This window comes from Physella acuta, unplaced genomic scaffold (assembly GCF_028476545.2).
Source record: "Physella acuta isolate Inbredline_101_S28 unplaced genomic scaffold, ASM2847654v3 ptg001498l, whole genome shotgun sequence".
Taxonomy (NCBI): Eukaryota; Metazoa; Mollusca; class Gastropoda; family Physidae; genus Physella; species Physella acuta.
Window position 1 is genome coordinate 140,928 of NW_026733013.1, and position 66,192 is coordinate 207,119.

At 35.5% G+C, this 66,192-nt stretch overlaps 4 protein-coding genes across 6 annotated transcripts; 2 read left to right on the forward strand and 2 right to left on the reverse strand.

Moving 5' to 3' along the window:
* The first annotated feature begins 5,020 nt into the window (after nt 1–5,020).
* On the forward strand, nt 5,021–9,268 carry LOC131928412 (uncharacterized). Of its 2 annotated transcripts, none has more exons than XM_059284443.1 (8): nt 5,021–5,085; nt 5,602–5,733; nt 5,875–5,961; nt 6,249–6,383; nt 6,880–7,137; nt 7,435–7,515; nt 8,059–8,121; nt 8,934–9,268. In XM_059284443.1, exons 1-8 carry the CDS (start codon nt 5,043–5,045, stop codon nt 9,071–9,073), a joined length of 939 nt encoding a protein of 312 aa, XP_059140426.1. In that variant the 5' UTR covers nt 5,021–5,042; the 3' UTR covers nt 9,074–9,268. The 2 variants fall into 2 exon arrangements, with proteins under 2 accessions (XP_059140426.1, XP_059140427.1); XM_059284444.1 differs by having other exon boundaries at nt 7,438–7,515.
* A 6,169-nt stretch (nt 9,269–15,437) lies between these two features.
* Nucleotides 15,438–24,029, forward strand: LOC131928401 (DNA-directed RNA polymerase I subunit RPA49). The gene is made up of 12 exons (XM_059284425.1): nt 15,438–15,712; nt 16,086–16,201; nt 16,533–16,609; nt 16,938–17,023; nt 17,358–17,410; nt 17,789–17,942; nt 18,302–18,385; nt 18,745–18,841; nt 20,713–20,852; nt 21,504–21,597; nt 22,930–23,052; nt 23,747–24,029. Exons 1-12 carry the CDS (start codon nt 15,667–15,669, stop codon nt 23,883–23,885), a joined length of 1,209 nt encoding a protein of 402 aa, XP_059140408.1. The 5' UTR covers nt 15,438–15,666; the 3' UTR covers nt 23,886–24,029.
* Nucleotides 24,030–24,628: 599 nt separating this feature from the next.
* LOC131928409 (serine protease inhibitor 42Dd-like) lies at nt 24,629–28,995 on the reverse strand. The gene is made up of 3 exons (XM_059284440.1): nt 28,688–28,995; nt 26,488–26,622; nt 24,629–25,510 (listed from the first exon to the last, which is right to left on the reverse strand). Exons 1-3 carry the CDS (start codon nt 28,931–28,933, stop codon nt 24,689–24,691), a joined length of 1,203 nt encoding a protein of 400 aa, XP_059140423.1. The 5' UTR covers nt 28,934–28,995; the 3' UTR covers nt 24,629–24,688.
* A 2,185-nt stretch (nt 28,996–31,180) lies between these two features.
* On the reverse strand, nt 31,181–34,592 carry LOC131928410 (uncharacterized). 2 transcript variants are annotated; one of them, XM_059284442.1, is made up of 4 exons: nt 34,444–34,592; nt 33,663–34,022; nt 32,747–32,881; nt 31,181–32,131 (listed from the first exon to the last, which is right to left on the reverse strand). In XM_059284442.1, the coding sequence occupies exons 2-4, from the start codon at nt 33,912–33,914 to the stop codon at nt 31,289–31,291; spliced, it is 1,230 nt and encodes a 409-aa protein (XP_059140425.1). In that variant the 5' UTR covers nt 33,915–34,022; nt 34,444–34,592; the 3' UTR covers nt 31,181–31,288. The 2 variants fall into 2 exon arrangements, with proteins under 2 accessions (XP_059140425.1, XP_059140424.1); XM_059284441.1 differs by lacking the exon at nt 34,444–34,592 and having other exon boundaries at nt 33,663–34,156.
* Nucleotides 34,593–66,192: the final 31,600 nt, after the last annotated feature.

Genomic DNA, 66,192 nt, shown 5'->3' on the forward strand with positions numbered 1-66,192 from the left:
TTTAATACAATTAGTTTATTTTCTAGGTGTTAAAACCAATCTAGTACAAATACATGCGATTTTTGTTCGCGAAAAAGCGCCCCTCCCCACGTACACTCCTCCCCACCATCTTCGACAAAGTTGGTAGAGCAGGTTTTAACGTCACTAACTTTTTTTTTTCGAATGTTACACAATCGTACAATGCACTTTAGTAAAATTAGCTTCTTTTCTACGTGAGTTAGGTTATCCACTCGAATCACCAATAAAGTGTAAATACTTGAGATTTTATTTAGCGAAAAAGTGCCTACCCCTTTACGGTTAAACAATCATACAATACGCTTTAATACAATTGGTTTCTGTTATAAGTGGTAACGTTTATCGACTAATCAATCTAGTGTAAATTCTTATAATTTTGGTCGCGAAAAAGCGCCCCCACCCCCACCTAGGAAGAGCTGTAAAGCGGTTTTTGCAGGTCACTGTTTCTAAAGGTACATGTTTTACAGTTACACTATCAAGGTAGACAAGAGTTAAATAAGTATGTAAAGGCTTGTAGCCATTAAGTTCTTAACTTAGACTGTTTATAATTAAAAGCTGCAGCATAAAATCAGCTTTAAAAAAAATTCCAACCCTTTTGGCGCCCCACCAGGGTCGGCCGCCCCCCCCCCCCTTTAGCTACGCCTCTGCCTACCCAAAGAGATGTCTGAAAGAAACTCTTGAGGAAGGATACAACGGGCGCTAGGTTGGTAGTGCTGTCTATTTTCTCGGTACTTTAATTTATACAAAATATAGTCACAGGCATATCGCTAAACCATGCACCTAATCTCATTCATGACAAAAGTCGCATTTAGAGTATCTTTCAGGCAACTCTACTTGGGAGGAGGGGGCTTCGTCATATTTCGTTTTCGTTTCACTGTGAAAGTTTTTAAATTGCTTGTGTTTTCTCTAGAGCGTTCTTGTCAGATACATACACAGATAGATACTACGAGAAAAATGGCCCGTTGAGGAAGGATACACCGGGCGCTAGGTTGATAGTGCTGTCTCTTTTCTCTAAACTAAAACCAACCCACCCCCCCCCCCACACACACCACCCCCACCCCACCCCACCCCACACACCACCCCCCACCCCCACCCCCCACCCCCCACACACACCACCCCCTCCACACACCGCCCCCCCCCCCACACACACCACCCCCCCACCCCTCCACCCCCCCCCCCCCCCCCCCAAAAAAAACATGCCTACCGTCCCATTCAACGAAATATAATTATATACTTTTTCCAGTGTCCGCCCCTTCCCCGAAAATTCTACCCCCGCCCCCGAAAATTTCAAGTACCCCCACCCCTCTCTGGGGAGGAAAAAGTCTAAACTAAAACCACCCCACCCCCCACACACACCACCCCCCACCCCCCACACACACCACCCCCCCACCCCCCCCCACCCCCCCCCCCCCAAAAAAAAACATGTCTACCGTCCCATTCAACGAAATATAATTATATACTTTTTCCAGTGTCCGCCCCCTCCCCGAGGGGGGGGGGGGCTCAGACGTTCTTACGCGGGGGGTGGGGCTTCGCCCCTACCCGAAGAATTGTATGCAAGAAACTCTTCACGCAAACCATTAAGATTAGACAACATTTCCTTTTTATTCAATGTTAACGCGAAAATCAATGACGTCATATAACTTTGAGCACTCTCTGGGTTTGAGATTATTTTCTACTCTGTGCGCTAAATGTGTCGACGTCATATTTCGTTTTTCGAATTACTGTGCATGTTTTTAAATTGCTTGTGTTTTCTCTAGAGCGTTCTTGTCAGACAGAGCGTTCTTGTCAGATACACAGACAGCGAAACTATTAGTATTAATTAGATACACAGACAGCGAAACTATTAGTTTTGGCAATGGCTTTTTTTTATTTCAATGTTTACTCTAGAATTAATGACGAAATTTTAATGTGTATAGTTTTCCGGCTATAATACCTTAGGCTGCATATTTTGTTTCGTTTTGAAAACTATGAGGTAGAAATTTAGATTATGTATGATTGTAGTGGGGTTCCCCTGACTCTGAATCTAAAAAATGGCTGCTAGGCTAGCCTAAAGTGAAGTAAAAGAGCTTGGTTACCTCTGATGAAAACATTGCTAATCTTAATTAATAATACTGAAAAACAGGTAGAATCTGGAGTCTAGAAAATCTAGACATTATTTGTAGGTAATCTATCGTTTTAAGTTTTAGGTACGTAAAATCGCCCGCGACTTGTAATGTGAAAAACAGGTGACTCCTTAAATTTTAATAATTATTTCACATTTTGATGAAGTTTTATGTTTTTTAAAATACAAAAATGTTTCCTTGTTTCATTTATGTACCTGTTTTAAAACAATTGAATTAAAACTTCAGCAACAAATGAAGACTAGCAATGTTTCCAACAGATGCATCCATGCTCATTTTCTATAGCAGCCATCTTGTTTAAGTTTTATTTTTATAAACTTACGAGCCGACCCACGGCGTATCATACGCCGGTATTTAGTTGTTTTATTTTCTACTTTTCAGTAATTCATAATTTGTGAATTCGACAGTACCACTGCTGTCACTGAAAATATTAGCTTTAAAACACTATCAGTAAGTCGTTAAGGACGATACCCCCCCAACCCCTAACCCCACCCCCCCCCCCTCCCAGTGAAAGCAGCCTCCTAAGTTTAAAATCGTTTCAAACTAAATTATCTGCCCCTAATAGCCGTCACTAAACCCAGCTCAACGATTGTAAACATTTAGCGTGAACCACAGTTCACCAGGCTTCCTAGTCCTAGAGAGGAAGAGAGGGGACTGCAAGGCGCGCTTACAGCTTGTTTTCTAACATCTCCAAGAAGAGAATTATATATATATAGATAGCGCGAGATTCAGGGGGAAGCCACTCTATTTTACAAATGGCTTCTGTTTATATAACAAATCTTGCTCGCATACACTGCTGTTTAAAGTTAATTTCTGGCCTATATTGATATATTTAGCCATTGATTTTGGTTTATTATTCATTTATCTATAGTATTTGACACAAACATATCACAATTACGTACCCAAAGCGATAGATTACCTATTTCTAATGTTTTTAAAAATGTTGATGTTGTATTCAGTGATTCACAATGTATTCAATTTCAAATCTATCGTTTTATCTTAGGCTTTTAGGTATGTAAAATCGTCCGTGGCTAGTAATGTACGAAAAAGTTACCTCATTGTCAAGGCTTTAATAGAAATATGTTGTGATATATTTATGTCAAATATTATAGATAAATCAATAATAAACCTAAATCAATGGCTAAATATATCAATGTAGGCCAGAAATTAACTTTAAACAGTAGACGCGGGCGATTTTACGTACCTATAACGATAGATTACCAAAATAGGGCCTATTAAATATCAATTATAATTAAATAAAATGTGTTGATCTATCAACTAGAGATCAAAACTAATGTCAGACGCAATATTTTTGGCGATATTGAACAAGGTGGTATTCAAAGTCAAGACAATGAGAGAAGCTGTTTAACCATCAAAACATTTTGGTTGTGGTAAAATTTGGAACATCATATTCATTGTGAAACATCTGGATGGTGGAATTCGGCTGCAATTAAATTTTCTCAGGGATCATCACATTTTACGCATACCCAGCCTACTTCACCACAAACCATAATTTTTTATAGATAATTTTTGCTCTTCTTTCTTTGAAAGTAAAGTTTAATCTCAATTTAAAAGCAGTAATGTAACACATACCATGGGTTACCAGTCAGGAGGGATAATTAATTTGTAATTTATTTGGTTGCGGCCCTTATAATTAATTTGTAATTTATTTTGTTGCGGCCCTGATGTTATTTTTTTATGCTCTTCTGTGAGCAATATTCCCCGTGTTCCCATTTCATGTGACATCTGGAACTCAGGGTAGTTGTGCGCGTGTCCGCTGCATTCAAACCCCAGGCTGCGGATGACAAGGACCGTTCAGTTGCTTAACTTGGTTATGTAGACCTAATCAATATATTGTACATTATATTATTGGTTTTTTATCATACTAGTGCCACATGTTGCGGACTATAAATGTGAAGTATTTTATTTAATTTCTTGTTTTGTATTATTCCCACTAGTGCTGCATGTTGCGGACTAGTTGGGTTAAGTATTTATAATTATAATACTTGTTGGCGGTATTGTTTACTGGCCTTAATCTGTTTTATGACACACGTTAGCCTACACGTGGTAGTGTATTCAGATATGTAACCTATTATTTGTTTACATTTGTTTTAGGACTATATACCATATGGATTTATTGTACATGGATTTGATATTTGATGTTAATGAATTTGCTGTATACGGATTTGCCATAAATGCAATAAAGCCAGGATCTATCAGCAAAAGCATCATTGATCATTTTTGTGTTATCTCTCAGGGTCAGCCCTTAAAACACTACACCTGAGTGTGTGGTATCACACCACATCCCTACTGAGGCAGTTTTACAATAATTTCACTCTAAGCCTATACTGAAAAACAAACATTTTCACAAGGTTTATTGTTGAGCGTTACAAGATTAGATTGAATACTTGTTCATTTTTCTTAGAAGTTGAAAGACGGTTGAATATAAGTTAACAAGTTCTGAGAATAGGGCATATTAGATCTGCTACAAAATTGTAATATGCAGCTGGCTAAATCTGATCAGTTGTGAACATAACCATACTTAACAATATATTTTAAAATAATATTGTACATCTGATACACATTAAAATACTTTCTTGAAATGTTTCTTTTTTCGTTTAAATCTATAAATTATAAGGCAGTTTCCAAAAAAATTATTTGGGGCACATAAAACACATGCCTATGTCTAGTGAGAGATTGTGGTTGAAAAAAAAATGCTTCTTACTGTTTGTCAGCGCAATAATTTCAATACATTTTTAACTTAGCATTATTTTAAAGAATAGTAATTAATTAAAAATTTATTTCGCTAAATCTTAACACATTTTTGAACACTTATGCAAAATTAAGAAATACAGCTAAGTTTCAGCACATATTTTTTTGTTTTCAGATTTAAGTAATTGTGGTACAATGTGTTCACAACATTCTAGTGGATTTGCAAAAACAAATTCTGGTAACTTTTGCTTCCAACATTGTTGATACTAGGCGACATTTATATTTTCAGAATTGTTTTTACTAACCATACAATCTTTTCATGATTTTGAATGCCCAACTTCTATAAAAGAAGTGACTTATCTTGTTCCTATGTACTTAATTTGTTCAATATGTACTATGATACAAATAATCAGCTTATCTCATTACATCCTACATCAATTGTTGGAAAGTACCTTGCACATTAATTAGGCTTGTTTGCCATACTGTATCGCTACAAGGCAAAGAAAGCTTTAATGGAAGCCAAAAAAATGGTTGCAACAAAAAAAATGCTGTACCAATCTCTCCTTTAAAGCCGCCTTTTTAAAAGTATGCAATGGATGCAACCAAAGAACATTGTATTTTGGTGATTTTTAGCATCTATACATGGTTTTGGTTTAGAGAAAAAGACAACACTATCAACCTAGCACCTGTTGTATTTCTCCCTCAACAGGTCATTTATTTAGAGTGTATATAATGTCTTCAAATTTCTTTACAGAGACCAGCCAAGGTGTTGTAGATCCACAGTATTTTTCTTTAAAAAAGAGAAAAGAGAGTTTTTCTCAATTGAATCAGCAAATACCTGCTGAAGTAATTGAAAGTCTTACTTCAAATTTGTTTTACCTAGAAGGTAGGTTATAAAAATGATTTGTTTAAAGATAAGTAGTATATTGTCACACTGTAAAATGGAATTAAGCTTCCTTATTAAAAATTAATTGTCAATTTTTTTTGTATTTTATGTCAATACACACAAAACATACTGCTTCGTTAGTTACAACGCTCTGCTGTTCAAAGTGTGGCCGAAGAACTAGGATAGTTTACAATATTAAAAAAACCATACAGTGTTGTCTAGGGGAAGGTAAGCTGTGTTTAATTAGTAATTAGTTAATCTTTTCATTTCTAAACCACTACTCACACAGCCTTAACTTAAAGGTGAAACTATCAGAAAGTTTGTTTTATTTGTTCATAATATTACAAGAAAACATCTTATGTAACTATTTAAATATAAACATTTTAACAATTAAAAACATCTATCAGTAACTTTTTATATCTAATTGAAAAGAATGCACCCTTTTCTCTTTTATTGTGATATAGTTATATTATTTCTTTATTCATAAACCTTCAATGTTATTTAAACGTTTTCAGCTACCTATTTGATTCATCAAAGTTTAACAAAATTGGGCAGTACTTCTCCACAAGAGTCAACACCATTGACATCGGAAGATGGAGTTAATGAACATAATACTGTTACTTCACTTGATTCAGCTGAACCTACGAGTGGTAAATTTAAAATAGCTTTAAAAAACCGTAATGATAATATGTTAGCTGCATTGGAAAAAAAAAATCTTGTCACAAAAGACAACACTACCAATTATTTTTAAATTCAAGTTTTTGTATTTATTTGTGATTAATAAACAAATCCTATCACAACCAAACAGTGCAGCTCAAAGCAAGAAGTGAAAAAATTAACACCTTATTAAAATCTCTAACTTAAGATTACTTATACTGTTATCCACATTTCTTTTTTTGTTGTTGGGATATTAATAACTCACATATTTTTATAATTAGTCTTGCTTTTTTGATCAATTAAATTCAAGTTATAGATATTTAAATTGTTAAATTACTAAATCATGCACAAATCTTTAGCTTCAAAAAGGTAAAATAAAAAACCTTTCTACAAAATTTAAACTACTTCATATTAAGACTTTAAATGATTACTAAGCTTAAAATTATACAAAATTTAATATTATTATTATTTAGTATTATTGTATTTTAGATGAAGACACAATTCAATCACAGCCGAGTGAGATGGACTTCTTTCATCAGATACTGCCTACATCACGCTTATCTTCTGAAAATTCTATTTTACAAAATACAAGTGTTCTAAACAGTGGAGAATTTCATGCCACCCTATCAGCTGCGCCAGGACCTTATGGCAGGTTGTCAAATAATATGGATAATGCCATAATTCCAGAGCATGTAGACCCAATAGAAGAACTATTTTCACCCCTCTTATATTGTGCATTTACTAATTGTAAGTCAAAACATTGTGAACATAAATTTTTGGTTTTGTTAATTTAATTTTTATTAATATTAAAAGAAATTTTTAATGGCTCACTATGCTATTAAAAGCACTTTTTGTCCAAAGTTGTTGTGCGTTGTAGAAATATCTCTATACAAGACTGTTTTTTTTTTCTAGAAATACATGAACTTTGTGTTTTTGTTTGTATTTTTCTTTATCCAGCGCAGTTCTGTTTTGTTTCTTTAATTTGTTCAAGTACACAGTATTAACACAGTACAAATGTTTCTTGACCACACCTTTGTTTAAAAGCAGGTAATCCTTTGTCTGCATTGGATGCTGCGGGAAACAACAGACAGGATTATTCGCCGATAGTTGGTCAGGCTTCTTTTGGTAATTAATATTTTCGCTATATTGTAAAATTAAGTATTAGTAGGAAGTTAATTCAACTGTAGTAATTTTGAAACAATTTAAAAACATTGATTTCTTATATCAATTCCCATTCATGATTAATCTCTATTTACAAAATATCATGTTTATGTGCTATTTTTAACTAAGTATGCTTATTAGTTACCCAAACAAAACTGCTATTATCTAATATGCAAAATTTAAATGGCATTGGTCAATGTTATTTCTAACTAAATCCCAGTAACTATTTGTATAAAATTGTTTTTCCATAATTGATGTAAGTGCAGGGGAAAGGTTTTGTATTTTATTTGCTTATTAAAAAAATGTAAAAACATTGTTAGAATTATGTTGGGTGTGGGTTTAGAAAAGCAATACATGTCTTATTGTTGCTTTTATAAATTGTGTTAAATTCTTACACAGTATATGTTATAGCCAATTTACTTTAAACAGGGTTAATAATTAAATTTTTTGTCATGTGGTTTATGTTTGTACTTTTTCTTTGATCAAAACTTTTATTTTAAAAAACAGATACTGATTATATTGCTTTGATGGATCCTGTGATAAGCAGATGGCATAGGCATTCAGCTTCTGGTAAATAGCTTTATTTTGTTACATTTTTGTTCAGTAAACCTTCCTCAAATTAACAAACTTTCTGTGTTATTGTAATAATGTTTTCAATTACAAGGACATTCAGGTATATTTTGAAAACATATTTAAATATTGGTGCACTTTTAGGTATGGGTTATAAAATAATTTAAAAAATACTTAACATACTAGTTCTAATCTAACTTGCTTCTTAAGCTAACAGCATAGTTTTGAGATTTGACAAGTTACCCAATGAACCCAAATTTTATCTAGCACTTGGACACTTCTCATTCAGTTTGGCTGCTATGTATATGCTAGGAGACATTCAATTGTAATCAAAGTCTGGTGTGGTATTCCATCAGCAGTTTAATGATGCTTATGTATGACTCTACTATCATGAGCACCTGGAGAATTTTTCCAGTGTAGGCTGAGAGTTTTTTCAAGCTTAATCTCATCTATGGTATAATTTGCCACACTTTTTAGTGTTGTATTTAAAAATACTGTGCATTGTCAGTAAGCCCTAGTTGTAAACCTAAACAAGTAAAAACCAAACTTTATTTTGTGCGCTTTGGATACCAAATAAAACCCAAATGATCTTGGTTTTTTTTACCAAATATTGTTTTAAGTAAAACACATCAGTGTTAAAAAACAAAATAAAAATATGGTTTTACTAAAACCACAAAGTATTCTTCAAATACTCTAACTCTAACAATCTGAAGTACAACTGAAAAGTACCATTCTAGACTTGATTTAATATAGCCATATCAGGAACAGTTGTATACATCTATTTATGTACTGTGTACTGCTCTTTTATGCAGGTCATAATCCTTATAATGAAGCTGTTTCTCATAATGCACGCATCATTGAACTTCCAGTTGGCCTTCAAACAAATGAAAACACAGATCTTAATTTTGAATGTGTTAACGTGAGAGAACCTCCAGAATCTGATGGTGACTAAATTAAAATATAATTTTATTGTAATATTTTTTTTATTTTAAGATAATAATAAGTAGTAAAAGTCTACTATTTCAACATGATTTTGTATAGACATCATTAGCTCCAAGAGATTCTCATTTTTAGATGAAGATCAACCAAGAAATAATTCAAATCTAATGTGATAAGGACAGTCAGGATGACTAGTATTGGCAATTTTTTTCTCGTTGTCAAAAGTTATGAAAATTCATTGCAGCTATTAACACTTTTATGTCAAAAAAATTTAACTTTTGAATGATATAATAAAACCTATTTTTGTATATTATGTAAATGTGTATAAAGAATTCAAATTCATGAAATGCACAACATCTTAGATTGCAATTATCTATGCATTTTGCAAATCATAACTAATAAATTATATAATTCTCATGGTACTGTTACTGTTACCTATGTTGTCTGCTGGTTTAAAAAAAACATTCCTTTATGTTTTGGTGCAGAGTACTCTAATTCAGTTAATGTTAACATAAGGCAACAATTGTGAGATTCCAGTAAGTAAATAATTGTAAAATTTTACTTGCTCTTCCAAATGTTTTGATTAACTGTCTCTACGTTTAGAAAAACCAGTATTCATGTAGCTTTCTTTCATTGTGGTTATTACATTTACTCTTTGTGTATTAATAAATATCAAATAGAAGAATAATTTGCATTAGTGATGGTATTTAAGGCACTATGATAGGTAATATAATGCTGTGAAAGGTAAAAATGTTTTTAGAAAAGATTGTTTAGTAAGAATGAAATGAATTGTCTGCATTCTTCTATGTGATATCTATACTTTACAAGAAAGCAATTTTTACTTCAAGTTTTACTGGCCATATTTTCGGTCTTCCTTTTACAACTCACTGCCTACCTGTTTACAGATATTTTGTTGTACTGGCTGTGTTATTTGAACCAGTGTCTTTCTATGTAATCTATAAAGGCCACAAATGTACAGTGTGAATGTTTTTTTTTGTATTTGGCCCATTTTTAATCATGTTATTTTTTATAATAAACTTATTTGACCGGTGAACCAGTCTTGGTACATGATTTAAATTGTCAGCTATGTATGTGTCCTAGCAATTTTCTATTTTCTACACAAGTTATCATCTTGTTTTATACTGCCGAAGGTCGTTGAGATCACTTTGTAACTAAGGAAACTGGATTAACTTGGCAGTTTTGTGCTGTATGAAAATCATCTTGTATAACTATTGTGAACATTAACTTATATATTGGCATTGTAAATAGATTTGTTTATTTAGTGTCCTAATGCATGCTTTCACAAACAATTTATAAACAGTAGTCTCTCATAATAACTGGGTGGGCTTAGAGATGTCCTACAGACTGGAGCCAGGGATCTGAACATGAGATTTTCAGGCTTGCAGTCGTAAGCTCTATTACTCGACCATGCAGTCACTTAACACTAGTCTTTACAAAAGGTTAATTATTAATGTTAACTGAGGGGTTGGTGTGATCGAGTCAGCAAAGCTGATAGTTGCTAAACCGAAAAGTCTTGAGTTCGAAGCCTCTGGCAGATAAGGCTCAACATCTGGGGACAGCCACTCTTCTAGGAGAGACAACTGCAAAATCAAAAATACTGCTGCCTTGTAGTTTGTTATTGGTTGGGCAAAGACTATGGAACCAAATCCAAAAAGAAAAGCAGGCTGAAATTGGGGTCAACAAGTTGATATGTATACTTAATTGTGTTGAAGGCAATCCCAACACTAAAATCAAGAAAGTAGAAGAAAGAATGTTAGCTGCAAAAAATATAATAATCTACCTTAGATTTAGATGATAAATTAGAGTATTAAAATCTTCATTTAAAAACACTTTTAGCCTATACTTTCTTGGGTGGTGCTTAAAAATGGTCAGATTTTAGTAATAGACTACACTACCTGACTCACACATACACGCTTGGTTTAATCATAAAAACCTTTATAACATCAAGCTTGAGACCTACTGGTATTATTAGTAAAAAAAAAAAGCATTAGTTGCAAAATGTTTTTGAAAAGACTGCAAAAATGAACATTTTTTTTAACTATGTGTAGCACAGAAAATGTTCGTTTTTTCTCTTCTTTTTTTTTTTAGTGTTCTTAAATGACTTAAACTTAAAAGCTTCATGTCATTCAGTAAAAATTCCTAATACAATTTTTCAACCATTGCACATATTTTCTGTGATGTTATTGTAAATAATTTAAGAATGCTACTGTTGAATAATCACGAAAAATTAAGGCTCAGCTATATAAAAAAAAAAAGAACCCATAGGCCTACATGGCTGTACTTTATACAGAGGCGTAGCTACCCTTCCCGGCGCCCGGGGACACACTTTCAATTTGGCGCCCCCCCCCCCCTCACCCCCCGGAACAAACTTTCAATTTGACGCCCCCCCCCATATATTTGTTATATTTATAATGCAAAACTGCAGCTAAAATGAGCTTTTAGTTTTTTTCCAACCGATTTTGGCGCCCCCTAGGGTCGGCGCCCGGGGACATATGTACCCCCTGCCCCCCCCCCCCCTTCTGACTTTATATGTAATCCGTGATCAAATAAAGTTCAATGCCCTTTTGATTTTTCTGACCATGTGCCCCAGTAAAGGGGGTGGGGGTATTTATAACATGTATTATATATTTCTTCAAAGTAAAAAAAACAACAAAAACATGATCCAACTATTTATTTTGTGGATCTAAGATCTTATCCCCTCCCCACACACACATATTTATCCCCATATCTACTACTATGGGATATCCCCCCCCCCCCCCACACACACACCAACTTCATTTAGAATGCATATGCCTACATATCATTATCCTAATTCACTTCTCTATTAATCTCCATATTGAGCTCATTATCTATCCTTATCATATCATTTAACCTATCTATTTCCAAAATGACTTGGGTGGTAGCTTATGAGGGGATAACGATCATAACTTCCAGTCGTGGTTGTTTTTTTTTGGCGAGGGTTAGTGCACAGATGGGGGGGAGGGGGGGGCAATACAGGGCAGAAGAAATTCCCTACTCCCTTTTAGTCTTCCGTGTGAAGGGATTTGTTAATTAAAGACGTCATGAGAAGGGGGAGTAACGTTCGTCCTCTTTTTATGGACAACCCTGTATTGGAGCTCTATGAATTTATATTTAAGCTAGACTATTTTTAGTGAAAAGGGCAAAGGGGTCGGACTCAATTCCGTGCGTTCCGTCAAGACTTGTTTATTAAATAAATATTGTTTAATAGATAGCCAATTCAATTTGTCGAATCATCGGCTCACTAAATACATGACCCTCATCCGCTATTCTATGCCCCAACTATTCCTCAAGTCTTGTCTCCTATGTGATTCTGTACTCATTGCGTCATTGTCACAATACACACATACTGTTCAAACAAATAAAATAATAGCAAAAACTCTCGAACCATATCGTCTACGCTTTGACAAATTTAAATCACTAAACTAACGTTAATATCTAATATATAAAGCTCAATTCTGTATGTAACATGTAATAAGTTTGTCGTGGACATACTTTGATGGATTTAAGTGTTAGATTATTATCGTGCTCATAGTCTAAATTTATGAGTTAAAAAAATTACTATTGAAAGTGTTGGGAAATAATTTTCATTTCTCAAACTGATAGTAATAATTTTCGGCATGTTCATTAAACACAATTTTAAAAAAATATCATCTTTTACAAAAATTCTAATTATGTCTGAAAATTATTTATATTTAGTCCTTTAGCGCTTACTTCCCTTTGATAAATTAGGAAAACACAATTACTTCCCTTTATAAAACATTGCATTAGTGGAAAAGAATTTACTTTTTATTACTTTGTTTTGGTGTTGGGAAAAAAATAATTACATAATTAGCGGGGATTGATCAAGTGCAAATGTTGTAGGTATTTTACGGTTAAGCTTGGAGTATTATAATTGTTCATTAAATTGAAACAGGCGCATCCGCCTACGCCCCACCAGGGTTCAATTTGGCACTCTGGGCTATCCTGTGAGCGCTATGGTGCATAATTTCGCTTTAAACAGTGCGATAGAGTATGGATAAGAAAGGTTACTATAGTCTTTAAGTGAATCGAATCCGGGCGTCCTCTGGCGCTCAGACAGGGTGCTATTTGGGGCCTCGGGCCTCCCGTGTTCGGTTTGGCGTCTACGTTCGTTTAAGTGAGTGCAAAAGACTATGAATAAGTTGGGGTACTATAGTCGTTTATTAAGCTGAAACAGGCGATTCCGCCCCGGGCTAGACTGTGAGCACTTTGCGTTTATGTTCGCGTTAGTGTTTTCTTTGTGTTTAGGTTGGGTTTGCGTTAGTGGTTGCGTTTTGATTTGGTTCGTTTTTGTTCTTTCTTTTTTCGTTTTCGTTTTTTCCTTTGGGTTTGTATTTGTGTTTGTGGTTGGTTTTGCGTTTGGATTTGGTTTGTTTTCGTTTGCTTTTTCATTTGTTTTTTTCTTTGGGTTTGTGTTTGTGGTTGGTTTTGCGTTTGGATTTGGTTTGTTTTCGTTTGCTTTTTCGTTTTTTTCTCTTTGTGTTCGTATTGGTATTTGTGGTTGTGGTTGGGTTTGTTGTTAGGTTTTTGTTTTCGTTTGCTTTTTTTTTTTTTTCTTTGTGTTTGTATTGGTGTTTGTGGTTGTGGTTGGGTTTGTTGCTAGGTTTTTGTTTTCGTTTGTATTTGCAATTGTGTTAGCGTTATGTTTGCGTTTTGTTGTTTAGGTTTTGGTTGGTTGTGGTTTGGGTGGGCAATGCCGGGTTTATGATGATTAATAAACACACAGGTAATGGTCTTTAACAGAAAGGTTTTTCACAGAAGCCAGAGCAGGGCCTGGCCGGGACGGCTAGTACTTAATAAATTGGGGTTTATAAAACAAAGGGGTAGGGCCTATGGGTATAAGCCTAGTATAAGGGAAACGTGGGGCTAAAAGTATAAATAACAAATTTTGTCTATTTGCTTGTCTTGGCCCCTTTAGGGTTTATCAATACTAAAAAAAGACCACGGTGCAACGAGTACATCCATACAACAAACAAAACGAACTCAATCTTACATTTTCTATTTTTAATTTAAAAAGTGCTCAGGTCAAGTTTTTATGACATTTTGCACTTTGTCGTGGTAGGTCGACACTGGGCATGATTATTCACTTTACCTAAGTGTTACTTGACTAAAATCCTAGTCACATATAAATAAGACCAGACGTTGTTGTTACTGTGGTTCCAACATTAAGTTTTACAAGTTCCAAAGTATGTTCAGTCCACTTAAGCTGCTGAAGCATGGGAACTGAATTAAAAAAGTAGAACGCCTCTTCAGAGGATTTGACAGAAGATTCTTCATCATCTTATTTATTCTCACAAGTAAAAAGGGAAGGGCGAACCCCGAATCAAGTGATAATGAGGGCTGGCATAAATTATACGATTTAAGGGGAAAAAACACATGGTGATGGCTAGGTTATGTCTTGTAAATGACCAAAAATAGACTCCCACACCGAGATAGACTCCCCTTGCTAAGCCTCTGTTGACTGGTGCCATGTCAGTCCAGCTGCTTGGCATTCGAAGAGCTGATCACTTAAAGTGTGGTCTGCTTGTACTCAACGCAATTATAAATACAGCTGTAAGAATATGCTGGACATAGTCAAAGGTCCTGCCACAAGCAAGGCTAGCGTTGAAATGAAGTAGGCTATTTCAGCGGGTGGGTGGGGGCACACTTAACTAACATAAAACCTGGCACCCCGTAAAATGAAGTCACACATCAGCCTACAAAACGCATTACGTTTGTTTTATAAATCGATTACAGCATAAAATGTGCATTATTCTTTTATCATAATACATGACATGTATGAGCACAATCTTTTTAAAATAGGACGGAAAAATAATTTTGCAAATAAAAACACGCGATGTTAAATAATAAATACGAAAAGACTTCATGTAGGAAGGTTATTTCTCCGTGGAGGTTGTAGCGAACATTGATTAAGTATGTACTTTATAAATTATACAATTTTTCTGATTCGTGCGAGGGAGTGAGAGGGGGCGGGGGGGGGGGGGGGGGGAAGGGAGGGGAAACGGGTGCTGCAGAGAAAGGCCTGGAAAAAAACCTGATTGTAGCATAGCTGTAGAATGATTTTTTTACTGTAACTGACTGTAGCATAGCTACTTTTAAATGTACACCCTATGCCAGTTAAAAATAATTCAATATAGATCTAGAGATCTAGCAAGCTTTGTTTAAGTAAAACAAGCTATAAAAAAGCTAAAACAAATGCCTGAATTAGCAACCTATGATGATTATTGAATAAAAGTATTTAGATCTATACTTACTCGTACTGTACCAGTAATAAAATAAATAATGAAGCATAACAAACCAACAAATAACTGGTCACTTTAGCTAAATATAGAATTCACAACAAACACACGTTGTTTACAGTTTTAGTTAGTCATTTTATTTTGTGGGCTCAACTCATGAACAGAACTAAAATTTTGCTTACTTTGTCGTAATGACCACGTTAATTTGTTTTAAACAATTAGCTGTAAAGCCGCAATAATAATAAAAGAGTCTCATTTGTTCTATTATCGCACAAATCTGTTATAAATATAAATTTTATAATAATAAATGCCTAAATTTGACGAGGTCACGCACGAGAAAAGTGCTAAGTTAGGTAAGTGAACACATCAGTCAGTGCTGTGTTATTAATAAATAAATAATATTAGGCCTATTAACTTATTATTACTGTTATTTCCATGTTTAGCCAGTTTAGGTATTTCTTCAGAGGGTGTATGTGGTGGGAGCACATCCACACCCTCGCACGGACAACACAGGTGACAGAGAAAATGTTAAAATTTTAAAATCAAATAGATTCTAGATCTAGATCTAGATCTGCAACATGCATATTTTCTACTATGCTCATCTTACTTGCATACATGCACAACCCCAATAGTACCAACACTTACACCAAACAAAATATAGCCTTCCATAATCAATTGTTGCAATTTCACAACATTATATATAGGCATATAATATATCTTTTTCAGTTCGTTTTTCCAATGGGACATTAAATAATGATGACAAACGTCATTTAATATTAAAGCAATATTCATGCACTGGAGCTGCAAAAACTCGTGTTACACAACCAAACAAGCATATAGTTGTAGGTCAATTTTTATTACTTTTAATTATACTAATTTTTAATTAGCCCATATATTGTTTAAATATCTATTAGGCCCTATAATTTAAAGCTCAAAGGTTTTTACTGAGTCTTCGATGTTTGATGTAAAATTTATTTTAAACATCTTTTATTGTCGCTAGATTATATGTTAATATTTTACTTTTAATTATAAAGAAAATGAAAGTAAAAGTAAAATTAGTTGTTATTAAACCAGGTGTGCTATTCATTCAATTTCTATTGAGGTGACTGCTTTGTTACTCATTAATTAAATTAAATTGTAATTAAAATAGCTTTTTTTCCTTATTCATTTTAGACTGCTGAAATTAATAGCAGAGTTTATGTTGGCAGAGATTATGGAGATACTAATAGATACCCAACTGAAGTTTGCGAGTGAGTTTCTTTCTTTCTGTGTTTTTTTAAAAATGGAAGAATGATTTTATTAATAGCCTATTATTTTTCTATGATATTAAATATATAGGGCCTAGAGAAAACAATTAAAAAATGGGTTGTGTTTAAAATTCTAAACTTATGTCAACATCAGTGAATACATCTGACATTATTTGAAGTGCTAATTTTTAGGACTATATATTCTACATCCTACCTGTTTTTGGACATAGATTTCTTTTTAAAAAATTGACACATTATTTTGGATTAATGTTTAACTATTTTGATTTAATAAAAAAGTCTTTTAACTTTGTATGATTATATTTGTTACCAGCTATTATCTTGGTGTTCACAACAAGAAAACTGGAAAAGTGAAAGTGATGCCAGCTCAATTGATTCAGCTTGACCCAATAGTTGAAGGTTAGTTAAGCTTTTTATCTATTGTAAACTAAATGTGTATACATATTTTGTGTATAATTTAATTTGGTACTCAGACCTTAAAAATATATAGAACATATCTATAGTAAACTAAATGGTTATAAATATTTTGTGTATAATTTAATTTGGTACTCAGACCTTAAAAATATATAGAACATATCTATAGTAAACTAAATGTGTATAAATATTTTGTGTATAATTTAATTTGGCTTATATAGAACTGAAAACCTTGAGCTGTGAGTGAAAAAATTTAATAAACACAGCTTAATGAAATGTTGATAAAAAAGATTTATAAAATCACTTTCTTTTCTTCTAGACAAACAAGCTGCAGATGAAGTGGATATGTCACAAAAAAATTACAGACAAAAGGTTATACTTTTTAAAAATTTGTGTATACATCATTTTATCATAATGCAGTTGTGTTTTTCTTATGGGATGGTGTGGTCGGATGGTAGAGCTTACTCCTGCTAACCCGAAAGTCTCATTCAAATCCTGAGTACGTGGCCAAAGAATGTTCCTGAGTCTCATGGGTACCTCACTAGCATTTTAGGAAGTAGAAGAGGTGAGGCATAGTGATGACCACACTATGCCTTCAAATGTTATGGTCACTGAAACAGGTGAACTTTACTTCACCTCACCTGTCATGTTCGAAGGGTACTTTAATTCTATTTTACTGAGGTTGATTTAATATTTGTAAACTTCATTGTTAACAATCTTAATAAACGTCAATGTTAACAATCTTAACAGTTGGATGCGCTAACAAAAGAGTTTGGCTCCGGCCGTAGCCAAAGGGCTGTCAATAAACGTGAGAGGAACCAGCTGGATGACGAGATGGTATTGAAAACCACAGACTCTGTTGTAAGCAATGCTAAAGTTGAGGTGGAAAACAAACCTGAAAGTGGTAATGCAGCATTTTAATTAGTAGTTATATATTTATTTTATAAAACAAGAATCTGTAATAAAGAATATAAATACTGTAAGGTTTGTTCATAAGCAGAATCCCCCCTCCAACTCAGTGAGAGCTGAGAAATAGAGAAACATAAAACCACTAACTCAACTGCTGTGATACTTTATCCATAACGCTTCTGAGTATACAACATCCTTTCTACATTTTAATTTCCAAAATAAAATACACATTAAGATCAAGTATGTCCTCTTTTGTCCTTTGTCTCTTTTTATACAGCATTGTTATGAGATCTGTAAATATATCTCATTCATACATGTGTGTAATCCCATGGTGAAATGGCAAATTGCTTTCAGAGGCCCCAGTGTCAGAGGTTTCTTCCATCCCACCGTACAACAAAGATGCTACATCACCAGAACAAGTGTACAATATGGATGACAGTAAGTCTGAACCAACAAACTAAACATGTTTCTCACATATTAGTGTATGTTGGGTCTCACATAGTTAGATGAATGCTCTCATATCTTAGATGCCTGAACACACATGGAGCCCCATGTATTAGATTGCCAGCTGCATTAGTGATGTTCCATACAATATTTAAAATTAAAACATTATTTTAAAATACTCTATTTTCAAATTAACTTTTATAGTAGTATTTTTATGTATTTTTATTAAATGTACATTTAGGTCTTGATTTTTTAATTTGATTTGATTTTTTTTTTTGCTTTTTTAATTGTTTTTTCCCCTTTATAGTATCTACATGCCATATATTAATATTTGGTCCTTTTTCTCTTCACAGTTATTCCCCCTCCAGTTCTTTCATCCTTGACTTATTATTCTCAAGTTTTTGTTCAGTCTACCAGGGATGACTTGAGTAAATGGCACAGTGAGAACAAGTAAGAGAGTTTGTGTGTATGACATCACCTATTTTGAACATTTTCAAAAAGTGGAGTTAGAACAGTCTGGTTCTAGGGAAGCAAAGTATCAGGGACAGTAAAACAAAAATTTAAACTTAAAGTAAAAACAGTCTTCAATTGTTATTGGATTTAAGATTTAATTATCTCACAGACAATTATTTTTCATTTATTTAAACTAAGTTCATTTTTCCATGTTCTAGAACATTCATAAAGTCATAACCATTGCTACATTTTAGTTCAATTTTTTTTTTGGTCTACTTTGAGCCTCATCAATTGTATTTTGATAGGAAACTAGTATCAGGATGTTCTTTTTTGTTTAAAAATAACAATCAATTCAATTCAGTTGGCTATGTTAAGAAGTGATGGCTTTGTAGCTGATGAGTTTGTAGTTTTGTTTAATTGGGTTGATTTATTTAGGTTGTCTTAAAACAAAATTCATTAAAAGTATTGCAAATTTCTGATCAACATATTAAAAAAAACCCTTTTAAACATGTATTAGAAATCTACGAGCAAGGCAAACTGCAAAGTTTCTTGCTGTGTCTACTAATTATTTATTGCACATTTGGTTACTAAAATTATAAAAATATAACCTTTGGTCATCACTGAAATAATTTTTTTTAAACTTCCTAAAACAGGTATTAATATTACCCTATGCTAATATTAAGGGAGGGTGGGATTAAATGATCAGCCTACATAAGTATTTGCATTTTGTTAGATAAGTCAAACCTTATCATAAGGTATATCAAAGGTGGGGGCATTGGGTTCGTTCATAAATGATGTCACACTCGTAAGGGGGAGGGGGTCCGTAATTTTGTCATGAGGGGGAGGGGTTCAGATGGTGTGACATCACACTTTTGCATTATCCAAAAGCTATGTTAGAAAACGAATTTTAGCCGTTATTTTGCGTTTTAGAATATTGTTTCAATAAAGTGTAATAGGAATTGATTAAAATACTCTATGTTGACAGAGGTCAGACAAGATTTTTAAAAAAGATATCGTAGTTTAAGAAAAATTCGACTGCAATTTTTAGGGGGGGGGGGGTGGTAGGCTGAGGTGTGACGTCATTTTAGAGGGCGGGGTCTGGCTTTTGTGACGATATGTGACCGAGGGGAGGTGGGAGGTAAAAATCGTCAAAAAAGCGTGACATCATTTATGAATGACCCCCATTGGTGTTGATTGGGAAAACAGGGTTTAAGGTTTTTGTTGTGGCTGTTAATAGTTAAAGCCTTGAATAGCTACAGTAAGTCAACCCTGTATTTTAATACAGTGACAATCTTATTAGGATCTGCATATAGTGGGCTTATTATTCAATAACAAGACATAGAGGTTAGCAAAATATTCGTTACTTAACAGTTGGCTGACTACACACTTTAACTCAAGCTAGGAAGTTCTCAAAAATTAAATACAGTAATGTTATAAAAGCTGGCTGGGAGGGGGGGGGGGGAGTTCTACAATAGCACATTATGGGGTAGGCCTAGAGATGGGACTAACATTGTAAACTAATTTTGTTGTAAGCACAATCCTTTAAAGATTAATTTTTATTTGACGCTTGTTACAAAGAAAATAAATCCATTTTAAAGGAATGTAAATTGAACATAATATGAATCAAATGTCTCAAAAAATAATGAAATAATAGTCCATTTTATTTTGAAATTCCGCGCGGAATTAAGTTTCAGGGTTTCAAAAATTTCAAATTTTAGTTTCAGGATTGGTAAAAATTTGGGATTCATTTTCAGGATTCACTTAAAAAATGAGTGGCACCCCTGCCTTATGTTTCTCGTAAGGAAAAGTTACAGGCTGGTTCTTGTGTGGGGTTTACTTTGTTGACTTCAACATTTTTTTGTCACCAGGTATTTTTCAATAGTATTGCTGTTTTTGGAGAAATTATCCCTGCTAGAGAACACAAGATTGTTACAGAGCCAGTACCTTGTGTACTTGCAGTGTCTGATGCAGACATTTCTGATGAAAGGAAATGAGTTGAGATCTAAATGTTAGTAGGTTCTTGTGTTTGTGGAGTTAGCAGTAGGTTTTTGTCTGCTGTATTTTGGTGCATTAAGTTTAAAGCTCTTTGCTCCCCTAAAACATACGCATTTGATCTTGTTAGTAGGTTCTTGTGTTTGTGGAGTTAGCAGTAGGATTTTTGTCTGCTGTATTTTGGTGCATTAAGTTTAAAGTTCTTTGCTCCCCTAAAACATACGCATTTGATCTTGTTAGTAGGTTCTTGTGTTTGTGGAGTTAGCAGTAGGATTTTTGTCTGCTGTATTTTGGTGCATTAAGTTTAAAGCTCTTTGCTCCCCTAAAACATACGCATTTGATCTATGCTGCTGTTGTGTTTATAATAGTCAAGCTTAAATCCCTTAGTCTTCCCAGCTTTGTGGGGTGGTGGGGTGGGTGTGTGTGTGTGTGTGTACCAGGCTCTCATTAGGGAAAGTAAAGGAGGGTGGGCATAGAACTGACCAGATAATCCCATTACATGTCATGGTCATGACACTAAGTGAACTCTACTTCACCTGCCCTATTTGATCATCATTTCCTTAAGAGTATCTTTACTATTTATCAAATTTTTATTTGCATGACAGTTTTTGTATTATCACGTTATTTCTGGACAAAATGAATCCCTAACCTAACCTTCTGTTCTCAGTCCCTCTACCCAAGGACTGGCCAGCACCTTTAAAAACTCACATACTCACCACCTTCACTCTAGAGATCAATGAACCTGGGCGAAAATTTCAAAGGTTTGTTTCACTTTAACACCGGAATATATTTTCACGTTTTACCAGAATTTTTTTTAATTTCACCAATTTTTTTTTCACTCCCTGTGCAGCAAAACGACTCATATTTGTAACCTGTTTATTTAAAACCCATACATTTCTAATATAAATTAATGGTAATTGAATAACCTACATACTAATATTAATTTTAAGTAATAATGTTTCATCGATAATTAAATAATTATAAAGTTTTGAAGAAGAAAAAATTTAAAGAGTATCTTTTTGGGGAAAATTTTGATAAAATAATTTATGCTAAATGTTAATTTTCCGTTAGGTCTTATTCATAGAAAATGAAAGTTTCTCTGTTTCTCGTAACAAAATCAAGGATTGAAGTACATTCTTTGATTTTGGTTAATCTTATAACACTGTTACATATACATGTAGACGTGACTGCTGAATGCATTTTCTCAGTCTTTAAAAAATGCTTTTTTGTGAGTGGTATTACAAAAAAGTTTCTATTAAAGACATAATCATCCCATTGCAAAAACTACAAGAAGTAAACACATCTAAAATTGGCCATACTGCACCTAGATTTAGGATTAAAAACTTGGATTTAGTAAAACAACGAATTAAAATATTATCACAGGTTGGGAGTGTTGTTACAGATTGCCAGGCTTAAAAACTTAAACACCAGTCCAGTTTTTGTAAACACAAATCTTGACATTATAATATAAGGGTGCCTAACTAATTCTCTTCAGTATAATTAAAATATGTTTTTATTTAGTCTTAAGAGGCTGTAATTGTAATATCATAATCTATCTACTTTTTGTGTGAATAAAATGCTTGTTAACAAGGTTTTTTTATATTCGAATTTTTATCATATCTATATATATAATTCTCTTCTGGGATCAGTTAGAAAACAAGCTGCAAGCGCGCCTTTGCAGTCCCCTCTCTTCCTCTCTACCACTACCACTATCACTACCACCCCCACCCCACCCCCACATGATCTGGTGAGCGGTGTTCACTCTGTTTACATTTTACAATCATAGAGACGGGTTTGGTGACGGCTATTAGGGGCAGATAATTTAGTTTGGAACGATTTTAAACTTAGAGGAGGTAACTAAGAGGAGGCTGCTTTCACGTGGGGGGGGGGGGGGGGGGGGGGGTTTAGTGTTTTTAAGCAAATATTTTCAGTGGCAGCATTGGTACTGTCGAATTCACAAATTATGAATTACTGAAAAGTAGAAAATAAAACAACTAAATAGCGGCGTATGATACGCAGCGGGTCGGCTCGTTATTAATTATTTTCATTATGTAGGTGTGTGCCATCACTAATTACTTGTTTTAATTATACAGGTGTGTGCCATCAAGAATGAAGGATCTACTCTTGTCCCACATCATAGTTGTAGCCCTCACACTCTTCAAGTTCAACTTATCGCTGGATTCACTGCTCAAAGACCTCAGTATCTCACAAAGAAGGTTAGACATCTTTTTTTTTTTTACAATTGTTTTACCTTTATTCCTAGTCAATTCAGGGTGGAATCTTTCTTTCACTCATTTTAACATCTGGACTGAATCTTTAACCACAGTGCCATATTCTAAACATTTTCGTATAATTAGATATTAAATTAATGTTTAGAAATTCAGGATTGTTATTTAAAAGAAAACCAGAACATTTAATGATTTCACATCCAACTCAGGTAGTGGAATGCACCACCTGATTTGGAAATGTTAATTTAGCTGCTAGTCTTTTGGCGGAGGTCAAGAGACACACCTGACTTGTGATAGGATTTTGTCAGTTCGGACCATTTAACAATTAATAAGGGTTTGTTAAATACGCATATGAAACTGGCGATGTACAGTACGTCTAAAATGGTTCCACTGGGCTGACGTACTAGCGTAACTTGCGCCGGTTATTCCTTTATTACCGATAGACAGCTTCAATATTAAAGCATAATTTGATTAACTTTATTTAGAGATTCAGCACTTAAGTATTATCATTTCGTAACTGTCCATGGAGCATGTTTTTTTTTTTTTACAAATATCATTGAATCTCCTCAGTGAAATTCATGCAAGCTGTTGACTCGTGCAGTTGTCTAGCAGGCCTGAATATTATATGTTCCTGTTTATCTAAAAATAACATTCAGCTTGTTGTGTTTCCTGTTTGTTCCAGACTGGCTCTGCACATGCGCAGTTTAGGTTGCACTGTGAAGAAGACAAAGGGTCTGAATGAGAGCTATGTGGCTGTGTTGACTGTTCCTCTCAAGTTCCCTGAGATCAGAGCCAAGGCAGATAAGAAAAGAATTTTTTAGTGTAGGATGGTGAAGGAAGCAGACAAAGCTCTTATTGTATTTAGACTCTTAGATTTGTAATGACACAATGTTGTTTTGTTGAGATGCTTTGTGAAATGTATACAGCCTGTGTTTTGACTGGGCTTAAAACAAATAAATATTGGATCTTAGCTGGTCTGTTTGTTAACATTGATTTTTTTTGTTGTCATGATTTTGGGTTTGTGGCAGCCAATGTTCTTGTTAAGAGGAAAAAGTTGAAGTGCAACGTGTTTATCATATGCATTGTGTTCTAAAAGTATGAGTATGTAATTTACAAAATGGCTCTATGGCAGGTTCATAACTACCGCGCAGCCACACAGATGGAACAAGTGATAGGTGGGTGATTGACATGTCAACAATGAATACCCTGCTCTTTAAAATAAATGTAGGTGCCATAATGCTCGCGAGATTTTCTTATAAGTTTTAGCACTGAAGGCTTAATTTTAATTACCGAATTTTTTTATGAACCGAAGGAAAACAACCAAGTTAATATTTTTTGCAATAATTTAAGCATGGTTAATTCCTCTGATTGCTTCAAATTCATTACAATTTCCTTATTTTAAAAAAAAATTAAAAGTAGCCCTACTTTACTTATTATTTTTACCCCATCATTCCACTGGAAATGTAGCTAATAACATTGTATTATGTGAACATAACAGGTCATGTGACCATGTACTTCTCTCAGTGTTATCAGTGTATAAAAAATTAAGTCAGAAGCCACTTACTATTTTGTTTCAACGTATTTTTAATACTGAAAACAAGTTACACATCACCACCTTTGGGCATTAAGAATGGATTGGATTGGCGAATTTTCCGCGGAATAAGATCTGACCCGTGACGTCATCCCTAATGAAAAACATAAAGGAGTGGTTGGCCTTGACGAGGTAGGAATCTTTTGGCGCCATCTTCCAGGATACCTCAGTAGACGCGCCACCGGAAGCAAACGCTCCCTGCTCGTTGACCTCCATCTTCGCCATATGCAGCATGTGACTCGCCCCAACGCGGAGTTTGGTCATGCCCGAAAAATCCGCTTTACTTGAGAAGACCTTTTTTAACCCTATAGCTTTAAGAGGATATTCTAGATCCACCAGCGTAGTTACCGTAAACTTGGGGATGTAGAAACTGATCATCTTGGGTTTAAGATCGGTGAAAAGATTATTAAATTTATTCCCATCTCTGCGTAGCAGGCCTTCGAAAGCGGTCATGCCGGTGAGAGATCGCGGCACAGCGAAGTACATCGCGAACCGGGTGTTCTGGAAGGGAAGTTTAACCACGTCCACGTCAAGATACTTGTCTGTTTTGGACTCGAGTTGTTTAGCGAGGAACATCATGTCGACACTGGCTAAAACACCGTAACCGTCGTCCACGAAGAAGGCTTGTTTGCTGGTTTTCTTCGGGTCGAACGGCGTCTCCCACGTGCCGTTGAAGAGGAGGGCGTTGATGAGCATGAGGATGGTGTGTTCGTTGATGGTCTCTGGCGCCAGGAAGTCTTTGATCTGCCCGTCGGTTGTGTTGGCGATCCAGTCGTTGATGGGGGTTTCCGGTCCGGCTGGGGACGTTATGTCCATGGTGTCGGCCAGGGCGTTGTAGTAATTCTTGACATCAGTCTGTGAATGTAAGTTGGGTGGGGAGAGGGTGGTGGTGGGACAAAAAGGGGTCGTGCATAAATGACAACACATGTAATATAAATTTTTTTTTTTAGCTTTTTAAAAAAAATATATTTTTTAAACGCAAAAAAACATTTTTTATCCTTTAAACTTTCTAGACGCTCTAAGAAATTGGGTGGCCTAAACTATTACAAACACCCGAATGAAATAGTTTTGAGAATCCCTAGATATTTTTTTTTTCATTTTTAAATATATTTTCGAAACGGAAACTCATTTTTTTTCCTTCAAACTTTCTGAAGGCCACAAGAAAGTGGGTGCTCTAAAATATAGCCAAAAAAATAAATAAAATAAACATAATTTTCTACATATAAGCTTGAATGTGACCTTTCATGCTGGTTTTAATAGATTAGCCCCTTTGCCTTAATTTGAATTTTCCGACACCCTAAAAGAATTGTAAACTATTTCAATGACGAAACTATTCTGCAAATTGACCAATATTCCTCGATTATTGGTTATTTTACTTTTAACTTTATCAAAAGTGTGATATGAGGAAATTTCCGAATTTAAAGATATCTTTACATCAAACATACTTATTCACTAACTAATTACATTCATTAACTCTAAATTGCTAAAAATACGACTTACTTTGACGTGCAAACAAATATGATTTTGAGAGACGTGAAAACACACAGCCTTAAAGATCTAGAGCAGGGGTCTCCAAACTTTTCAGTCCGAGGGCCGCATTAACTATCAAATTTCAGTTCGGGGGCCAGTTTCTTTCAGGCATGTCATTGATTTTTTTAGGCAAAGTTCCTCAGCCATCACAAACAAAAGATTTTTCCTTGGACAAAAAGATCTCCGCGGGCCGGATGAGAGGACCTCGCGGGCCGCATACGGCCCGCGGGCCGTAGTTTGGAGACCCCTGATCTAGAGGTAAGTACGAAAATGACACGATAAGCGATAGATAGAGGACATACCTGGTAGTCTGGAATCAGCTGGACGCTCGGCTTGACCCAGACACCGTTGACCAAGTTCATATTGACATCGTGGACGGTGTTATAGTCCCTGATGATGGTCTGGTAGGTAGTGTGAGGGTGTAAGACTTTCGTCAGCTGTGGGAAAATATGGGATATAAGACATTAGTGAGTTGTGTTAGGTAGTGTGAGGGTGTAAGACTTTCGTCAGCTGGGGGAAAATATGGGATATAAGACATTAGTGAGTTGTGTTAGGTAGTGTGAGGGTGTAAGACTTTCGTCAGCTGGGGGAAAATATGGGATATAAGACATTAGTGAGTTGTGTTAGGTAGTGTGAGGGTGTAAGACTTTCGTCAGCTGGAGAAAATATGGGATATAAGACATTAGTGAGTTGTGGTAGGTAGTGTGAGGGTGTAAGACTTTCGTCAGCTGTGGGAAAATATGGGATATAAGACATTAGTGAGTCGTGGTAGGTAGTGTGAGGGTGTAAGACTTTCGTCAGCTGAGCAAAATGTGATATAAGACATTAGTGAGTTGTGGTAGGTAGTGTGAGGGTGTAAGACTTTCGTCAGCTGTGGGAAAATATGGGATATAAGACATTAGTGAGTTGTGGTAGGTAGTGTGAGGGTGTAAGACTTTCGTCAGCTGGAGAAAATATGGGATATAAGACATTAGTGAGTTGTGGTAGGTAGTGTGAGGGTGTAAGACTTTCGTCAGCTGGGGGGAAATGTGATATAAGACATTAGTGAGTTGTGGTAGGTAGTGTGAGGGTGTAAGACTTTATTCAGCTGGGGGAAAAATGTGATATAAGACATTAGTGAGTTGTGGTAGGTAGTGTGAGGGTGTAAGACTTTCGTCAGCTGTGGGAAAATGTGATATAAGACATTAGTGAGTTGTGGTAGGTAGTGTGAGGGTGTAAGACTTTATTCAGCTGGGGGGAAAATGTGATATAAGACATTAGTGAGTTGTGGTAGGTAGTGTGATGGTGTAAGACTTTCGTCAGCTGTGGGAAAATATGGGATATAAGACATTAGTGAGTTGTGGTAGGTAGTGTGAGGGTGTAAGACTTTATTCAGCTGTGGGAAAATGTGATATAAGACATTAGTGAGTTGTGGTAGGTAGTGTGAGGGTGTAAGACTTTATTCAGCTGGGGAAAAATATAATTTGTGGCTGTAGATAGATGGTGGAAAATGGTACATGAGACTTTAGTGAGCTGGAAACGAAAAGGTGATATTGAACTATAGCTGGAAAAAAGTAATTCGAGATTTTAAAAGTAGAATGTATAATAGTGTGATATGAGACTTGAGATAGTTGGAAAATGTAAAAAGATGATTTAAGGTTAAGGATCGCTCAAAATTAAATAATCTGATTTGTGAATTGAAAAAGTTTACATAATTTTTTTTTAAATTGATGTGGAAAAAAAAAGAGACACCTATTCAAAATTGCATCAAATATACTAGACTTATGAACATTTCCAAGCACAGACTTTAAAACAATGAACATTAAAAATTGTAGCCTATTTATAAAATATGTCCAAACATAGAAACGTCGTCTTTTTATAGAAAAACAATTGTAAGAGAACTGAAACATCAATGCAAAGTACATTTTTGAGAAAAAAAAATCTAGGTGAAAGTGCTCATGATTTCCATTTTTGTGTCGTGTCTAAATTAACTAAGGTATAATATTGCTTGCCAAATTTTGTTTTTAGGAATTAATAGAGACAATATTGTGAATACTGTAGCTCTTATGAAGAATATCAGACAACTTCTAAAACAATGGTGTAATTTTTAAAGTACTTCGAAAACTTGTATTCATTTTATTAATTTTTAATCTTTCCCAGAATAATGTTCTTTAGATCGAAGTTCCGTGCAATGAATGTTGTAAATATATTATTTTTGTTGGTATGATGAGTAGATCTAATGCTATTTAATATTTTCACCGTTTTCTAATTGACACATCACTTTTGTCCTTTTTGGGGGATTTAAAACTTTGATGTACTAGAACTTTAACTAAAATTGTTTGTATTTTTTATTGTTTAATAGGTATACTGTAGAAATATTGAGTTAAATAGGCTATATATATATATATATATATATATATATATATATATATATATATATATATATATATATATATATATATATATATATATATATGTGTATATACATACGTATGTATATATGTATGTACATATAAAACTTACGTGTAGGACTGATCTCATCTCTGTAGCAGCATCACCCTTGATACCCAGGTACAGCATCGACAGGGATGCATGCGCACTAAAGGGGGAGAAGATGAGGTTTCTATCCTTTTCATTCTTCTTGACCAGTTGGTTGTAGATGTCCTGAGAGAACTTGACCGACGCTTTGCTCATCTCAACCATGTCCGTATCCGGCACGGCGCCAGTGACGGCAGCACCTACTGCTAGAAGACACAGTGCTAGAAACATTGTTGGTCGTATTCCAGACTGTAGAATGGAGAGGTGTGTGTTACTTCGTCTTTTATACGCAACAAGAAGATTAGTTAGTCATTATATAGATTTTTTTTGTTTGTTGGTTGGTTTTTAATTGGTGGGTAAATTAAAATCGATACGAAAGGCTAAGGCTGGGAAATGTTAGTTTCGTAGGTGTAAAGGCTATGAAATGTGCCTAGCTGGCCGAGATGGTAGTGTAATAGACACCATGTAGGTGGTACGGGTTCGAAACATATCAAGTCAATGTAAAATTTTATGTTAAGGGGCGGAGTGGCCTAACGGTAGTCACGAATTCGAATCCGGGTTCAAATCAGTAGACCGTCCCTCAGTCCAGCATTCTGATGGGTACCTAACTCACGTTGGGGAAAGTATAAGCGGATGCACAGAGTGCAGCCTACACTGTCCCTTCATATGCCGAGAAACGGGTGAACTCTACTTCACTTGCACTATAGACCGTCAGGTTTGCAAGGGGAACTTTATACTTTTAAAGGTTATGAAACGTTTGGTGAAGTATATCGGTGAATTATTCAAGAAGATTTTAGAGAAAGAGTTTTAGAACATCAATGCCTTTTCGATTCTTGACATGCAGAAGAGCAAATGTTAGCTAGGTTGTTTGTACAGCGTCTGTTGACCAAAGTTTCTTTCAGGCATCTCACTGCTCCCTCCCCTTCCCCCACCTATCAGAGCACGTCCACCACCCCTCCCCTCGGATGAGATAGAAAAATATTTATTTTTAAATAGAAAATACATACTATAACCAGTGTCGCCTACCCCCTCACCGGAAGTTTTAAGTGCCATCTGCAGAAAAATATCTGAAAGAAACCCCTGTGGATCTACCATGCGTTACGTACAGGCGGTATTACAGTGCCATCGCCAACAGGATGATGGGGGAGGGAGGAGGTATAAACACAACATTGGACCCACAAAGCGATAATTTTTCAAAATCTGAGATGCCATACAAGCAAACATTTTACTAATAAATTTATAAATTCACATTTTTAATGGGAGTGATAAATGGATGACCCTTCAATGTACTGATCTTGAGAATTGTTAATTAGAATTTGTAAACAACGACGGGGGTCGGTCAATGAGTTTTCGCGTTATAAATTACTTACCTGTCTTATTTTAATTAATTACAACAACAGGTGTGGGGGAGATTTCAACACTTTTCTGTTGTACTTTTGAGTTTAGCAGCTTAAAGCTCTTAAAATAAAAATGTGTAACATAAACTTTTAATATCTACTGTGTAATAACCATTTTGCACACTAGCTCTTAAAATATAAAAACAAACATTTTACAATTCCTTACATACAACCAAAACCTCTATATTTTAAGACCATTCAACATTTGTATTATTCAATTTAAAAAGTTCTCAGCGATTAAGAGCTTACGATAGATTCTATTTCAGAAACACATTTGTTTCCTTAAATGACTTCGGTTACCTCACGGAATATAAGATTAAAAGTTAGTTGCACGTTAAAGTCTAACCCCCAATTCTTAACCCAACTGAAACCCTGAATGTCGCATGACAAAATCAATACCGTCTTAAGTTGTGTTTAATTAAAAAAAACCACAGAAATTCTCCATTCACATCTAGATACAAATAGCCTAAGTAAAAAAATTATCAAAATCTTAATGGTCATATCTCGCCATTCTATATTTGAAACTTATATCTTGAAATAAAGCAGATGTCAGCGCAATATCCATTGAAGAGATCGTTTAGGCAGCAGTGGGTCTAACATGTATCGATTTTTGTAAAAATGTGCACGATCTCAATTGTCAGTTTAAAAGTGTGATCTAGTTGTGGATTTCACTCAACTTTAAAACATTTTATTATCATGTTTGTTATCCCGTTCTGTGTGTGTGTGTGGGAGGGGGGGAGAGTCAACCATAAATGTCTTCACACTTTTTAGGACGATTTTACCTCACACCCCCTCTCTTCCATCACAAAAAGCCAGACACTAAAATGACGTTACATCTCAGCCTACAACGCCCTTCAAAATTGCAGTTGAATTTTCTATTAAGTCTATTGAACAGCTAAATTCAGTTTTTCAACATTAATTTTTTAATGCAAGTCACACTATCTGAACCCCCCCCACCCACACCGTTACAAAATTACGGACCCCCCCTCCCCCCTACGAGTATAACGTCATTTATGGACGACCCCCTCTGGTATCCTGTTAATTTTTTTAAATCAATTTTTAAAAAAAAGTTTAAACAAAGTAACATTTTATTGGTGTTTATTATGAATTGAACTTATACACATGTCTCACAGATGTATAAGTTAATGTAAATAAATACAAAAGTAAAAAAACAAAAACAACCCAGGTTCTAGCTGGTGTTGACAGTTGTGATATCCGGGTTTGTAAACTTTCCCTGGAACAAAATCAATCCGGTCAAATCGTCTCTCAGAAAGTAGCAGAAGGCGTGGTCAGCTCTAAACACGGTCCTTTCTGTCGGGGGCCTGAAGGCGCTAGATCTGGACATCTGGACAACGGTCGCCGCTGCCGCTACTGTCCCCGTCTCCATGACCTCGATGGTCGCTTTCTGGATCACACTGGATATCAACACAGGCTGATCGGTAATTCCCGAAAAGTTGGCCGCGCTGCTGAATGCGGTAGGCATTCCCATAGATTTTAACGGGTTGTTGAGGTTCATGGTAGCGCTGTGGTTAAACTTAGGCAGGTATAACTCCACCAATCCCGCGGTGAAGTTAGTGAATAGGTTGTTTAAATCCACCATGTTACCGGATGTTAGCCGTGATTCTAAATCCGGTAAACCGGAAACGGATCTAGGTAAAGCGACGTAAAAAGCGAATCTTGTATTCTGGAACGGAATTTTGACCATGTCAACACCAGGCATGGCTGACTGTCTGATCTGGAATCTTCCAACCTGAGACATCATGTCTACCTGTGCCACGGAGCCGTCCGACTTGTAGAAGTTGGCCTTCTGTGTGGCCGGCGTCTTGAACTTTGACTCCCAGACGCCGTTGAAGTAGACGGTGTTGACCAGGACCATGAGCGTGGCGCCGTTGATGGCACCAGGCTGGAGGACTGACCGGATCTTGTTCACGGTTCTGTTGGCTATCCAGGCGTTGATGGGAGCTTCCGGTCCGCCATTGGCGCTCAGGTCGAAGTTCTCAGAGGTAGCGTTGTAATTTTCAGCCGCTTCCATCTGTACAACAGAAGAGATTCAACGTCACAACACGTCTTTGACATATATGTTGCAATGTTTACTTAAACCATAGGCGTAGCGAGGGGGGGGGGCGGGGGGACATATGTCCCCGGGCACCGACCTCAGGGGGGGGGGGGCGCCAAATTGAAAATTTGAGGGGGGGGGGGGGGTTGCAAATGAAAAGTTCGAGGGGGGTAAGCAAATCGAAAGCTTGATGGGGGGGGGGGGGGGGTGGTGCAAATGAAAAGTTCGAGGGGGGGGTGCAAATCGAAAGTTTGTCCCCGGGCGCCGGGAAGGGTCGCTACGCCTCTGACTTAAACGAAGACAGAGGGTAACTATTCATAATATTCATAAGTAGTGAACTAACGAGTGATTTATAGAGAAAGCTACTTTTTATGTTATACAAATCGTATTTGCTGAACAAGCAACAAGCAACCGCTAAATTTCTTGGCACTATTGACCGATTTAAAAATCAAAGTATTTTTTGGAGCAATTTATTAAAATTAGCTTAAAATTTTAAGGCAGTCCATAACAGTTGTAGGAAGGAGTACCGCTGCTAAGAAAGATATATAACTTTAAAATAGCTAAGTATACGAGGACATTGTCTCTTCTTACCGTAAAAGTCGATTTAACAGGGTAGGATGGATTCACCCATATCCCATTGGCCACTGACAGTTGAACGTTTTGCACCGTGTTTAGATCGTGTAGTAAAGTTTTGTAAGCCGCATGTGGAGCCTGTACATCGTTCAACTGTAAAGACAAATATACATAATGAATAAAATCTTAGGGCAAAAGGAAGGAATGTTCATTATGAAACCCCCTGCAACTATCAATCGACGTCTAAAGAAATATTTAATTAGCAGATTTAAAAAGGAACTCCCAAATAAACAGCTAACATTTTAAAGTCCCCAATGCATTCTCTTGCATGTTACAACACATGGGTAAAATATTATAAAATTATAAAAAAAACAACTGATTTATTGTGAAGTGTTGTGCGCAACAACAGTGTCATCAGAGTAAGTGCGCATGTCTATGTGACCTACATTGCATTTTCAACTAGACATAAACAAATCATGTTAGACAAGTGTCAAAGAAACAACCTGTCGCGAGGCATGTTGCGTCACGTAGTTAGTGTTAGAATATCATTCCGGCACAAAGCTTTTGTGTTGCTTCTGGTGTATCATAAGACCAAACTACCGACACGAAATTAGCAGATCTTACACTAATTACTGACAGGTCTAACACTAATTACTAGTAACTGACAATTTTCACTCTATTTTCTGGCAGGTCTCACATTAATTGACATGTCCACTACTAATTACTGACAGATCTGACACTAATTACTGATGTCTCACATTAATTTATGACGTCCACCACTAATTACTGACAGGTCACACACTAATTACTGACAAGTCTCACACTAATTACTGACATATCCACACTAATTACTGACATGTCCAACACTAATTACTGACAGGTCTCACACTAATTACTGACTCAGGACCAACTCAGGACATACACGGAGACTCACCTGCAAAGTGTTTTTCATCTCACTGGCGGTTTGACCTCTGGCCCCCATGGAGGTCATGGTCAGGCACGTGTGGGCACTCAAGGGTGAGTAGATGGCCGTCGGACGGTCCAGCGCCACGTGTCTGTACAGCTGCAGGGAGAAGAGCGCCGAGGCTTTGGTCAGTTTTTGGACGTCGCTGTTGACGGCAGTAGGCGCGCCACAGCTGGGCTGGAGAACACACAGTGCCACAAAACACGCGAGAACCCGATACATCTTGGTGAGGGGTATCAGCTGCTGTAGGTGTCGGCTGAATATCTGGTGGAATTGCTCGGTGGGTAGACTATGTCGATACGAATCAGCTTTTAAACTTGTCGAACAAAACTGGAGAAATATTGATCACTATGATACTGTAAAGTAGACTGACTAGAGTTGATAAGTTTTGTCTTTAAAGTTATTCCAGTTAATATTATGCAAAGTACCAAGTTCTTAAACAGCAAGTAGATGAACTGCAGTTTTATACGTTCGTACGTCTAAATATACAGAAAGCAATTAGTATTTTAACCAATGGCTGCATTCGTTACAAAGCCCAGACAAATTTTGACGTCGTAGTTTACACAGTGTTTAATTACGTAACGAGTGCTTGACGTCAGGTAAGGGACAAAAATAGCCTGTATTTTTGCTAGCCTTAATTAGGTCACCGCGACGACTTAAAAAAAAACAAATGGCTGACGTAGCGCATACCTAACTGCCAAATGTCAACCTGTTGTTGCGAAGTGTGGACGGTATTTTGTTTTTACCTCACCTGGTACAACGTTCATTTCCCTCTCCCCGGATCTTGTAAAGGCCAAGGTCGCCAGACTTGCCCCTGTTTGCACGCGGTGGCCTCAATGTACAGAAAATAGGATCTGTCGTCTGAAAATATCCTGTTTCCTCTACTAGAAGTAGCGAGATTATCCGGTATCTAAAACAGGTTGTATTTAAACGAGCCATTATTTATACAACTTAAAAAAAATATCGGTGGCCACAATGGATAGGCTTATTGAAAGTGTGGACATAGTCAGACTAATTGCTAAATACAAAAATTGCCAGTATTTTAACACGCAACATTCTGTTAAACCAATATTGCTTATACAAATGAACATATCAATAATTTGCGAATAGACTAAGATTTCATAACCGACTCATGCCATTATGTACCTGAAAAACAGGGATACGTGTTTTCACAAAAACATCAATTAAGGGCAGAATTATCTGTTAGGATATACGATATGTATTGATAAAAACGAAGATAATAAAATATTTTTTTTAAGAAGAACGTCCAGTTTTACAAACTTCGAACTTCTCAGTATAATCGGTAAATACATTAAAATTCATAATGTTTTAGCCCTGCTAAGTAAATAGTATCAAATTGAAAAACAACTATTCTAAAGTCTTAGGTTTTAAATATACAAAAGGTTGGAATTTACAATATTAGTAAACCTATTAACATTAAAAATTTGAAAAAATGTAACAATACTTATCACTCCAGTTGTAAGGTCAGCCTCCAATCAATGCCATCTAGGCATGTTTTTGTAAGGTGAAATAAAATCCTCACGTCGCTATGTCGGGCAGAGATAAATCACTGTCTGTTTTTAAATAGACAAATTTTAAACAAATGCATAGATATGATCTGTACCCTAATCAGTAATTTATAACCGAACCTGGCTCAATGCAGATATCAGAACAATGAACCATTACAACAACGTTAAAGCTGGCAGCAAACGGGCCAAACCAACGTCCTCTTCCAGCTCATGAATTTAACAGATAAGTTTTATACTACCAAAAACTCTGTCATGATCTAACTCATCAACAATTTCGTCCTGCTAATAATGTTTATTACTATAACCACGTATGTCCAGTGACAGGGAGCCGAGAAATGGTCAAGACCACTTTCAGCCGACCATGACTCAAACTCACAAGTACAAAGTAATCGTTGTGGTAATGAGAACATTTTCATTCCATTTTATAAATGGCAGCGAGTTAACTCTTTCAATTCTCAAAAACAGCCTGGCTTTAGGCCTAAGGCTAATAATGATCATTACTATAACCATGTAAGTACAATGCCATTGGGAGTTGAGCAAACCTCCTGTCAGAACACCCCGAATCACCGAATAGTCAGATTGTATTTCTTACAGATGCCAAATCAGTCCTGCAATCCCTAAAAATCCAGAGTCTTATATTCAAACACTTATGACAAAACTAGAGAGGCTAAAAATACCTGCAGCAGAATTGTGCTTCAGTGGATCCCCGGCCACTGCCAGATCCAGGGTAACGAGATCGCAGACCAGCTGGCAAAAATTGGGGGAAAGAAACCACAACCGGAAATTTCGCTACACCCGAAAGAAATAAAAAGAATAATAAAAAACAAACAGACGCAAATGTGGTCTGTCACACACCCTCACTACAACAAAGATGACGGCTATTATAATCTGACACGAAAACAACAATACATAATCTTTCGACTTAGAACAGGCCACAACAGACTGAATCAACACATGCACAGAAAACTGAAGGTTGGGTGTAGCGAAATGTGCCCTTGTGGCAAGGCCCCGGAAAATACGGAGCACGTACTCCAGGAATGTACTTTGTATAGCCAGGCACGAGTCAGACACTGGCCCCTGCCCACCGCACTCAGGGAAAAATTATATGGGGCTCCTGCCAAACTGGAGACCACAGTCCGGTTTGTCCACGAAGTTGGACTTGATGTCTGAATCCTCCACCATATTCACAATAAAGAACGAAGAAGAAGAAGAAGACACACAAACTAATACAATGACACTGGGAGCCGAGAAATGGTCAAGACCATTTTCAGCCGACCATGACTCAAACTCACAAGTATAAAGTAATCGTTGTAGTAATGAGAACATTTCAAATCCATTTCATAATAGCAGCAAAGTAACTCTATTTCAATTCTTAAAAACAGCCTGGCTTTAGGGCACAGAATAATAATTTTCATTACTATAACCAAGTAAGTACGATGTAACCGGGAGTTGAGTAATGGTCAAGACCTCTTTCAGCCGACCAAGACTTAAACTCACAAATACAAAGTAATCATTGGAGTAATGAGAACATTTTCAATCCATTTTATAAATAGCAGCAAGTTAACTCTGTCAATTCTCAATAAAAGCCTGGCTTTAGGGCTAAGGCTAATAATGTTCATTACTATAACCATGTATGTACAATGCCATTGGGAGTTGAGTAATGGTCAAGACCACTTTCAGCCGAACATGACTCAAACTCACCAGTACAAAGTAACCGTTATAGTAATAAGAAATTTCGAAATACATTTTAAAAAACCAGCAAAGTGATAGTTGGAATCGCTCAATAACAGACTGGCTCTAGGCCAATGGTGATAAAAATGATTGCTTTAAACATGCCCTTACATTACCACTGCAAACCAAGTAATTGTCAAGACTACTTTTATCCGATGTTCATTTGTTGTCCTAATAAGGACAGATTTAGAGTTTAACATCAGAAATAAAGTAAAGATATTACTCGAACCACTGAAAACCATGTCACATTAACAGATGCACCAGCATATATGACAGTTTTTCAACAATTAATTTCTATTTGATGAGCAAACATGGTTAATAATATAACCATGTGAGCACTTAAACAGAATTCAACTCTACGAACTAAATACATTTAAACCTAGGTCTATGCACGAACCAGTAAAGATTCAGTGTATAAATGATTTTAAAGTAACAATAGCAAATGTATCAGATCCACGATATAGGCTAAGATCAACTCCAAACAGCACAGATTTAGGAACTGTTAAGTTCAACACTACACACAAACTAATACAATGACACTGGGAGCCGAGAAATGGTCAAGACCACTTTCAGCCGACCATGACTCAAACTCACAAGTACAAAGTAATCGTTGTAGTAATGAGAACATTTCAAATCCATTTCATAATAGCAGCAAAGTAACTCTATTTCAATTCTTAAAAACAGCCTGGCTTTAGGGCACAGAATAATAATGTTCATTACTATAACCAAGTAAGTACGATGTAACCGGGAGTTGAGTAATGGTCAAGACCACTTTCAGCCGACCAAGACTTCAACTCACAAATACAAAGTAATCATTGGAGTAATGAGAACATTTTCAATCCATTTTATAAATAGCAGCAAGTTAACTCTGTCAATTCTCAATAAAAGCCTGGCTTTAGGGCTAAGGCTAATAATGTTCATTACTAAAACCATGTATGTACAATGCCATTGGGAGTTGAGTAATGGTCAAGACCACTTTCAGCCGACCATGACTCAAACTCACCAGTACAAAGTAACCGTTATACTAATAAGACATTTCGAAATACATTTTAAAAAACCAGCAAAGTGATAGTTGGAATCGCTCAATAACTGACTGGCTTTAGGCCAAGGGTGAGAAAATTGATTGCTTTAAACATGCCCTTACATTACCACTGCAAACCAAGTAATTGTCAAGACTACTTTTATCCGATGTTCATTTGTTGTCCTAATAAGGACAGATTTAGAGTTTTACATCAGAAATAAAGTAAAGATATTACTCGAACCACTGAAAACCATGTCACATTAACAGATGCACCAGCATATATGACAGTTTTTCAACAATTAATTTCTATTTGATGAGCAAACATGGTTAATAATATAACCATGTGAGCACTTAAACAGAATTCAACTGTCCTAACGAAATACATTTAAACCTAGGTCTATACACGAACCAGTAAAGATTCAGTGTATAAATGATTTTAAAGTAACAATAGCAAATGTATCAGATCCACGATATAGGCTAAGATCAACTCCAAACAGCATAGGGATAGGAACTGTTAAGTTCAACACTACACACAAACTAATACAATGACACTGGGAGCTGAGAAATGGTGAAGACCACTTTCAGCCGACCATGACTCAAACTCACAAGTACAAAGTAATCGTTGTAGTAATGAGAACATTTCAAATCCATTTCATAATAGCAGCAAAGTAACTCTATTTCAATTCTTAAAAACAGCCTGGCTTTAGGGCACAGAATAATAATTTTCATTACTATAACCAAGTAAGTACGATGTAACCGGGAGTTGAGTAATGGTCAAGACCTCTTTCAGCCGACCAAGACTTAAACTCACAAATACAAAGTAATCATTGGAGTAATGAGAACATTTTCAATCCATTTTATAAATAGCAGCAAGTTAACTCTGTCAATTCTCAATAAAAGCCTGGCTTTAGGGCTAAGGCTAATAATGTTCATTACTATAACCATGTATGTACAATGCCATTGGGAGTTGAGTAATGGTCAAGACCACTTTCAGCCGAACATGACTCAAACTCACCAGTACAAAGTAACCGTTATAGTAATAAGAAATTTCGAAATACATTTTAAAAAACCAGCAAAGTGATAGTTGGAATCGCTCAATAACAGACTGGCTCTAGGCCAATGGTGATAAAAATGATTGCTTTAAACATGCCCTTACATTACCACTGCAAACCAAGTAATTGTCAAGACTACTTTTATCCGATGTTCATTTGTTGTCCTAATAAGGACAGATTTAGAGTTTAACATCAGAAATAAAGTAAAGATATTACTCGAACCACTGAAAACCATGTCACATTAACAGATGCACCAGCATATACGACAGTTTTTCAACAATTAATTTCTATTTGATGAGCAAACATGGTTAATAATATAACCATGTGAGCACTTAAACAGAATTCAACTCTACGAACTAAATACATTTAAACCTAGGTCTATGCACGAACCAGTAAAGATTCAGTGTATAAATGATTTTAAAGTAACAATAGCAAATGTATCAGATCCACGATATAGGCTAAGATCAACTCCAAACAGCACAGATTTAGGAACTGTTAAGTTCAACACTACACACAAACTAATACAATGACACTGGGAGCCGAGAAATGGTCAAGACCACTTTCAGCCGACCATGACTCAAACTCACCAGTACAAAGTAACCGTTAAAGTAATAAGACATTCCGAAATACATTTTTAAAAACCAGCAAAGTGATAGTTGGATTCGCTCAATAACAGACTGGCTCTAGGCCAAGGGTGATAAAATTGATTGCTTTAAACATGCCCTTACATTACCACTGCAAACCAAGTAATTGGCAAGACTACTTTTATCCGATGTTCATTTGTTGTCCTAATAAGGACAGATTTAGAGTTTAACATCAGAAATAAAGTAAAGATATTACTCGAACCACTGAAAACCATGTCACATTAACAGATGCACCAGCATATATGACAGTTTTTCAACAATTAATTTCTATTTGATGAGCAAACATGGTTAATAATATAACCATGTGAGCACTTAAACAGAATTCAACTCTACGAACTAAATACATTTAAAACTAGGTCTATGCACGAACCAGTAAAGATTCAGTGTATAAATGATTTTAAAGTAACAATAGCAAATGTATCAGATCCACGATATAGGCTAAGACCAACTCCAAACAGCACAGATTTAGGAACTGTTAAGTTCAACACTACACACAAACTAATACAATGACACTGGGAGCCGAGAAATGGTCAAGACCACTTTCAGCCGACCATGACTCAAACTCACAAGTACAAAGTAATCGTTGTAGTAATGAGAACATTTCAAATCCATTTCATAATAGCAGCAAAGTAACTCTATTTCAATTCTTAAAAACAGCCTGGCTTTAGGGCACAGAATAATAATGTTCATTACTATAACCAAGTAAGTACGATGTAACCGGGAGTTGAGTAATGGTCAAGACCACTTTCAGCCGACCAAGACTTCAACTCACAAATACAAAGTAATCATTGGAGTAATGAGAACATTTTCAATACCATTTTATAAATAGCAGCAAGTTAACTCTGTCAATTCTCAATAAAAGCCTGGCTTTAGGGCTAAGGCTAATAATGTTCATTACTAAAACCATGTATGTACAATGCCATTGGGAGTTGAGTAATGGTCAAGACCACTTTCAGCCGACCATGACTCAAACTCACCAGTACAAAGTAACCGTTATACTAATAAGACATTTCGAAATACATTTTAAAAAACCAGCAAAGTGATAGTTGGAATCGCTCAATAACTGACTGGCTTTAGGCCAAGGGTGAGAAAATTGATTGCTTTAAACATGCCCTTACATTACCACTGCAAACCAAGTAATTGTCAAGACTACTTTTATCCGATGTTCATTTGTTGTCCTAATAAGGACAGATTTAGAGTTTTACATCAGAAATAAAGTAAAGATATTACTCGAACCACTGAAAACCATGTCACATTAACAGATGCACCAGCATATATGACAGTTTTTCAACAATTAATTTCTATTTGATGAGCAAACATGGTTAATAATATAACCATGTGAGCACTTAAACAGAATTCAACTGTCCTAACGAAATACATTTAAACCTAGGTCTATACACGAACCAGTAAAGATTCAGTGTATAAATGATTTTAAAGTAACAATAGCAAATGTATCAGATCCACGATATAGGCTAAGATCAACTCCAAACAGCATAGGGATAGGAACTGTTAAGTTCAACACTACACACAAACTAATACAATGACACTGGGAGCTGAGAAATGGTGAAAACCACTTTCAGCCGACCATGACTCAAACTCACAAGTACAAAGTAATCGTTGTAGTAATGAGAACATTTCAAATCCATTTCATAATAGCATCAAAGTAACTCTATTTCAATTCTTAAAAACAGCCTGGCTTTAGGGCACAGAATAATAATTTTCATTACTATAACCAAGTAAGTACGATGTAACCGGGAGTTGAGTAATGGTCAAGACCACTTTCAGCCGACCAAGACTTCAACTCACAAATACAAAGTAATCATTGGAGTAATGAGAACATTTTCAATCCATTTTATAAATAGCAGCAAGTTAACTTTGTCAATTCTCAATAAAAGCCTGGCTTTAGGGCTAAGGCTAAAAATGTTCATTACTATAACCATGCATGTACAATGCCATTGGGAGTTGAGTAATGGTCAAGACCACTTTCAGCCGACCATGACTCAAACTCACAAGTACAAAGTAACCGTTATAGTAATAAGACATTTCGAAATACATTTTAAAACACCCAGCAAAGTGATAGTTGGAATCGCTCAATAACAGACTGGCTCTAGGCCAAGGGTGATAAAATTGATTGCTTTAAACATGCCCTAACATTACCACTGCAAACGAAGTAATTGTCAAGACTACTTTTATCCGATGTTCATTTGTTGTCCTAATAAGGACAGATTTAGAGTTTAACATCAGAAATAAAGTAAAGATATTACTCGAACCACTTAAAACCATGTCACATTAACAGATGCACCAGCATATATGACAGTTTTTCAACAATTAATTTCTATTTGATGAGCAAACATGGTTAATAATATAACCATGTGAGCACTTAAACAGAATTCAACTCTACGAACTAAATACATTTAAACCTAGGTCTATGCACGAACCAGTAAAGATTCAGTGTATAAATGATTTTAAAGTAACAATAGCAAATGTATCAGATCCACGATATAGGCTAAGATCAACTCCAAACAGCACAGATTTAGGAACTGTTAAGTTCAACACTACACACAAACTAATACAATGACACTGGGAGCCGAGAAATGGTCAAGACCACTTTCAGCCGACCATGACTCAAACTCACCAGTACAAAGTAACCGTTAAAGTAATAAGACATTCCGAAATACATTTTTAAAAACCAGCAAAGTGATAGTTGGATTCGCTCAATAACAGACTGGCTCTAGGCCAAGGGTGATAAAATTGATTGCTTTAAACATGCCCTTACATTACCACTGCAAACCAAGTAATTGGCAAGACTACTTTTATCCGATGTTCATTTGTTGTCCTAATAAGGACAGATTTAGAGTTTAACATCAGAAATAAAGTAAAGATATTACTCGAACCACTGAAAACCATGTCACATTAACAGATGCACCAGCATATATGACAGTTTTTCAACAATTAATTTCTATTTGATGAGCAAACATGGTTAATAATATAACCATGTGAGCACTTAAACAGAATTCAACTCTACGAACTAAATACATTTAAACCTAGGTCTATGCACGAACCAGTAAAGATTCAGTGTATAAATGATTTTAAAGTAACAATAGCAAATGTATCAGATCCACGATATAGGTTAAGATCAACTCCAAACAGCACAGATTTAGGAACTGTTAAGTTCAACACTACACACAAACTAATACAATGACACTGGGAGCCGAGAAATGGTCAAGACCACTTTCAGCCGACCATGACTCAAACTCACAAGTACAAAGTAATCGTTGTAGTAATGAGAACATTTCAAATCCATTTCATAATAGCAGCAAAGTAACTCTATTTCAATTCTTAAAAACAGCCTGGCTTTAGGGCACAGAATAATAATGTTCATTACTATAACCAAGTAAGTACGATGTAACCGGGAGTTGAGTAATGGTCAAGACCACTTTCAGCCGACCAAGACTTCAACTCACAAATACAAAGTAATCATTGGAGTAATGAGAACATTTTCAATCCATTTTATAAATAGCAGCAAGTTAACTCTGTCAATTCTCAATAAAAGCCTGGCTTTAGGGCTAAGGCTAATAATGTTCATTACTAAAACCATGTATGTACAATGCCATTGGGAGTTGAGTAATGGTCAAGACCACTTTCAGCCGACCATGACTCAAACTCACCAGTACAAAGTAACCGTTATACTAATAAGACATTTCGAAATACATTTTAAAAAACCAGCAAAGTGATAGTTGGAATCGCTCAATAACTGACTGGCTTTAGGCCAAGGGTGAGAAAATTGATTGCTTTAAACATGCCCTTACATTACCACTGCAAACCAAGTAATTGTCAAGACTACTTTTATCCGATGTTCATTTGTTGTCCTAATAAGGACAGATTTAGAGTTTTACATCAGAAATAAAGTAAAGATATTACTCGAACCACTGAAAACTATGTCATATTAACAGATGCACCAGCATATACGACAGTTTTTCAACAAATAATTTCTATTTGATGAGCAAACATGGTTAATAATATAACCATGTGAGCACTTAAACAGAATTCAACTGTCCTAACGAAATACATTTCAACCTAGGTCTATACACGAACCAGTAAAGATTCAGTGTATAAATGATTTTAAAGTAACAATAGCAAATGTATCTGATCCACGATATAGGCTAAGATCAACTCCAAACAGCATAGGGATAGGAACTGTTAAGTTCAACACTACACACAAACTAATACAATGACACTGGAAGCCGAGAAATGGTCAAACCACTTTCAGCCGACCATGACTCAAACTCACAAGTACAAAGTAATCGTTGTAGTAATGAGAACATTTCAAATCCATTTCATAATAACAGCAAAGTAACTCTATTTCAATTCGTAAAAACAGCCTGGCTTTAGGGCACAGAATAATAATTTTCATTACTATAACCAAGTAATTACGATGTAACCGGGAGTTGAGTAATGGTCAAGACCACTTTCAGCCGACCAAGACTTCAACTCACAAATACAAAGTAATCATTGGAGTAATGAGAACATTTTCAATCCATTTTATAAATAGCAGCAAGTTAACTCTGTCAATTCTCAATAAAAGCCTGGCTTTAGGGCTAAGGCTAATAATGTTCATTACTAAAACCATGTATTTACAATGACATTGGGAGTTGAGTAATGGTCAAGACCACTTTCAGCCGACCATGACTCAAACTCACCAGTACAAAGTAACCGTTAAAGTAATAAGACATTCCGAAATACATTTTTAAAAACCAGCAAAGTGATAGTTGGATTCGCTCAATAACAGACTGGCTCTAGGCCAAGGGTGATAAAATTGATTGCTTTAAACATGCCCTTACATTACCACTGCAAACGAAGTAATGGTCAAGACTACTTTTATCCGATGTTCATTTGTTGTCCTAATAAGGACAGATTTAGAGTTTTACATCAGAAATAAAGTAAAGATATTACTAGAACCACTGAAAACTATGTCATATTAACAGATGCACCAGCATATACGACAGTTTTTCAACAAATAATTTCTATTTGATGAGCAAACATGGTTAATAATATAACCATGTGAGCACTTAAACAGAATTCAACTGTCCTAACGAAATACATTTCAACCTAGGTCTATACACGAACCAGTAAAGATTCAGTGTATAAATGATTTTAAAGTAACAATAGCAAATGTATCAGATCCACGATATAGGCTAAGATCAACTCCAAACAGCACAGATTTAGGAACTGTTAAGTTCAACACTACACACAAACTAATACAATGACACTGGGAGCCGAGAAATGGTCAAGACCACTTTCAGCCGACCATGACTCAAACTCACCAGTACAAAGTAACCGTTAAAGTAATAAGACATTCCGAAATACATTTTTAAAAACCAGCAAAGTGATAGTTGGATTCGCTCAATAACAGACTGGCTCTAGGCCAAGGGTGATAAAATTGATTGCTTTAAACATGCCCTTACATTACCACTGCAAACGAAGTAATGGTCAAGACTACTTTTATCCGATGTTCATTTGTTGTCCTAATAAGGACAGATTTAGAGTTTTACATCAGAAATAAAGTAAAGATATTACTAGAACCACTGAAAACTATGTCATATTAACAGATGCACCAGCATATACGACAGTTTTTCAACAAATAATTTCTATTTGATGAGCAAACATGGTTAATAATATAACCATGTGAGCACTTAAACAGAATTCAACTGTCCTAACGAAATACATTTCAACCTAGGTCTATACACGAACCAGTAAAGATTCAGTGTATAAATGATTTTAAAGTAACAATAGCAAATGTATCAGATCCACGATATAGGCTAAGATCAACTCCAAACAGCACAGATTTAGGAACTGTTAAGTTCAACACTACACACAAACTAATACAATGACACTGGGAGCCGAGAAATGGTCAAGACCACTTTCAGCCGACCATGACTCAAACTCACCAGTACAAAGTAACCGCTAAAGTAATAAGACATTCCGAAATACATTTTTAAAAACCAGCAAAGTGATAGTTGGATTCGCTCAATAACAGACTGGCTCTAGGCCAAGGGTGATAAAATTGATTGCTTTAAACATGCCCTTACATTACCACTGCAAACCAAGTAATTGGCAAGACTACTTTTATCCGATGTTCATTTGTTGTCCTAATAAGGACAGATTTAGAGTTTAACATCAGAAATAAAGTAAAGATATTACTCGAACCACTGAAAACCATGTCACATTAACAGATGCACCAGCATATATGACAGTTTTTTAACAATTAATTTCTATTTGATGAGCAAACATGGTTAATAATATAACCATGTGAGCACTTAAACAGAATTCAACTGTCCTAACGAAATACATTTAAACCTAGGTCTATACACGAACCAGTAAAGATTCAGTGTATAAATGATTTTAAAGTAACAATAGCAAATGTATCAGATCCACGATATAGGCTAAGATCAACTCCAAACAGCACAGATTTAGGAACTGTTAAGCTCAACACTACACACAAACTAATACAATGACACTGGGAGCCGAGAAATGGTCAAGACCACTTTCAGCCGACCATGACTCAAACTCACAAGTACAAAGTAATCGTTGTAGTAATGAGAACATTTCAAATCCATTTCATAATAGCAGCAAAGTAACTCTATTTCAATTCTTAAAAACAGCCTGGCTTTAGGGCACAGAATAATAATGTTCATTACTATAACCAAGTAAGTACGATGTAACCGGGAGTTGAGTAATGGTCAAGACCACTTTCAGCCGACCAAGACTTCAACTCACAAATACAAAGTAATCATTGGAGTAATGAGAACATTTTCAATCCATTTTATAAATAGCAGCAAGTTAACTCTGTCAATTCTCAATAAAAGCCTGGCTTTAGGGCTAAGGCTAATAATGTTCATTACTAAAACCATGTATTTACAATGACATTGGGAGTTGAGTAATGGTCAAGACCACTTTCAGCCGACCATGACTCAAACTCACCAGTACAAAGTAACCGTTAAAGTAATAAGACATTCCGAAATACATTTTTAAAAACCAGCAAAGTGATAGTTGGATTCGCTCAATAACAGACTGGCTCTAGGCCAAGGGTGATAAAATTGATTGCTTTAAACATGCCCTTACATTACCACTGCAAACGAAGTAATGGTCAAGACTACTTTTATCCGATGTTCATTTGTTGTCCTAATAAGGACAGATTTAGAGTTTTACATCAGAAATAAAGTAAAGATATTACTAGAACCACTGAAAACTATGTCATATTAACAGATGCACCAGCATATACGACAGTTTTTCAACAAATAATTTCTATTTGATGAGCAAACATGGTTAATAATATAACCATGTGAGCACTTAAACAGAATTCAACTGTCCTAACGAAATACATTTCAACCTAGGTCTATACACGAACCAGTAAAGATTCAGTGTATAAATGATTTTAAAGTAACAATAGCAAATGTATCAGATCCACGATATAGGCTAAGATCAACTCCAAACAGCACAGATTTAGGAACTGTTAAGTTCAACACTACACACAAACTAATACAATGACACTGGGAGCCGAGAAATGGTCAAGACCACTTTCAGCCGACCATGACTCAAACTCACCAGTACAAAGTAACCGCTAAAGTAATAAGACATTCCGAAATACATTTTTAAAAACCAGCAAAGTGATAGTTGGATTCGCTCAATAACTGACTGGCTTTAGGCCAAGGGTGAGAAAATTGATTGCTTTAAACATGCCCTTACATTACCACTGCAAACCAAGTAATTGTCAAGACTACTTTTATCCGATGTTCATTTGTTGTCCTAATAAGGACAGATTTAGAGTTTTACATCAGAAATAAAGTAAAGATATTACTCGAACCACTGAAAACTATGTCATATTAACAGATGCACCAGCATATACGACAGTTTTTCAACAAATAATTTCTATTTGATGAGCAAACATGGTTAATAATATAACCATGTGAGCACTTAAACAGAATTCAACTGTCCTAACGAAATACATTTAAACCTAGGTCTATACACGAACCAGTAAAGATTCAGTGTATAAATGATTTTAAAGTAACAATAGCAAATGTATCAGATCCACGATATAGGCTAAGATCAACTCCAAACAGCATAGGGATAGGAACTGTTAAGTTCAACACTACACACAAACTAATACAATGACACTGGAAGCCGAGAAATGGTCAAACCACTTTCAGCCGACCATGACTCAAACTCACAAGTACAAAGTAATCGTTGTAGTAATGAGAACATTTCAAATCCATTTCATAATAACAGCAAAGTAACTCTATTTCAATTCGTAAAAACAGCCTGGCTTTAGGGCACAGAATAATAATTTTCATTACTATAACCAAGTAATTACGATGTAACCGGGAGTTGAGTAATGGTCAAGACCACTTTCAGCCGACCAAGACTTAAACTCACAAATACAAAGTAATCATTGGAGTAATGAGAACATTTTCAATCCATTTTATTAATAGCAGCAAGTTAACTCTGTCAATTCTCAATAAAAGCCTGGCTTTAGGGTTAAGGCTAATAATATTCATTACTATAACCATGTATGTACAATGCCATTGTGAGTTGAGTAATGGTCAAGACCACTTTCAGCCGACCATGACTCAAACTCACCAGTACAAAGTAACCGTTATAGTAATAAGAAATTTCGAAATACGTTTTGAAAAACAGCAAAGTGATAGTTGGAATCGCTCAATAACAGACTGGCTCTAGGCCAAAGTTGATAAAATTGATTGCTTTAAACATGCCCTTACATTACCACTGCAAACGAAGTAATGGTCAAGACTACTTTTATCCGATGTTCATTTGTTGTCCTAATAAGGACAGATTTAGAGTTTTACATCAGAAATAAAGTAAAGATATTACTAGAACCACTGAAAACTATGTCATATTAACAGATGCACCAGCATATACGACAGTTTTTCAACAAATAATTTCTATTTGATGAGCAAACATGGTTAATAATATAACCATGTGAGCACTTAAACAGAATTCAACTGTCCTAACGAAATACATTTCAACCTAGGTCTATACACGAACCAGTAAAGATTCAGTGTATAAATGATTTTAAAGTAACAATAGCAAATGTATCAGATCCACGATATAAGCTAAGATCAACTCCAAACAGTATTGGGATAGGAACTGTTAAGTTCAACACTACACACAAACTAATACAATGACATTGGGAGCTGAGAAATGGTGAAGACCACTTTCAGCCGACCATGACTCAAACTCACAAGTACAAAGTAATCGTTGTAGTAATGAGAACATTTCAAATCCATTTCATAATAGCAGCAAAGTAACTCTATTTCAATTCTTAAAAACAGCCTGGCTTTAGGGCACAGAATAATAATTTTCATTACTATAACCAAGTAAGTACGATGTAACCGGGAGTTGAGTAATGGTCAAGACCTCTTTCAGCCGACCAAGACTTAAACTCACAAATACAAAGTAATCATTGGAGTAATGAGAACATTTTCAATCCATTTTATAAATAGCAGCAAGTTAACTCTGTCAATTCTCAATAAAAGCCTGGCTTTAGGGCTAAGGCTAATAATGCTCATTACTATAACCATGTATGTACAATGCCATTGGGAGTTGAGTAATTGTCAAGACCACTTTCAGCCGACCATGACTCAAACTCACCAGTACAAAGTAACCGTTAAAGTAATAAGACATTCCGAAATACATTTTTAAAAACCAGCAAAGTGATAGTTGGATTCGCTCAATAACAGACTGGCTCTAGGCCAAGGGTGATAAAATTGATTGCTTTAAAACATGCCCTAACATTACCACTGCAAACGAAGTAATTGTCAAGACTACTTTTATCCGATGTTCATTTGTTGTCCTAATAAGGACAGATTTAGAGTTTAACATCAGAAATAAAGTAAAGATATTACTCGAACCACTTAAAACCATGTCACATTAACAGATGCACCAGCATATATGACAGTTTTTCAACAATTAATTTCTATTTGATGAGCAAACATGGTTAATAATATAACCATGTGAGCACTTAAACAGAATTCAACTCTACGAACTAAATACATTTAAACCTAGGTCTATGCACGAACCAGTAAAGATTCAGTGTATAAATGATTTTAAAGTAACAATAGCAAATGTATCAGATCCACGATATAGGCTAAGATCAACTCCAAACAGCACAGATTTAGGAACTGTTAAGTTCAACACTACACACAAACTAATACAATGACACTGGGAGCCGAGAAATGGTCAAGACCACTTTCAGCCGACCATGACTCAAACTCACCAGTACAAAGTAACCGTTAAAGTAATAAGACATTCCGAAATACATTTTTAAAAACCAGCAAAGTGATAGTTGGATTCGCTCAATAACAGACTGGCTCTAGGCCAAGGGTGATAAAATTGATTGCTTTAAACATGCCCTTACATTACCACTGCAAACCAAGTAATTGGCAAGACTACTTTTATCCGATGTTCATTTGTTGTCCTAATAAGGACAGATTTAGAGTTTAACATCAGAAATAAAGTAAAGATATTACTCGAACCACTGAAAACCATGTCACATTAACAGATGCACCAGCATATATGACAGTTTTTCAACAATTAATTTCTATTTGATGAGCAAACATGGTTAATAATATAACCATGTGAGCACTTAAACAGAATTCAACTCTACGAACTAAATACATTTAAACCTAGGTCTATGCACGAACCAGTAAAGATTCAGTGTATAAATGATTTTAAAGTAACAATAGCAAATGTATCAGATCCACGATATAGGTTAAGATCAACTCCAAACAGCACAGATTTAGGAACTGTTAAGTTCAACACTACACACAAACTAATACAATGACACTGGGAGCCGAGAAATGGTCAAGACCACTTTCAGCCGACCATGACTCAAACTCACAAGTACAAAGTAATCGTTGTAGTAATGAGAACATTTCAAATCCATTTCATAATAGCAGCAAAGTAACTCTATTTCAATTCTTAAAAACAGCCTGGCTTTAGGGCACAGAATAATAATGTTCATTACTATAACCAAGTAAGTACGATGTAACCGGGAGTTGAGTAATGGTCAAGACCACTTTCAGCCGACCAAGACTTAAACTCACAAATACAAAGTAATCATTGGAGTAATGAGAACATTTTCAATCCATTTTATAAATAGCAGCAAGTTAACTCTGTCAATTCTCAATAAAAGCCTGGCTTTAGGGCTAAGGCTAATAATGTTCATTACTAAAACCATGTATGTACAATGCCATTGGGAGTTGAGTAATGGTCAAGACCACTTTCAGCCGACCATGACTCAAACTCACCAGTACAAAGTAACCGTTATACTAAAAAGACATTTCGAAATACATTTTAAAAAACCAGCAAAGTGATAGTTGAAATCGCTCAATAACTGACTGGCTTTAGGCCAAGGGTGAGAAAATTGATTGCTTTAAACATGCCCTTACATTACCACTGCAAACCAAGTAATTGTCAAGACTACTTTTATCCGATGTTCATTTGTTGTCCTAATAAGGACAGATTTAGAGTTTTACATCAGAAATAAAGTAAAGATATTACTCGAACCACTGAAAACTATGTCATATTAACAGATGCACCAGCATATACGACAGTTTTTCAACAAATAATTTCTATTTGATGAGCAAACATGGTTAATAATATAACCATGTGAGCACTTAAACAGAATTCAACTGTCCTAACGAAATACATTTCAACCTAGGTCTATACACGAACCAGTAAAGATTCAGTGTATAAATGATTTTAAAGTAACAATAGCAAATGTATCAGATCCACGATATAGGCTAAGATCAACTCCAAACAGTATAGGGATAGGAACTGTTAAGTTCAACACTACACACAAACTAATACAATGACACTGGGAGCTGAGAAATGGTGAAGACCACTTTCAGCCGACCATGACTCAAACTCACAAGTACAAAGTAATCGTTGTAGTAATGAGAACATTTCAAATCCATTTCATAATAGCAGCAAAGTAACTCTATTTCAATTCTTAAAAACAGCCTGGCTTTAGGGCACAGAATAATAATTTTCATTACTATAACCAAGTAAGTACGATGTAACCGGGAGTTGAGTAATGGTCAAGACCTCTTCAGCCGACCAAGACTTAAACTCACAAATACAAAGTAATCATTGGAGTAATGAGAACATTTTCAATCCATTTTATAAATAGCAGCAAGTTAACTCTGTCAATTCTCAATAAAAGCCTGGCTTTAGGGCTAAGGCTAATAATGCTCATTACTATAACCATGTATGTACAATGCCATTGGGAGTTGAGTAATGGTCAAGACCACTTTCAGCCGACCATGACTCAAACTCACCAGTACAAAGTAACCGTTAACCATTAATGTCCCATTCATTCTACCAAAACTCCACCCATGACGGCCCAATGTAAGGAGCATAACTCTGTATGATCAAGTGAATAGTTTCACAAAATATTTGTTTTTGTCTAAATGAAATTGAAAATTAAGATAAAAACTACTGCTTAATGTTGGGAATAAACCTGGCTTTCCAACAGTATTAAATAGAATATATTATTTTCGGTAAAAGTACAGTAAAAAAATAAAAAATGTCGGAGAAAATTAAAACAGGTCATTTTCGGTAGTCAACTTTATTTATTTTTGTCTAAACAACTAAGCATCGAATTTAACAGTTAAATATCAATTTGGTTATGTTTAAGATAAATAATTCATAAAATACATGCTTAGATACGTTTAGAGGCATTATTTTATTTTATTTTTAACATTAAATCTACTAAAAAAAGGACAGATGAGTCTAAAATTTCGAGATCGAAAGAAGCTATTATTTTTTATCTTTCAAAAGCGCCATTGAAATTATAAGACCGGAAAAGGATGGTGAAACTATCCGACTTCCTGTTTAGTTAAAAATTAGGATTTGTAGGCCAAATTTTAATGAAACAAATTTAATTTTTCTATGCGTATTTTAAGCGGGCGGCAGCGGGCGTTACGGGACATTAACGGTGTCGGGCGGCAGCGGGCGTTACGGGAGATTAATGGTTAAAGTAATAAGACATTCCGAAATACATTTTTAAAAACCAGCAAAGTGATAGTTGGATTCGCTCAATAACAGACTGGCTCTAGGCCAAGGGTGATAAAATTGATTGCTTTAAACATGCCCTAACATTACCACTGCAAACCAAGTAATGGTCAAGACTACTTTTATCCGATGTTCATTTGTTGTCCTAATTAGGACAGATTTAGAGTTTAACATCAGAAATAAAGTAAAGATATTACTCGAACCACTGAAAACCATGTCACATTAACAGATGCACCAGCATATATGACAGTTTTTCAACAATTAATTTCTATTTGATGAGCAAACATGGTTAATAATATAACCATGTGAGCACTTAAACAGAATTCAACTGTCCGAACTAAATACATTTAAACCTAGGTCTTTGCACGAACCAGTAAAGATTCAGTGTATAAAAGATTTTAAAGTAACAATAGCAAATGTATCAGATCCACGATATAGGCTAAGATCAACTCCAAACAGCACAGATTTAGGAACTGTTAAGTTCAACACTACACACAAACTAATACAATGACACTGGAAGCCGAGAAATGGTCAAACCACTTTCAGCCGACCATGACTCAAACTCACAAGTACAAAGTAATCGTTGTAGTAATGAGAACATTTCAAATCCATTTCATAATAGCAGCAAAGTAACTCTATTTCAATTCTTAAAAACAGCCTGGCTTTAGGGCACAGATTAATAATTTTCATTACTATAACCAAGTAAGTACGATGTAACCGGGTGTTGAGTAATGGTCAAGACCACTTTCAGCCGACCAAGACTTAAACTCACAAATACAAAGTACTCATTGGAGTAATGAGAACATTTTCAATCCATTTTATAAATAGCAGCAAGTTAACTCTGTCAATTCTCAATAAAAGCCTGGCTTTAGGGCTAAGGCTAAAAATGTTCATTACTATAACCATGCATGTACAATGCCATTGGGAGTTGAGTAATGGTCAAGACCACTTTCAGCCGACCATGACTCAAACTCACAAGTACAAAGTAACCGTTATAGTAATAAGACATTTCGAAATACATTTTAAAAAACCCAGCAAAGTGATAGTTGGAATCGCTCAATAACAGACTGGCTCTAGGCCAAGTGTGACAAAATTGATTGCTTTAAACATGCCCTTACATTGCCACTGCAAACGAAGTAATTGTCAAGACTACTTTTATCCGATGTTCATTTGTTGTCCTAATAAGGACAGATTTAGAGTTTAACATCAGAAATAAAGTAAAGATATTACTCGAACCACTGAAAACCATGTCACATTAACAGATGCACCAGCATATACGACAGTTTTTCAACAATTAATTTCTATTAATGAGCAAACATGGTTAATAATATAACCATGTGAGCACTTAAACAGAATTCAACTGTCCGAACTAAATACATTTAAACCTAGGTCTATGCACGAACCAGTAAAGATTCAGTGTATACATGATTTTAAAGTAACAATAGCAAATGTATCAGATCCACGATATAGGCTAAGATCAACTCCAAACAGCACAGGGATAGGAACTGTTAAGTTCAACACTACACACAAACTAATACAATGACACTGGGAGCCGAGAAATGGTCAAGACCACTTTCAGCCGACCATGACTCAAACTCACAAGTACAAAGTAATCGTTGTAGTAATGAGAACATTTCAAATCCATTTCATAATAGCAGCAAAGTAACTCTATTTCAATTCTTAAAAACAGCCTGGCTTTAGGGCACAGAATATAAATTTTCATTACTATAACCAAGTAAGTACGATGTAACCGGGTGTTGAGTAATGGTCAAGACCACTTTCAGCCGACCAAGACTTAAACTCACAAATATAAAGTAATCATTGGAGTAATGAGAACATTTTCAATCCATTTTATAAATCGCATCAAGTTAACTCTGTCAATTCTCAATAAAAGCCTGGCTTTAGGGCTAAGGCTAAAAATGTTCATTACTATAACAATGCATGTACAATGCCATCGGGAGTTGAGTAATGGTCAAGACCACTTTCAGTCGACCATGACTCAAACTCACAAGTACAAAGTAACCGTTATAGTGTTAAGACATTTCGAAATACATTTAAAAAAAACCCAGCAAAGTGATAGTTGGAATCGCTCAATAACAGACTGGCTCTAGGCCAAGGGTGATAAAATTGATTGCTTTAAAACATGCCCTAACATTACCACTGCAAACCAAGTAATTGTCAAGACTACTTTTATCCGATGTTCATTTGTTGTCCTAAAAAGGACAGATTTAGAGTTTAACATCAGAAATAAAGTAAAGATATTACTCGAACCACTGAAAACCATGTCACATTAACAGATGCACCAGCACATATGACAGTTTTTCAACAATTAATTTCTATTTGATGAGCAAACATGGTTAATAATATAACCATGTGAGCACTTAAACAGAATTCAACTCTACGAACTAAATACATTTAAACCTAGGTCTATGCACGAACCAGTAAAGAATCAGTGTATAAATGATTTTAAAGTAACAATAGCAAATGTATCAGATCCACGATATAGGCTAAGATCAACTCCAAACAGCACAGATTTAGGAACTGTTAAGTTCAACACTACACACAAACTAATACAATGACACTGGGAGCCGAGAAATGGTCAAGACCACTTTCAGCCGACCATGACTCAAACTCACCAGTACAAAGTAACCGTTAAAGTAATAAGACATTCCGAAATACATTTTAAAAACCAGCAAAGTGATAGTTGGATTCGCTCAATAACAGACTGGCTCTAGGCCAAGGGTGATAAAATTGATTGCTTTAAACATGCCCTTACATTACCACTGCAAACCAAGTAATTGGCAAGACTACTTTTATCCGATGTTCATTTGTTGTCCTAATAAGGACAGATTTAGAGTTTAACATCAGAAATAAAGTAAAGATATTACTCGAACCACTGAAAACCATGTCACATTAACAGATGCACCAGCATATATGACAGTTTTTCAACAATTAATTTCTATTAATGAGCAAACATGGTTAATAATATAACCAGGTGAGCACTTAAACAGAATTCAACTGTCCGAACTAAATACATTTAAACCTAGGTCTATGCACGAACCAGTAAAGATTCAGTGTATACATGATTTTAAAGTAACAATAGCCAATGTACCAGATCCACGATATAGGCTAAGATCAACTCCAAACAGCACAGGGATAGGAACTGTTAAGTTCAACACTACACACAAACTAATACAATGACACTGGGAGCCGAGAAATGGTCAAGACCACTTTCAGCCGACCATGACTCAAACTCACAAGTACAAAGTAATCGTTGTAGTAATGAGAACATTTCAAATCCATTTCATAAGAGCAGCAAAATAACTCTATTTCAATTCTTAAAAACAGCCTGGCTTTAGGACACAGAATAATAATTTTCATTACTATAACCAAGTAAGTACGATGTAACCGGGTGTTGAGTAATGGTCAAGACCACTTTCAGCCGACCAAGACTTAAACTCACAAATACAAAGTACTCATTGGAGTAATGAGAACATTTTCAATCCATTTTATAAATAGCAGCAAGTTAACTCTGTCAATTCGCAATAAAAGCCTGGCTTTAGGGCTAAGGCTAAAAATGTTCATTACTATAACCATGCATGTACAATGCCATTGGGAGTTGAGTAATGGTCAAGACCACTTTCAGCCGACCATGACTCAAACTCACAAGTACAAAGTAACCGTTATAGTAATAAGACATTTCGAAATACATTTTAAAAAACTCAGCAAAGTGATAGTTGGAATCGCTCAATAACAGACTGGCTCTAGGCCAAGGGTGACAAAATTGATTGCTTTAAACATGCCCTTACATCACCACTGCAAACGAAGTAATTGTCAAGACTACTTTTATCCGATGTTCATTTGTTGTCCTAATAAGGACAGATTTAGTGTTTAACATCAGAAATAAAGTAAAGATATTACTCGAACCACTGAAAACCATGTCACATTAACAGATGCACCAGCATATACGACAGTTTTTCAACAATTAATTTCTATTAATGAGCAAACATGGTTATTAATATAACCATGTGAGCACTTAAACAGAATTCAACTGTCCGAACTAAATACATTTAAACCTAGGTCTATGCACGAACCAGTAAAGATTCAGTGTATACATGATTTTAAAGTAACAATAGCAAATGTACCAGTTCCACGATATAGGCTAAGATCAACTCCAAACAGCACAGGGATAGGAACTGTTAAGTTCAACACTACACACAAAATAATACAATGACACTGGGAGACGAGAAATGGTCAAGACCACTTTCAGCCGACCATGACTCAAACTCACAAGTACAAAGTAATCGTTGTAGTAATGAGAACATTTCAAATCCATTTCATAATAGCAGCAAAGTAACTCTATTTCAATTCTTAAAAACAGCCTGGCTTTAGGGCACAGAATATAAATTTTCATTACTATAACCAAGTAAGTACGATGTAACCGGGTGTTGAGTAATGGTCAAGACCACTTTCAGCCGACCAAGACTTAAACTCACAAATATAAAGTAATCATTGGAGTAATGAGAACATTTTCAATCCATTTTATAAATCGCAGCAAGTTAACCCTGTCAATTCTCAATAAAAGCCTGGCTTTAGGGCTAAGGCTAAAAATGTTCATTACTATAACAATGCATGTACAATGCCATCGGGAGTTGAGTAATGGTCAAGACCACTTTCAGTCGACCATGACTCAAACTCACAAGTACAAAGTAACCGTTATAGTGTTAAGACATTTCGAAATACATTTAAAAAAACCCAGCAAAGTGATAGTTGGAATCGCTCAATAACAGACTGGCTCTAGGCCAAGGGTGATAAAATTGATTGCTTTAAACATGCCCTTACATTACCACTGCAAACGAAGTAATTGTCAAGACTACTTTTATCCGATGTTCATTTGTTGTCCTAATAAGGACAGATTTAGAGTTTAACATCAGAAATAAAGTAAAGATATTACTCGAACCACTTAAAACCATGTCACATTAACAGATGCACCAGCATATACGACAGTTTTTCAACAATTAATTTCTATTAATGAGCAAACATGGTTAATAATATAACCAGGTGAGCACTTAAACAGAATTCAACTGTCCGAACTAAATACATTTAAACCTAGGTCTATGCACGAACCAGTAAAGATTCAGTGTATACATGATTTTAAAGTAACAATAGCCAATGTACCAGATCCACGATATAGGCTAAGATCAACTCCAAACAGCACAGGGATAGGAACTGTTAAGTTCAACACTACACACAAACTAATACAATGACACTGGGAGCCGAGAAATGGTCAAGACCACTTTCAGCCGACCATGACTCAAACTCACAAGTACAAAGTAATCGTTGTAGTAATGAGAACATTTCAAATCCATTTTATAAGAGCAGCAAAATAACTCTATTTCAATTCTTAAAAACAGCCTGGCTTTAGGGCAGAGAATAATAATTTTCATTACTATAACCAAGTAAGTACGATGTAACCGGGTGTTTAGTAATGGTCAAGACCACTTTCAGCCGACCAAGACTTAAACTCACAAATACAAAGTACTCATTGGAGTAATGAGAACATTTTCAATCCATTTTATAAATAGCAGCAAGTTAACTCTGTCAATTCTCAATAAAAGCCTGGCTTTAGGGCTAAGGCTAAAAATGTTCATTACTATAACCATGCATGTACAATGCCATTGGGAGTTGAGTAATGGTCAAGACCACTTTCAGCCGACCATGACTCAAACTCACAAGTACAAAGTAACCGTTATAGTAATAAGACATTTCGAAATACATTTTAAAAAACTCAGCAAAGTGATAGTTGGAATCGCTCAATAACAGACTGGCTCTAGGCCAAGGGTGACAAAATTGATTGCTTTAAACATGCCCTTACATCACCACTGCAAACGAAGTAATTGTCAAGACTACTTTTATCCGATGTTCATTTGTTGTCCTAATAAGGACAGATTTAGTGTTTAACATCAGAAATAAAGTAAAGATATTACTCGAACCACTGAAAACCATGTCACATTAACAGATGCACCAGCATATACGACAGTTTTTCAACAATTAATTTCTATTAATGAGCAAACATGGTTATTAATATAACCATGTGAGCACTTAAACAGAATTCAACTGTCCGAACTAAATACATTTAAACCTAGGTCTATGCACGAACCAGTAAAGATTCAGTGTATACATGATTTTAAAGTAACAATAGCAAATGTACCAGTTCCACGATATAGGCTAAGATCAACTCCAAACAGCACAGGGATAGGAACTGTTAAGTTCAACACTACACACAAAATAATACAATGACACTGGGAGACGAGAAATGGTCAAGACCACTTTCAGCCGACCATGACTCAAACTCACAAGTACAAAGTAATCGTTGTAGTAATGAGAACATTTCAAATCCATTTCATAATAGCAGCAAAGTAACTCTATTTCAATTCTTAAAAACAGCCTGGCTTTAGGGCACAGAATATAAATTTTCATTACTATAACCAAGTAAGTACGATGTAACCGGGTGTTGAGTAATGGTCAAGACCACTTTCAGCCGACCAAGACTTAAACTCACAAATATAAAGTAATCATTGGAGTAATGAGAACATTTTCAATCCATTTTATAAATCGCAGCAAGTTAACCCTGTCAATTCTCAATAAAAGCCTGGCTTTAGGGCTAAGGCTAAAAATGTTCATTACTATAACAATGCATGTACAATGCCATCGGGAGTTGAGTAATGGTCAAGACCACTTTCAGTCGACCATGACTCAAACTCACAAGTACAAAGTAACCGTTATAGTGTTAAGACATTTCGAAATACATTTAAAAAAACCCAGCAAAGTGATAGTTGGAATCGCTCAATAACAGACTGGCTCTAGGCCAAGGGTGATAAAATTGATTGCTTTAAACATGCCCTTACATTACCACTGCAAACGAAGTAATTGTCAAGACTACTTTTATCCGATGTTCATTTGTTGTCCTAATAAGGACAGATTTAGAGTTTAACATCAGAAATAAAGTAAAGATATTACTCGAACCACTTAAAACCATGTCACATTAACAGATGCACCAGCATATACGACAGTTTTTCAACAATTAATTTCTATTAATGAGCAAACATGGTTAATAATATAACCAGGTGAGCACTTAAACAGAATTCAACTGTCCGAACTAAATACATTTAAACCTAGGTCTATGCACGAACCAGTAAAGATTCAGTGTATACATGATTTTAAAGTAACAATAGCCAATGTACCAGATCCACGATATAGGCTAAGATCAACTCCAAACAGCACAGGGATAGGAACTGTTAAGTTCAACACTACACACAAACTAATACAATGACACTGGGAGCCGAGAAATGGTCAAGACCACTTTCAGCCGACCATGACTCAAACTCACAAGTACAAAGTAATCGTTGTAGTAATGAGAACATTTCAAATCCATTTTATAAGAGCAGCAAAATAACTCTATTTCAATTCTTAAAAACAGCCTGGCTTTAGGGCAGAGAATAATAATTTTCATTACTATAACCAAGTAAGTACGATGTAACCGGGTGTTGAGTAATGGTCAAGACCACTTTCAGCCGACCAAGACTTAAACTCACAAATACAAAGTACTCATTGGAGTAATGAGAACATTTTCAATCCATTTTATAAATAGCAGCAAGTTAACTCTGTCAATTCTCAATAAAAGCCTGGCTTTAGGGCTAAGGCTAAAAATGTTCATTACTATAACCATGCATGTACAATGCCATTGGGAGTTGAGTAATGGTCAAGACCACTTTCAGCCGACCATGACTCAAACTCACAAGTACAAAGTAACCGTTATAGTAATAAGACATTTCGAAATACATTTTGAAAAACTCAGCAAAGTGATAGTTGGAATCGCTCAATAACAGACTGGCTCTAGGCCAAGGGTGACAAAATTGATTGCTTTAAACATGCCCTTACATCACCACTGCAAACGAAGTAATTGTCAAGACTACTTTTATCCGATGTTCATTTGTTGTCCTAATAAGGACAGATTTAGAGTTTAACATCAGAAATAAAGTAAAGATATTACTCGAACCACTGAAAACCATGTCACATTAACAGATGCACCAGCATATACGACAGTTTTTCAACAATTAATTTCTATTAATGAGCAAACATGGTTATTAATATAACCATGTGAGCACTTAAACAGAATTCAACTGTCCGAACTAAATACATTTAAACCTAGGTCTATGCACGAACCAGTAAAGATTCAGTGTATACATGATTTTAAAGTAACAATAGCAAATGTACCAGTTCCACGATATAGGCTAAGATCAACTCCAAACAGCACAAGGATAGGAACTGTTAAGTTCAACACTACACACAAACTAATACAATGACACTGGGAGACGAGAAATGGTCAAGACCACTTTCAGCCGACCATGACTCAAACTCACAAGTACAAAGTAATCGTTGTAGTAATGAGAACATTTCAAATCCATTTCATAATAGCAGCAAAGTAACTCTATTTCAATTCTTAAAAACAGCCTGGCTTTAGGGCACAGAATAATAATTTTCATTACTATAACCAAGTAAGTACGATGTAACCGGGAGTTGAGTAATGGTCAAGACCACTTTCAGCCGACCAAGACTTAAACTCACAAATACAAAGTAATCATTGGAGTAATGAGAACATTTTCAATCCATTTTATAAATAGCAGCAAGTTAACTTTGTCAATTCTCAATAAAAGCCTGGCTTTAGGGCTAAGGCTAAAAATGTTCATTACTATAACCATGCATGTACAATGCCATTGGGAGTTGAGTAATGGTCAAGACCACTTTCAGCCGACCATGACTCAAACTCACAAGTACAAAGTAACCGTTATAGTAATAAGACATTTCGAAATACATTTTAAAACACCCAGCAAAGTGATAGTTGGAATCGCTCAATAACAGACTGGCTCTAGGCCAAGGATGATAAAATTGATTGCTTTAAACATGCCCTTACATTACCACTGCAAACCAAGTAATTGTCAAGACTACTTTTATCCGATGTTCATTTGTTGTCCTAATAAGGACAGATTTAGAGTTTAACATCAGAAATAAAGTAAAGATATTACTCGAACCACTGAAAACCATGTCACATTAACAGATGCACCAGCATATACGACAGTTTTTCAACAATTAATTTCTATTAATGAGCAAACATGGTTAATAATATAACCATGTGAGCTCTTAAACAGAATTCAACTGTCCGAACTAAATACATTTAAACCTAGGTCTATGCACGAACCAGTAAAGATTCAGTGTATACATGATTTTAAAGTAACAATAGCAAATGTACCAGATCCACGATATAGGCTAAGATCAACTCCAAACAGCACAGGGATAGGAACTGTTATGTTCAACACTACACACAAACTAATACAATGACACTGGGAGCCGAGAAATGGTCAAGACCACTTTCAGCCGACCATGACTCAAACTCACAAGTACAAAGTAATCGTTGTAGTAATGAGAACATTTCAAATCCATTTCATAATAGCAGCAAAGTAACTCTATTTCAATTCTTAAAAACAGCCTGGCTTTAGGGCACAGAATAATAATTTTCATTACTATAACCAAGTAAGTACGATGTAACCGGGAGTTGAGTAATGGTCAAGACCACTTTCAGCCGACCAAGACTTAAACTCACAAATACAAAGTAATCATTGGAGTAATGAGAACATTTTCAATCCATTTTATAAATAGCAGCAAGTTAACTTTGTCAATTCTCAATAAAAGCCTGGCTTTAGGGCTAAGGCTAAAAATGTTCATTACTATAACCATGCATGTACAATGCCATTGGGAGTTGAGTAATGGTCAAGACCACTTTCAGCCGACCATGACTCAAACTCACAAGTACAAAGTAACCGTTATAGTAATAAGACATTTCGAAATACATTTTAAAACACCCAGCAAAGTGATAGTTGGAATCGCTCAATAACAGACTGGCTCTAGGCCAAGGATGATAAAATTGATTGCTTTAAACATGCCCTTACATTACCACTGCAAACCAAGTAATTGTCAAGACTACTTTTATCCGATGTTCATTTGTTGTCCTAATAAGGACAGATTTAGAGTTTAACATCAGAAATAAAGTAAAGATATTACTCGAACCACTTAAAACCATGTCACATTAACAGATGCACCAGCATATACGACAGTTTTTCAACAATTAATTTCTATTAATGAGCAAACATGGTTAATAATATAACCATGTGAGCACTTAAACAGAATTCAACTGTCCGAACTAAATACATTTAAACCTAGGTCTATGCACGAACCAGTAAAGATTCAGTGTATACATGATTTTAAAGTAACAATAGCAAATGTACCAGATCCACGATATAGGCTAAGATCAACTCCAAACAGCACAGGGATAGGAACTGTTAAGTTCAACACTACACACAAAATAATACAATGACACTGGGAGCCGAGAAATGGTCAAGACCACTTTCAGCCGACCATGACTCAAACTCACAAGTACAAAGTAATCGTTGTAGTAATGAGAACATTTCAAATCCATTTCATAATAGCAGCAAAGTAACTCTATTTCAATTCTTAAAAACAGCCTGGCTTTAGGGCACAGAATAATAATTTTCATTACTATAACCAAGTAAGTACGATGTAACCGGGAGTTGAGTAATGGTCAAGACCACTTTCAGCCGACCAAGACTTAAACTCACAAATACAAAGTAATCATTGGAGTAATGAGAACATTTTCAATCCATTTTATAAATAGCAGCAAGTTAACTTTGTAAATTCTCAATAAAAGCCTGGCTTTAGGGCTAAGGCTAAAAATGTTCATTACTATAACCATGCATGTACAATGCCATTGGGAGTTGAGTAATGGTCAAGACCACTTTCAGCCGACCATGACTCAAACTCACAAGTACAAAGTAACCGTTATAGTAATAAGACATTTCGAAATACATTTTAAAACACCTAGCAAAGTGATAGTTGGAATCGCTCAATAACAGACTGGCTCTAGGCCAAGGGTGATAAAATTGATTGCTTTAAACATGCCCTAACATTACCACTGCAAACGAAGTAATTGTCAAGACTACTTTTATCCGATGTTCATTTGTTGTCCTAATAAGGACAGATTTAGAGTTTAACATCAGAAATAAAGTAAAGATATTACTCGAACCACTTAAAACCATGTCACATTAACAGATGCACCAGCATATACGACAGTTTTTCAACAATTAATTTCTATTAATGAGCAAACATGGTTAATAATATAACCATGTGAGCACTTAAACAGAATTCAACTGTCCGAACTAAATACATTTAAACCTAGGTCTATGCACGAACCAGTAAAGATTCAGTGTATACATGATTTTAAAGTAACAATAGCAAATGTACCAGATCCACGATATAGGCTAAGATCAACTCCAAACAGCACAGGGATAGGAACTGTTAAGTTGAACACTACACACAAACTAATACAATGACACTGGGAGCCGAGAAATGGTCAAGACCACTTTCAGCCGACCATGACTCAAACTCACAAGTACAAAGTAATCGTTGTAGTAATGAGAACATTTCAAATCCATTTCATAATAGCAGCAAAGTAACTCTATTTCAATTCTTAAAAACAGCATGGCTTTAGGGCACAGAATAATAATTTTCATTACTATAACCAAGTAAGTACGATGTAACCGGGAGTTGAGTAATGGTCAAGACCACTTTCAGCCGACCAAGACTTAAACTCACAAATACAAAGTAATCATTGGAGTAATGAGAACATTTTCAATCCATTTTATAAATAGCAGCAAGTTAACTTTGTCAATTCTCAATAAAAGCCTGGCTTTAGGGCTAAGGCTAAAAATGTTCATTACTATAACCATGCATGTACAATGCCATTGGGAGTTGAGTAATGGTCAAGACCACTTTCAGCCGACCATGACTCAAACTCACAAGTACAAAGTAACCGTTATAGTAATAAGACATTTCGAAATACATTTTAAAACACCCAGCAAAGTGATAGTTGGAATCGCTCAATAACAGACTGGCTCTAGGCCAAGGATGATAAAATTGATTGCTTTAAACATGCCCTTACATTACCACTGCAAGTTGAGTAATAGTCAAGACTACTTTTATCCGATGTTCATTTGTTGCCCTAATAAGGACAGATTTAGAGTTTAACATCAAAAATAAAGTAAAGATATTACTCGATCCACTAAAAACATGTCACATTAACAGATGCACCAGCATATACGACAGTTTTTCAACAATTAATTTCTATTTGATGAGCAAACATGGTTAATAATATAACCATGTGAGCACTTAAACAGAATTACACTGTCCGAACTAAATACATATAAACCTAGGTCTATGCACGAACCAGTAAAGAATCATTGTATACATGATTTTAAAGTAACAATAGCAAATGTATCAGATCCACGATATAGGCTAAGATCAACTCCAAACAGCACAGATTTAGGAACTGTTAAGTTCAACACTACACACAAACTAATACAATGACACTGGGAGCCGAGAAATGGTCAAGACCACTTTCAGCCGACCATGACTCAAACTCACAAGTACAAAGTAATCGTTGTAGTAATGAGAACATTTCAAATCCATTTCATAATAGCAGCAAAGTAACTCTAAATTCTTATAAACAGCTTGGCTTTAGGGCAAAGAATAATAATTTTCATTACTATAACCAAGTAAGTACGATGTAACCGGGAGTTGAGTAATGGTCAAGACCACTTTCAGCCGACCAAGACTTAAACTAACAAATACAAAGTAATCATTGGAGTAATGAGAACATTTTCAATCCATTTTATAAATAGCAGCAAGTTAAGTCTGTCAATTCTCAATAAAAGCCTGGTTTTAGGGCTAAGGCTAATAATGTTCATTACTATAACCATGTATGTACAATGCCATTGGGAGTTGAGTAATGGTCAAGACCACTTTCAGCAGACCATGACTCAAACTCACCAGTACAAAGTAACCGTTATAGTAATAAGACATTTCGAAATACATTTAAAAAACCCCAGCAAAGTGATAGTTGGAATCGCTCAATAACAGACTGGCTCTAGGCCGAGGGTGATAAAATTGATTGCTTTAAACATGCCCTTACATTACCACTGCAAACCAAGTAATTGTCAAGACTACTTTTATCCGATGTTCATTTGTTGTCCTAATAAGGACAGATTTAGAGTTTAACATCAGAAATAAAGTAAAGATATTACTCGAACCACTTAAAACCATGTCACATTAACAGATGCACAAGCATATACAACAGTTTTTCAACAATTAATTTCTATTTGATGAGCAAACATGGTTAATAATATAAACATGTGAACACTTAAACAGAATTCTACTGTCCGAACTAAATACATTTAAACCTTTGTCTATGCACGAACCAGTAAAGATTCAGTGTATAAATTATTTTAAAGTAACAAT

Coding starts and splice junctions, on each gene's coding strand:
- LOC131928409 (XM_059284440.1), bottom strand. CDS start 28,933: ATGTTTCTAGCACTGTGTCTTCTAGCAGTAGGTGCTGCCGTCACTGGC. Junction 26,623..28,687: donor AGATGAGATCAGTCCTACAC/GTAAGTTTTATA, acceptor ATTTTCCCACAG/CTGACGAAAGTCTTACACCC. Junction 25,511..26,487: donor AGCTGATTCCAGACTACCAG/GTATGTCCTCTA, acceptor TTACATTCACAG/ACTGATGTCAAGAATTACTA.
- LOC131928412 (XM_059284443.1), top strand. CDS start 5,043: ATGTGTTCACAACATTCTAGTGGATTTGCAAAAACAAATTCTG. Junction 7,138..7,434: donor ATATTGTGCATTTACTAATT/GTAAGTCAAAAC, acceptor TTTGTTTAAAAG/CAGGTAATCCTTTGTCTGCA. Junction 7,516..8,058: donor AGTTGGTCAGGCTTCTTTTG/GTAATTAATATT, acceptor TTTAAAAAACAG/ATACTGATTATATTGCTTTG.
- LOC131928401 (XM_059284425.1), top strand. CDS start 15,667: ATGCCTAAATTTGACGAGGTCACGCACGAGAAAAGTGCTAAGTTAG. Junction 17,411..17,788: donor AAAAAAATTACAGACAAAAG/GTTATACTTTTT, acceptor CAATCTTAACAG/TTGGATGCGCTAACAAAAGA. Junction 18,842..20,712: donor AAATGGCACAGTGAGAACAA/GTAAGAGAGTTT, acceptor TTTTGTCACCAG/GTATTTTTCAATAGTATTGC.
- LOC131928410 (XM_059284442.1), bottom strand. CDS start 33,914: ATGTATCGGGTTCTCGCGTGTTTTGTGGCACTGTGTGTTCTCCAGCCC. Junction 32,882..33,662: donor AGATGAAAAACACTTTGCAG/GTGAGTCTCCGT, acceptor TTGTCTTTACAG/TTGAACGATGTACAGGCTCC. Junction 32,132..32,746: donor CTGTTAAATCGACTTTTACG/GTAAGAAGAGAC, acceptor TCTGTTGTACAG/ATGGAAGCGGCTGAAAATTA.